At 34.2% G+C, this 71,942-nt stretch overlaps 6 protein-coding genes across 6 annotated transcripts in view; 1 reads left to right on the top strand and 5 right to left on the bottom strand.

The window, feature by feature from the left end:
* The window catches only part of dnajc3b (DnaJ (Hsp40) homolog, subfamily C, member 3b), a 17,938-nt gene extending 14,217 nt beyond the window's left edge, over positions 1-3,721 (bottom strand). The window contains exon 1 of the mRNA XM_059354726.1: positions 3,244-3,721. Within this exon, the coding sequence (XP_059210709.1) occupies positions 3,244-3,328 (85 nt within the window). The 5' untranslated portion in view covers positions 3,329-3,721. The remainder of the gene's footprint in view (positions 1-3,243) is intronic.
* Positions 3,722-4,808: 1,087 nt separating this feature from the next.
* On the bottom strand, positions 4,809-11,759 carry cldn15a (claudin 15a). The gene is made up of 5 exons (XM_059354755.1): positions 11,405-11,759; positions 10,296-10,460; positions 8,153-8,234; positions 7,366-7,473; positions 4,809-5,367 (listed from the first exon to the last, which is right to left on the bottom strand). The coding sequence occupies exons 1-5, from the start codon at positions 11,619-11,621 to the stop codon at positions 5,271-5,273; spliced, it is 669 nt and encodes a 222-aa protein (XP_059210738.1). The 5' UTR covers positions 11,622-11,759; the 3' UTR covers positions 4,809-5,270.
* Positions 11,760-22,978: 11,219 nt separating this feature from the next.
* Positions 22,979-26,723, bottom strand: fis1 (fission, mitochondrial 1). Its single transcript, XM_059354761.1, has 5 exons — positions 26,662-26,723; positions 26,084-26,216; positions 25,115-25,191; positions 24,914-25,019; positions 22,979-23,810 (listed from the first exon to the last, which is right to left on the bottom strand). The coding sequence occupies exons 1-5, from the start codon at positions 26,704-26,706 to the stop codon at positions 23,707-23,709; spliced, it is 465 nt and encodes a 154-aa protein (XP_059210744.1). The 5' UTR covers positions 26,707-26,723; the 3' UTR covers positions 22,979-23,706.
* A 659-nt stretch (positions 26,724-27,382) lies between these two features.
* zgc:103586 lies at positions 27,383-33,067 on the bottom strand. Its single transcript, XM_059354762.1, has 5 exons — positions 32,656-33,067; positions 32,437-32,553; positions 30,130-30,241; positions 29,976-30,033; positions 27,383-27,653 (listed from the first exon to the last, which is right to left on the bottom strand). Exons 1-5 carry the CDS (start codon positions 32,660-32,662, stop codon positions 27,540-27,542), a joined length of 408 nt encoding a protein of 135 aa, XP_059210745.1. The 5' UTR covers positions 32,663-33,067; the 3' UTR covers positions 27,383-27,539.
* A 930-nt stretch (positions 33,068-33,997) lies between these two features.
* LOC131989511 (transmembrane protein 272-like) lies at positions 33,998-42,806 on the bottom strand. Its single transcript, XM_059354753.1, has 6 exons — positions 42,686-42,806; positions 38,852-39,001; positions 37,686-37,778; positions 36,311-36,361; positions 35,994-36,200; positions 33,998-34,487 (listed from the first exon to the last, which is right to left on the bottom strand). Exons 2-6 carry the CDS (start codon positions 38,997-38,999, stop codon positions 34,270-34,272), a joined length of 717 nt encoding a protein of 238 aa, XP_059210736.1. The 5' UTR covers positions 39,000-39,001; positions 42,686-42,806; the 3' UTR covers positions 33,998-34,269.
* Positions 40,283-54,516, top strand: tm4sf5 (transmembrane 4 L six family member 5). The gene is made up of 5 exons (XM_059354756.1): positions 40,283-40,809; positions 42,966-43,046; positions 43,962-44,098; positions 50,010-50,202; positions 53,298-54,516. The coding sequence occupies exons 1-5, from the start codon at positions 40,636-40,638 to the stop codon at positions 53,313-53,315; spliced, it is 603 nt and encodes a 200-aa protein (XP_059210739.1). The 5' UTR covers positions 40,283-40,635; the 3' UTR covers positions 53,316-54,516.
* Positions 54,517-71,942: the final 17,426 nt, after the last annotated feature.

The raw sequence follows: 71,942 nt of genomic DNA, 5'->3' as shown, positions 1-71,942 counted from the left end.
CGTGTATCAAGCACTTTAAATCTTCTAGTGTCTCCCATATTCAGCTTTATGCTTCACCTTAACTCATTAAATCCCTAAGAGACGTAAACTGTGTGACTGGAAACTGAAATGTGTAAAAGTAGCTCATTTTAAAAAGCTTATTTTTTGTTACTAGGCTTAGTTTAAACCCATTTAACGATTCTAATCCATTAATAGTTTGTCCTGTGTTGCATTTAACTTGTTCTGACCAGATTTCCTGAACAAATTAAAGTCACAATTTTGATAAATGTTTATGGAGATGCAAAATAAAAAGGCAAATTTGTGTCTCTGTAAGCAGAAAATGTGTCTAGTTTTTTTCTATTTTAAAATAAGAAATATCATAAACATAAATACCATAAACGCCCATTGTAACGTTTATGTCACATCACAGATCTTTGACATTTAGGGGTTGTATTTTTTTTTTTTTAAACATCAGAAATGTGTTCTCTGTGGTCCACTTATAGAACATATCCTTTAAGGAGAACTGGGTCTGGGTTCTTATGGGTTAATAATCTCTCCTGCCACATGCCATCACTCTGTACAATAACAGATAACAGTCTGGTTCATTACATACCGTCGCTGTATGCACTTTATGGGTTTTTTATGCACACTGTTCATTGCACCTTATTTGTTATTTTTATACTATATATTCATATTTATTCTGCACTGGAATACTACCCTTTAATACATACTCCTTCTTTAGACACTTTATTTTTTATTGTATTTTATTGCCTCCTGAAGTATGCCTAGGTTATTCTTTTTATTTAAATGTGTTGTTTAGGGTTGTCAAAAGTATCGATACTAAAACGTTGTATCCGGATACTATACTCATTTTCAAAAGTATCGAGTATCTGAAGCTTGTTATCACAGTTGCAGTTTCTTTTTGCACAACTGTTTTTTATTATAAATATTTAACCTGTGCTTCTGTTCATTTTTACATGTTGAATTTTTCTTGTTAATAGAATTATTTCTGTTAAATTTTGGGGTCTTTGTTTTTATCCTTGTGGTATCGAAAATGGTATCGAGTATTGAATATTTTCCTGAGTATCGGTATCGAGTTGAACATTTTAGTATCATGACAACCCTAGTATATAAATATATCTACAGTAGTGTTCAATATAATATCAGTCCAATGTGATTAACCAGATTAATCCAGGTTTTTAGTATATTTTTTATTGCTACTTGGTAAACAAGGTACCAGTAGGTGCAGTAGATTCTCAGAAAACCAACCAGACCAGCATTGGTGATATGCAGCTCTTAAAGCTGTGACATTGGTCAAATAGTTGAAAGGGGCGTGTTCAAAAATATAGCAGTGTGGCATTCAATCAGTGAGGTCATCAATTTTGTGAAAAAACAGGTGTGTACAGGTAAATAACCAAAGAGCTAGAACTAAAAGAATAAACTGAGTGTAAAGCAGCCGTTGACACCAGGAAATGAAAACACATCGTCATGTTAAATTATCTAAACTCTGAGATGAATTTAAGTCTTATAATCATAAAGTAAACATCATGTTTGTTGTTGAAGTGGAGTCCTGTTGACAAGCTGAGCCTTTAACGCCACATACTGATCTTAGTTATGACTACAACTCTTTAAAACCCTGTAAAAATGTAATATTTAGATTTTACAGCCAAAATAAATTTCATATTGACGTTATAATTAAGTCTTATCAATCATTTATATATTTATATATAATTTGTTAATCCACATATATTTTTTGTTGAATTGCGTATTGATTATTTCCTACATTTATTTTGAAATGCATTTTTTTGTCAAATAACTCACAATAACCATAACATGTAATATTCAAAATATTATTGTATTTTATGTGCAATATTTACTATTTATATTTTTTATATTTTATATTTTTTGTAAATCATAACTTGAAAGTTGTAAACCATTTTGTCTTTTGGTAATATAATATATTTTTAGTATAATATTTGTGTTAATTGTGACAACAGGTAGACAATTATGCTTTAGTTTACACAGGTAATAATCATCATTCCACATACTGTTCTTAGTAATAACTACTCTGTACAGAAATAAATATGTTTAGGGAAATAAATATGTTTAGGGAAATAAATATGGAGAAAAATGCTCAATAAATAAAAATTAAAAAAAAATAGTAAATTTCAAATTAAAATTATAAATAAAAACAGGGGGAATTCAACTGACTACTAAATAAATATGGAAATTAACACAAAGGCAAATATATAACTGTAAAACTGTTGTATTAACCTTTTACAGCCAAAATAATTTTCATATTTAAGTAATAATTAAGCAGTGACTTACCACAAAAAAACAGAAATAAATATGTTAAGGGGAATAAATATGGAAATAAAATTGGGGGGAATTAAATTGACGAGTAAATAAATATGGAAATTAATACACAGGTAAATATATAACTGTAAAACTGTTGTATTAAGCTTTTACAGCCAAAATAATTGTCACTGTAGTAATAATTAAGCAGTGACTTACCACAAAAAACAGAAATAAATATGTTTTGGGAAATAAATATGGAGAAAAATGCTCAAGAAATTAAAAATATAATAAAATTCCATAGTAAATTTAAAATAAAAAATATGAATAAAATGGGGAGAAATTAAATAGAAGGGGAAATTAATATGGAAAATATTACAAAGGCAAATCTATAACTGTAAAACTGTTTTATTAACCCTTTACATACAAAATAATTGTCACTGTACTAATAATTATGCAGTGACTTACCACAAAAAACAGAAATAAACATGTTTAGGGAAATAAATATGGAAATAAAAATGAGGGGAATAAAATTGACTAGTAAACAGGTAAATATATAACTGTAAAACTGTTTTATTAACCGTTTACAGACAAAATAATTGTCACTGTAATAATAATTATGCAGTGATTTACCACAAAAAAATAAGAAATAAATATGTTCAGGGAAATAAATATGGAAATAAAAATGGGGGGAATTAAATTGACTAGTAAATTAATATGTAAATTAATACACAGGTAAATATATAACTGCAAAACTGTTTTATTAACCGTTTACAGACAAAATAATTGTGACTGTACTAATAATAAAGAAGTGACTTTTATTTTGGAGGGGCGGGACACTGTAAGCTAAGATTCCGGGACATTTAACGGCCATTAACGGCCATTTAACGGCCACAGAGACGCCAGAAACGTCCATAAAGGTGAGTATTAGTTAATTAAAATAAAGCTGTTTAATAAAGTGAGTCTTACCGTCCAGCTGGAGGTCCAGGAGGACACAGAGCAGGGACAGGGAGCACAGGACCCCGCTGAGTCCGCCCCGGCGACAAGACTCCATCTCCGGTTTATTCACTCTTTATTCACACCGGAACCCGCGACAATAACGGCTCTAACGGCTCTACTTTCTCCTGTTAGTCTCATTGAAGCGGCGACATTAACCGTTAAACCTGCATCGTTTCCTCTCCGCTGCACCGCAGGAACAGCTACGTCGGTGTATTTATGGTCCCGGTGTGACAGTATTCCGTGTAGAAATGAGGCACGCAGATCAAAGGTTCCACCCTTTAAAAATATATAAATATGAATATATTACAGCAGTTCCGGAGCTTCACAGCGACTCTGACGGCTTTAAATGCTCTTTAAACACCTCCAGGTAACATGATGATGGAGGAGGCGAACAGCTGACAGTCTGTGGACACTTTGTGCGGCGGTTCCTCCCTTTCTGTCCCACATTTGCCTGGTTGGTCCACACGCAGCACATCCGTGTTGGTGTGGAAACGTGGGCTGCTCTGATTGGAGGGACGCTTTTAACTGTGACGGCTCTCCTTACAGCCTTATTTAATGTAAATAACTGAGGATCAAGGAGAGCAAGTTAACCCTCATAGGGAAATAATATACTTTAATATTTAATTTAAATATATAATATACAAATATTATGTTTCTATTGTGAATAGTTACAATACGTGTTTTAATTTTCTAACAAAGCCAATTCATTTTAATTTTAAATCGATTTATCTTTTTATAATCCTTGGTGTTTATTCAGTTTTGTTTTATTGATATTTATGAATTCATTTTTAACATTTTAATGATTTACTGTTGTAATTTTGTTTCTTGTCTATTTTTTATTTTTTTTTATCATAAAAATAATAATTTATTTTTTGTGAATAGGTACAATGCTTTTTTTTTAGTTTTCTGACAAAGCCAATACCTTTTTTTAAAGTCCCTGGAGTTTATTTAATTATGCTCTACTGACTTTGATCTTTGGTTTTTTAACACTTCAATGTTTTATTGTTTATTTATTTATTTAATTTATTACTCCATGTGGATGTGCATGGTCAATATATATTCTTACAATATATTTTTTTAAATAATACTATAATATAATACTAAAGATTCCAATTATCCGTAATGATATCACAACATAATAATAATAATAATAATAATAATAATAATAACAATAATAATAATAATTATTATTATTATTAAAAAAGGAAAGAAAAAATAACAGATAGAAATAAAACAAACTTAAGTGACAAAATTATTTTGTAATTATAACAACAGCAATAATAATAATAATAATAATAATAATTGTTGTTATTATTATTACTATATAATTTTCATATATATTATCTAAACATATGTAGATATGATTGTGTAAATGTTACATTTATTTGTATAATTGTACTAATTATAGAATCTATTTTTATAATTATTATATTTACTATTTATAAAAAAAAGAAAATACATTTCAAAAAAATAAAAAATGAGTATGATCATAACTTTTACTATTGCCTCCAGGAATACAAAGTCAAACAGAAATGTTTATCATAAAACATTTTATTGTGTGCAATTTGTAAAAATAAAAAAACCTTCAAAATAAAGTCCTCCACTTTTCCCCCGTCTTCGTTCACATGTTTTATCTATAAAACTGTACAAAACAACACACACGAATATCTGGATCATCACAGTTTTGACAATCAAATGATTGGCTTCCTTTCAAAATAAGAGTCTGTATGTACATGAATGTATTAGTGCTGACATAAATAGAATCACTGCAAGCAAACGTTGAACGTTGTTATCATTTCATCATGAAAAACAGAAAACACACTTGTGATTATATACAGAGTGGCGATATTTAGACCTTCAACTCCTCCACATTGACAAAAAATCGTAATCTGAAGTGTAAAAAATGGACATTGGAGGCATCAGAGGAAAAACTTTACCCCAGACATTTGTAGGAAATTTGATTTTTTTTTGTGTGTGTGAGAAAGTTTAATTCCCGCTCAAACGTAGGCGTTTCGGCCGTAGGTGCTGGCAGCAACGCTTCTGGTCGGTGCAGGTCCAGAATAAACAGTTCCTCTGGGTTGGTATGGCAACGGGCTGCAAAACAACAAGGTGAAAACATAAACAACAGTCAGTGAGCTGCATGCACCCTGACAATGAAGCAGCTAAATGGAACCCAGCCTTCTTTAACCCTTTATCAGGCAAAGAACTATATCTGGTAACTTCAGGTAATTTTTTGAGAAAAAAGTTGCAAATTTACCAGATTAAAGTGGCAAATCTATAAGAAAAAAAGTTGCAGATTTTAGAGATTTAAAGTGGCAAATCTGTGCAAAAAAAGTCGCAGATTTACGAGAAAAAAGTGGGAAAAAGCAACTTTTTTCTCCCAGATTCACCACTTTAACCCTTAATAGGGCACTCATTGAAATACTTGCAAATTTCAACCCTCGAGAATATTGGAGGATATTACATACTGCCAGAATGTATAAAAAAAACATACGAAATAATATTTTGAGAAAAAAGTTTACGAGATTAAAGTGGTGAATCTACGAGAAAAAAATGCGCAGATTTAAGAGATTTAAAGTGGTGAATCTGGGAGAAAAAAGGTGCTTTTTCCCCAATTTTTTATCGTAAATCTGCAACTTTCTTCACACAGATTTGCCACGTTAAATCTCTTAAATCTGCAACTTTTTTTGTAGGTTTGCCACTTTAATCTAGTAAATTTGCTACTTTTTTCTGGAAATATTACCTGACTCTAACTACCAAATATAGTTCTTTGCCTGATGAAGGGTTAACAGTTTTTCTTCCCCTGCTGGGACTCACCACTGTGTTTTAGCAGCAGTGTCTTTTCCTATTTGACCACTGGGGGGCGCCACATCCACATCTGTACTGCTACACATGGTGCCTTTAACCATCAGCTGCCCCTTATTTAACCCACAAGAACCCAGAGACAGTAATCCTTAAAGGAAGATTATGGGGGAAATACCACATAAAACACATTTATGATGTTTAAAAAAAAAAAAAAAAAATCTACCCCTAAATGTCAAAGATCTGTGATGTGACATTTTTACGATACATTGGGCCTTTATTGTATTTATGTTTATGATATTTCTTAATTTAAAATTTTAAAAAAACGAGCCACATTTTCTGCACACAGAAACATAAATTTGCCTTTTTCTCTGCATCTCCACAACATATATCAAATATAGTGCTGTTTAACAATAAATTATTTTTCAGATTGGTTTTTAAGTAACAAAATAATAATAAATCAATAATAAATAAATAAAAACAAACAACCATTTGCCGTTTTGTTTGCATCTCTATAACATATATCAAAATTGTGGCTTTAATTTGTTCAGGAAATCTGATCAGAACAAGTTAAATGTAATACAGGACATCATATTAACGGATTAGAATTATTAAATGAGTTTAAACTTTTAATGAGTTAATGTGAAGCATAAAGCTGAATATGGGAGATTCTAGAAGATTTAAAGTGTTTGTTACACGGGTGTCACCATAGGTTCTTATGGGTTCATTTTCACCCTTTTTTAGTTTTCTGACAAAGCCAATACCTTTTTTTAAAGTCCCTGGAGTTTATTTAATTATGCTCTACTGACTTTGATCTTTGGTTTTTTAACACTTCAATGTTTTATTGTTTATTTATTTATTTAATTTATTACTCCATGTGGATGTGCATGGTCTATATATATTCTTACAATATATTTTTAAAAATAATACTATAATATAATATAATACATTACAAAAATTATTATTTGTCTCATGTGTCTCTAAATATGGAGGACAGAAGCTGTCAAAATCTAAAATAAATGTGACATAAAAGCCATAATAGCTATTTTTATATTTACCTTTATATTCATTTCCTGATTTCTTAGTTTTATTCTCTGTATTTATTTCACTGAACATATTTATGTATGTATTATTTTCTTAATACATTTGTTAATGCATTTCTTGGTCCTGAGGCATCATGCACCATTAGAGAAAACCTTCCATATGTCAGAAACACGGGCCCTTAGATGGACGTGCATCAACAGTAATTTAATGAATGAATAATATATGATATTTATCAGACAGACTCACTATTTTTCCTCTGTGCCCATCTTGCAGGAGCAGGTGAGACAGGCTCCTCCAGCGATGGCCAGAACCGCCGAGCACCAGCCGATGTAGAGCCCCTCCCCTATCTCATACCTGACACACACACACACACACACACACACACACACACACACACACACACACACAGTTAGGTCATGTGAGCTTCATGTTTTAATGGTAAAAATCAATTATTTATTTAAAAAAATATATACCATGTGAGACGTGACATGATTTAAATATTATATTATTATATCATATTATAGAATTAATATTCTGAATGATATGCCAGAGGCTATATAATTTGTAAATCCCCATAATTTGTGTTGAATTGCATATTGTTTATTTTATTTTTATTTTTTTCCCCTATATTTATATGTTTTTGATATAATATGTTTTAGTCATAATACTTCATAATGACATCACATAATAAAATTAATATAATAATAAAAATAATAATAAAATAGTAATGATAATTAAATAATAATAATAATAATAAAACAAAAAATAATAATAATTAAATAATAATAATAATAATAATAATAAACAAACACTACTTTAGTTGCCAATTCTAATAAAATTAAAAGTAAAAAAATAAAAAATAAATACTATCAATACAAACATATATATATATTTATATATTTTTAAAATTTTACATTGATTTGTATAATAGTACTAATTATATCATAATTATATCACATATAACTATAATGTTTACTATTTATAAAAAAAATAAAAAAATGAAATATAATGACCATAACTTGTATTTTCTCACCTGGTCCCGAGGTTTAAAGGGTTGAAGAAGTCCTGAGTGATGTTGAAGGCGTACCAGGACACTGAGACCATGGTGCACATTCCTTATGAGGGGAAATAAATAAATATTCATTAATCATTGAGGAGGAGGATTGATTTTAAACATGCAATAAAACATGATAATCATTTATTATCTATTGATATGGTGTATGAGTATTAGGACACTGGTTCCCAACCTGAGGTTCCCAACCCCAACTAGAGGACGCCAAGGCTTTATGGGGGGTCACAAGGCCTTTTTAGAGGTGTAAAAGAAACCCTAAAAAAATATTGGACTACATCTCAACATCTTAATTTATTATAATTTATTATCACTTACCTACTTGTGCAAAATTATTTTTTTGAGTCTGTACATTTTTTTTAAATTAGTATATTTTCTAAAGTCTGCATATTTTATTTTATTTTTTACTATTTTTCTATTACTTACATACATCTATACTTCTATTTATTTCTATTTTTGTAACTGGAGCAAAACCCAATTTCAATTAAGATCAATAAAGTATTTCTGATTTTGATTCATTAATTTCTACAAAAAAACAACAAAATAAATAGTTAATTTTAACTTTAGATTTTTATTTACAATATAAAAAAAGAAGCTATATTCACGTTGATCCCAAGCTGCCAATCAAACCAAGCAAGAGGCGGGCTTTATTACTTTACTTCCTGCTGGTAGATAAATGCTGAAGTAAAGTTTATTTATTTACGATGATCTATAAAATCAAGGTCACTCAGTATTTACTAACCCGACCAACACGTGAATAGCGTGACGTTCTCTCTGCTGATAAACAGCCGAGCCACTAACTGACTGTTGGACTTTGAGAGACGTTCACAGACGCACGTTTTTTTGTCTGACGCTCTTTGGCAAATCGTTTTCAAAGCGGCCACGCCCGCAGCGACTCTGTGTCATCACCCCGTTAGAAATAAAAACACAGATAAAGCACCGGTCATTCATTAGCCGTTCACAGTAGGCGGTCGCATTAGCTGATCGCATTAGCCAGTAGCAAATTAGCCGGTAGCACATTAGCCGGTCACATTAGACGGTCACATTAGCTGGTCATTCATTAGCCGGTCATTCATTAGCCGGTGACATTAGCCGGTCATTCATTAGCCGTTCACATTAGCCAGTCGTTCATTAGCCGGTCACAGTAGGCGGTCGCACATTAGCTGGTCGCATTAGACAGTCACATTTGACGGTCACATTAACCGTTAGCACATTAGCCGGTCGCATTAACCGGTCATACTAACCAGTCATATTAACCGGTCACATTAGCCGGTCCCACATTAGCCAGTCACATTAACCAGTCATATTAACCAGTTGCACATTAGCCGGTCGCATTAGCCGGTCACATTAGCAGGTCACATTAGCCAGTCACATTAGCCGGTAGCACATTAACCGGTAGCACATTAGCTGGTCACACATTAACCGGTCACATCAGCCGGTAGCACATTAACCAGTTGCACATTATCCAGTCACATTAGCCGGTAGCACATTAACCGGTTGCACATTATCCAGTCACATTAGCCGGTAGCACATTAACCGGTTGCACATTAGCCGGTCACATTAACCAGTAGCACATTAACCGGTTGCACATTAGCCGGTCACATTAGCCGGTAGCACATTGACCGGTCTCATTAGCCAGTCGCATTAGCCGGTCGTTCATTAGCCGGTCGTTCATTAGCCGGTCACACATTAGCCGGTCGCATTAACCGGTCGCACATTAGCTGGTCGCATTAGCCGGTTGCATTAGCCAGTCACATTAGCCGGTCGCATTAGCCGCAGGTCACATTAGCCGTCAGTAGCGATGGTACAAAGTGTCTAACTGAGGTCAACAGAAAGGCGCCATATTAACTCGCTGAAACGACGCATATCTCCACCCAGTGTTGAGGAGGAGGACAAGTTCCGTCAGTTATAAGATTTTCTCAGTTGCATGTAAACTGGAACAAGGACAGAGGTCTGATTAGACGCCAAAATCGATTTTTAAGCATAGCTCGATATGTCAGGGGACATCAGTGTCCATAAACACAAATTTTGCCTCAAACTTATCAATTAAAAGTGCTCTAAAACATATTTTTTTCACCTTTTTAATGCATTTTCTTGTCTTTATTACCTTGAATTAAGAACAGGACTCCTGCAGCTCCGGCGAACCTCCCTTTGAGAACATAGTTCTCCCCTCCAGCCTTGGAACACTGGATCCCGATCAGAGCCAGAACCAGGCCCAAGGTTCCCATCGCTATCGCTGTGATCATCAAGGCTCGAGACGCCTGGATGTAACCTGCAAACACACAGAAAACACTCATTTGGATTTATTTTGCATGAATCATTCAGATGTTGGCCTGTAAACATGTCTTTATGAACATTTACAGTTCAACAGGTGACTCTTAAAACTTAAAACTAAAAAAATTGTCACTTTTTCAACGTCTCTTGTTACATGGCTAATTCAAACTGTAAAAAAAATGATTTATTGCAATTATTTATTTTTATTATTATTTATTCTTTTAATATGGCTAATTCAAACTTTTAAAAAAATAATTTTTTGCAATTAAAAAAATTATTTATAGCAACAATAAAAAAAGATTTATTGCAATTAGATTACTTATTTTTGGGTCAGCGCACCACTCAAAGCGAGCAGTGAAGGAAACTCCCTTCATTCAGATGTCAAAGTTAAACACATAAAACCTCAAAATGATCACTTTTTTCAATGTTACTTGTAATATGGCTGATTTAAACTTCTTTCAAAGAAATAAAAAGTCTATAATCAGTGTTTTATGGACAAAAAATGATTTGTTACAATAAAAAAATGATTTAGTGCAATTTTAAAAAATGATTTATTGCAATTAGATTAATTGTTTTTTGGTCACTTTTTAAACGTTTCTTGTAATAATCTAAACAAAAAAAAAGATTTATTGCAATTTAAAAAAAATATTTAGTGCAATTTAAAAAAATATTTATTGCAATTTAAAAAAAAATATTTAGTGCAATTAGATTATTTATTTTTGGGTCAGCGCACCACTCAAAGCGAGCAGTAAAAGGAAACTCCCTTCATTCAGATGTCAAAGTTAAACACATAAAACCTCAAAATGATCACTTTTTTCAATGTTACTTGTGATATGGCTGATTTAAACTTCTTTCAAAGAAACAAAAAAGTCTATAATCAATGTTTTATGGATAAAAAAAATGATTTATTGCATAGATTTATGATTTTTCTAGTCAGCGTACCACTCAAAGCGAGCAGCGAAGGGAACTCCCTGCAGTTGTGAACGCCGGTTGAATCGGTGGCACACGACATCCAGAGGTTCTCGTAGATGGTGGAGGTGGTGATGACGTTCCCGTCCACCGTGGACGTCCTCCAGTAGCGGTTGGGCAGAGCGATGCCCACCATCACCCAGCCCACGAAGCCCAGCACCAGAGCCACCACTTCCACGATCGGATCCATGACCCCTCCTCGGCCCCGCAGCGAGCTTGATCCAGATCTCAGGTTCAGGAAGAAGTTGTTAGAAAAACCTGATGTTGGTGCGACAGAGAGCCAGTGAGAGAGTTTCTCTGTTTCTGTCTGAGTCTGTGTTCACTGTGAGAGCTCAGCACATATCTATAATCATTTATATGAGTCGCTTTCTCTCCTCCCCCCTACCCTTCACACACACACACACACACACACACACACACACACACACACACCTGTACTTCTATCTTTGTGAGGGCCCTCATTGGAAGAATTCCCCAGCAAAGTTATAATAGCTTTGGATTTTTCAGTAGTTTTAGTTTTAGTTTTTACTAGTTTTAGTGTTTATTTGTTGGGCGGAAGATTAAAAGAGGTCACAGTAAATTTTGCCTTTATTTATTTTGCCTTATCCATCTTCATTATGTATGAAAAAAGTTGACAAAGACACAAACGAAGGACATTTTCATTATAATTTTAGTGAGTTTTAGTTAGTTTTGTAACAACACAATACAGTTTCAGTTAGTTAATTAATTATATTTATTTAAACATAAACGTAATTGTAACCTTTAACCCTTAAAACTAAGTCTTAAATCTCAAAAAAAGCCTTTAAAGAAGTGAGGACCGGCCGAAATGTCCTCACTTTGTTGGTTAAAAACGTGTTCTGGTCCTCACTATGTAGGAAGTACAAGAACACACACACACACACACACACACACACTCTATCTTATTTTACACCCCTGAAACTGAACAGGTGTTTATCGGCTCTCTCTCTCAGGGTCCAATGGTCATCAGTTGTTGTTAATGACGCTGCACTGTCAATGTTTATTAGACATATTCCACCAAGTTTTTTCTCTTTGATGAACAATTTATAAACGTGCCTGCCAAGCATGAACATGCAATACTGTTTTTTATAAATGCACATTCATTATATAAAGTTTCCGAGAGGTTCAAGGCCAAAAGTCACACAACAAACTAAAACCTGCAGCTGCTACGAGGTTAGAAATTAGAAGTCTGGAGTTGTTGTTTTTTTTTTAACAGGTTTTATGTGGTGATTTGTAGAATTGTGGACCAAAAAACGTTCATGAGCCATGCTTTAACCCTCTGGAGTCCATGAAAGCGCCGGAGCACGACTTCACACTGCAAGAAAGCCAACTTGTATTTTTTTTACCTAAAACAGTGATTTAAGTTGGTAAAACTTGGAAAGATAAATTATTGACATTTAGGACAATAATGTAAGTTAGCACAACAAAGGAAGTCAGTTGTCTGCTCAAAAACAAGTTGGTGAGTTGTTGTTACTTATATCTTTAAGTTGGGGTTCAAAACAAGGGGCAATAGTTCTGATAACTCTTATTTCTTTGTTGGGAAATGCGGGAAAGTGGTGAAATTCGGTCATTTGCGAAAGCTAGCGGCTAACTGATGCTAGCGGCTAACTGATGCTAGCGGCGCTGCTTGTTACAGCTACAAGAGTAGCCATTAGCGTATCAATGCTAACTCAAAATTGTGGTCACAACATTAGCTGACATTTCATAGCGGCGTTACAATCGTGCCAATTCAGCACATTGCAGAAGTTAGCAGAAGTAAGGATTAAAAGTTATTACAATGTAAAATTATAAGTTAGTACAACTTACAGTTGAGTTGACAAAAATCTGAATTCAGAGTTGAGCAAACTCAAAAACAAAACTTAAAATATTTAGTTAAATTGTCCAACTTAAAATTTTATCGAAGTTTGTTGCCTTGAAATTGGTGTCAGCTTCTCTCTAAAGTTTTGGCTTTTCCACAAGTTTCCATGTCCATTTTAGTGTGTCAACTGTTTTTCAGCAAAGGTAAAAATCATCACGACCAAGTGTAACATGATATTACGTTTTTTGCAGAGATTTTTTAGATTTTGCAGCTGGTGTTTCAACATTTTTAATGCAATCTTTTTTTTGTTTACTGTTTTTTTGTGTGATTTTGGGCTATTTTTTGTGTGTTTTTTGTAATATTTTTTTGTGTTTTTATCTGAAATGTATGTATATAATGTGTATATAATGTGTCTATATGTCTTATTCTTTAAATTCTTTATTCTGTCTTCTATATCTATGTGTCTGTATCTTGAGCTGATGTGACAACTACATTTCCCCTCAGCGGGATAAATAAAGTCATATCTTATATCTTATCTTATCTTATCTTATCTTTAACTGACATTTTCATAAACTAGAAGATGCAACCTTTCGAATGAAGCTCCATTTATGCATTTTGTGTTATCTGTTAGTCTATTTGGGATGAAAATGTCAAAAGAAGGATAATTAAATCTCCTTTTTTTTACCTGGATCTTTCATGAAAATGTTATATTTTATACCCCACATTTTTCAAACTGAAGTGGGATTTTACAAAGCACTTTCTAAACAGAGCCAACTGCACCTTAGTTTTATTGTTTTGATTTCTCAAGGCTGTAAGACACAAGGTCACAGTCACCTGAGAGCCACACCTGAGGTTTTGGAAAGGTTTCAAAATGGAATTTTTTGTAACTTAAAGTGACAAGAAAAGAGAAGCTGCTGGTGAAAGAAGCTGATAAAGCCCACAGCTAATGTTAGCTATGTGTTAGCTAAAGCACTTAATGCTGTATAGCTTTCTGAATTATCCAAATTCTGCTACAACACAAGTTAATTAATGTGAAACGCTTTAGCTTAATTTTCAGAAATGTAGTGAGTCTAAAACTGACTTTGGATGAAGGGTGCGAGTTCTTAAACTAGGGAGTAAGTTAGCATGTTAGCTCCCTGGGCTAACCTCTCCAACTCAATGAGGATTTTGAATGTGTTAGTTATGTTAGAGTTTCTTTTTTGCAGAACAGATGACAGGAGAGTAAAATCCTATTGACTACTTATTTAAGACAATAATGAAAGCGTGAGCATGTTCATGGACCTTCTCTGTTCAGAAATCACAGGCTGCTAAGCAGTTAGCTGTAACCACCTCCCAGAAAAGGATACCTAACTTATTTTGCACAAAAATAAATACGTCAAATTACAAAAAAGACTTCAAATTAAGAAAAAAAAGACGTAAAATGACCAAATAAGATGTAAAACAACCAAAATTGACCTTCTGAGTGGCTTGGAAGAGTGTTTTATAATGTAAATGTGCGACTATCTGATTGGTCAAAAACTTTTGGGCCAGCACCATGGTTTAGACTCGGCCCGCCCATTACGTTAGCACACAGGCTAATCCTAGCCTCTTGGTGCTTTAGCCCTGTGGAAGGAAAAAGCTAACAGCACACTTCTGTATCTTGTCTAGTGTTGGTCAGTGCCTGTCTCCACCTGGGCACGTGGCCTTGAATTAGAGCACAAAGAGGGCTTCAGTGTTTCATCTGCCCTCAAATATGTGATTATGTGCAAAGTGTTATCAGTATATCTTTTCTTTTGATACTCCTTATTTCTGTGTGCTGCCTGGCACATAAAATGTGTCTTCCACCTCTAAGCAGCATTTACTAAAGGTCATAATGCAGGCCATTTTTCTGATTAATTTCATTAATCTGTAACATTATCATAGGCTAATTATTTATAGGCCAAGTATTTTTTAATATATGTATAGTGTCTGTCCATCCATCCATCCATCCATCCATTCATCCATCCATCCATCCATCCATCCATCCTCCCATCCATCCTCCCATCCATCCATCCATCCATCCATCCATCCATCCACCCACCCACCCACCCACCCACCAATCCATCAATCAATCAATCCTTCCATCCACCCACCTATCCATCCATCCATCCATCCATCCATCCATCCATCCATCCATCCATCCATCCATCCATCCATCCTCCCATCCATCCATCCATCCACCCACCCATCCATCCATCCACCCATCCATCCATCCATCCACCCACCCACCTATCCATCCATCCATCCATCCATCCATCCATCCATCCATCCACCCACCCACCCATCCATCCATCCATCCATCCATCCATCCATCCAACCATCCAACCAGACACTGTGAAGACATGATTGATTCTGCTGAGACCAACGGTCACGTGACAAATATTCACTGAAAATCTGTTTACACAGAGCTGAGAGGAGAGGACAGGAAAGGTTGTGAAAATGTGAAAAGTTCAATATGGATAGAATATATTGAACTTTATTAGCTATTGTTTATTACATTTACAACCACAACGATCTGTGCCGTTCCAGTGAGCCTTCCTGCATGAGCACCTTCACCACAGACACTTTACAGCTTCCCTTAATAAAGTAAAGTTAAAATTAAGTAATTACAGATTGCTCCTTTCTCTATGGGTTTGTCTAGTGTTGGTGGCTTCCTGCCCATCTTGAAAATAAAAAACCTTTCTAGTGATCAGATTTTGGTAAACTTTTCCTATGTTATTAAGGACATCTAATACTACAAAATACAGCAGAGAAACCTTTTGTTTGACTGTCCACGACGTGATACACGGACTCTGAATTAGCATCTCACTCCACTTTAACATTTCTGTACTGTCCCTTTAAGACTTGAGTCCCGGCTGAAAACAAATGCCAAAGGTCTGAAGTTAGCAGGTTCACCCTGTTGGTTTCTGTGTTTATGTGTCTTCATTAATAATCCTTCTGATAGCTGCTGGGTCACTGTTGCCAAATCCAGGGCACGCTGATAATATCAAGATAAATCTTAACCTGCATTTCAAACAGAGCCGAGTGCACCGAGGTGGAGGAGACTTGTTACAGCGGCACACTCGTGTGGATAAAGGTCAGGAGGAGGCTCCAGAAATAACTCACAGGTCACCAACACTGTTATAACAGGGTTCCTGGCAGGAAGTGGGAGGCAAAAGGAAGTTTTTAGATTGATCATAGTGACACAGAAATGGTTGTAAACTTTAATAAAATCTATATTCAAACTTTAATTCATTAACTTATTTTTGGCTTTTTTTAATATATTGATTTACTATTTGCTGTTAACTCTGAGTCTTGGGCTGTTTTGTCCATTTTTTAATCCTTTTCGTGTCTTTTTTGTGTTGTTTTTTGGTCATTTTGTGCCTTTTGTGTCTTTTTTTTGGCATTTTGTGTCTTTATGTGTATTTTTTTGGTCATTTTGTGTATTTTTTTGGTCATTTTGTGTCTTTTTTGGTCATTTTGTGTCTTTTATGTTGGTCATTTTGTGTCTTTTTGGGTTATTTTGTGTCTTTTTGGTCATTTTGTGTCATTTTTGGTCATTTTGTGTCTTTTTTAAGTCATTTTGTGTCTTTTTTAGGTCTTTTGTGTCTTTTTTAGTCATTTTGTGTCTATTTTGGTCTTTTTGTGTCATTTTTGATCATTTTGTGTCTTTTTTTTAGGTCTTTTTGTGTCTTTTTTAGGTCTTTTTGTGTCTTTTTTAGACATTTTGTGTCTTTTTTAGTCCTTTAATCCAACATAAATTGTGATTTTGAATCTTTTTTTTACTTTCAAAACACTATCATGCTCAATAAAGAATTTTAAGTGTTGCAAATGTGAACAAAGGTGTCAAATCTAACATATAAGAGGGTTCCATCCAGTTCTATCATTTGATACTAAATCTATTAGAGCTTGTCTCCAGTTTTACTTGGTATATCATCGTCAAACTGAAACTGGCCTCATGGAGTTTACAGCCAGAACTTTAGAGGTAAATTTACAGTAGGGCTCCACGCTGCTTTGTTTTCTAGTCTGATGGAGGCAACAAGTCTGGATTATTTGGAGCTTTTGGAGACTCCACAGGGTTAAAACCTGACTTGTGAATTAATCTACTGCAGAAATGACACATTTACTAACATCATGGACACTGGGAGAGTATCTGAGATCATCATTTCACTCTTTTCTCACTTCAAACTCTCAGTTTTTATTCAAACTGCAGCTAAAATCTAAACCTGACTGAGCTGCTCTGTAAAACCAGACCCCGCCTCGCCATAAATGTCTCATTTTATGGCCGAGTTGTTTGCAAAGCCCGTTTTTTACAGCCCAGAGCCGCTGATGAGTTTGTGTTATTCGATGAGAATATCACAGCGGCTTCGTCTGTGACAACAAAGTTTATTTGATTTCTTTTTAAGTGATACCTGGAGAGAAGCCCATAACTTTTTTTTACGTGCTTTTTAGGAATAACTTGCTTCACAGTGCAGTGAATAGACACATGTAATAATAAAAAAGATGTCTGTATATAAAAGGAACAAGAACAACTATTGTAAAAAGTATTTTAATTGAAGTTGCCGTTTTAAGAGATAGGAACAGTTCTCACTTTTTATTGCCCGGGCCTCTTAAAAACTTACAGTTCTTGGTGTGGATAGGTTTGATTTTTATTATTTTACAACTATAGTTATATATCTTTTTATGTGGAAAGTATGTGACCTGACATATAAATCATTGTATATTTATGACCAAATGGTGGATATTTTTTTCCACTTATAATGGTTCTTAACCCTCCGAACCCCAACAAACAGAAACCCCAGTTTCTGTTTTTAAAAAAAAAAATGTATAAACAGATATTTACTGTGTATTATCTGTATTTTAAAGAAACTATCCGTAAAATAACTTGTGCTTGTTTCCTTTAATTTGACATTGTGTGTTTGGAGACTTTAATTACTGATGAGCCCTTCAAGGACTGCTGGAAATTTGAAATTTCGACGATAATACTGGTTTATGCAGTTTCTTTCTACAGTCAACGGTGTATTTTTGCCGACCTTTTTAAAGGAAACAAATGTTTCATGGTGGGGTTCTGAGAAGTAGAATTATTATGAGCTATGAGGTCCATCATGAACACACATTGTTCTTTTAATACAACAACAGATTTAGATGTCTCATTACAGATATTTCAGTGTTTGTGTTTCCTCTGTTTTCTTCTAACTGTTTTGAAGTAGGCGGGGCTTGTCATTCTTTTTTGCACCAATCAGAACGCAGCAATATTTGAATGAAAATATGAAGGTAGTTTGGTTGTCGCTCATGTTACCAAGGCAACTGTCAATCAAACCCACCCACACAGTGCTGATGGAGCAGATCAGCTGGGTGGATGAGTGTTCAACTTTTAATAAATAACAACTGATAGGAACGTTTCCTTCTTCCTCTGCAAACAGTACAATGAGTACACTGCAAAAATAAAAAAGTAAAGTATTATATTACAAGGTTTTTTATTGTTTTTTTCTACATTAAATGCAAATGCCATGAAAAAGGTAAATTACTTTTTCTTTTTTTTTTTAAATCAACCGTAAAATGGACATTGAAATCTGTTATTTAATATGATGGGACATAATAGATTTTTTATTCAATTGCTTAAATGTCTTGAATGTTAAAGTACAGTGAATTGCATGTAAAAAAAAAAAAAACCAAAAAAACACATTGCTGAATATAGAATAATTTATGTTTTTTTAAAGCAAAGATTAAATGTGATGTAAAAAAAAAGTTGTAAGAAATCTTTTTAAAAAAAGGTTAAAAAAAATCACTTACTGTCAAATTAAATTAAAAAATTTTTTTGTTGTTATTCTACTGATATACAGTCATGGAAAACTTATTAGACCCTTATTTTCTTCAATTTCTTGTTGATTTTAATGCCTGGTACAACTAAAGGTACATTTGTTTGGACAAATATAATGATAACAACAAAAATATCTGATAAGAGTTTAATTTAAGAGCTGATATCTCAAAAATGTCCATGGTTTTCCTTGGTAATATCCAAAATCATTATCAAGAAAACCATGGAAAAATATTTATTTCCATGACTGTATATATTTAAAAAACATATTTACAGTATATTATCCGTATTTTAAAAGAAATTATCTGCAAAACAACTTATGCTTGTTCCCTTTAATTTGACGGTGTGTGTTTGGAAGCTTTTGCTGCCAGACTTTTTACCAGCTTTACCAGATTTTTTTTTTTTTACAGTGCACAATAAAAAGATGGAAGGAAATAATGAAATCCAGGAGCAAACATTTCACAATAAGAGCACATAAATCCAAACGTCCTGTCCCTTTCTCCGTCACTGCCTGCAGTAATACGAGGTAACGGACAATAAAACGGCTGTTCTTCTGGATTACACAGTAACTTTAAATGACAGCGTGATGAGAGAAATGACAGGGTGTAGCTGGGCCAATACACCATGTCCCCGTTCTTCATTACACATTAATATCTCTCTTCAGACTCTCTATGAACATTGGCCCTCGTAACTGAAACTCACTGGAGCTGATCTGAATTACAGCCGCTGATGAATCATTGATGTTAAAGAGTGTTAAAGCTGCACAGGAGAAGACGACAGTTTAACCCTCTGGAGTCCATCTATTTATTGAAAATACACGTTTTATTTACAGTAATAACTTTATTTATATCTGATATGTAGACAAGCTGAGAAAGCCAGTTAAAGTTCAATCATAGGAGCTTTCACAGTGTGACATTTATGTTTCTAGACCATTTTTAAAATGTGAATATTCTTTCTGCAATGAAAACTATTACTATTTTTTAATTTACATGCAAATAGACTGTTGTAGTTGTATTATTTATTATTTTTTCTGCTGTTTTTGTGTGTATAAATGGTTAAAAAAAGGTACATTTCTATAGAAACCTGTGTCTTTTGTTTGTATTTTGGGTTCCTGGCAGCTTTATACTTTGTTAATTAAAATAAAATGAAAAATCTGACTGATAGCCAAGTTTGTGTGGAGAAAAAGGAGTCATGCATGTGATGTATGAACGACCAAAAAAGACACAAAATTACAAAAGAAAGACACAAAATGACAGAAAAAAACTAAATTACTTAAAAAAAGACACAAAATTACTAAAAAAAAAAGACACAAAATTACAACAGAAATACACAAAATGACTGAAAAAATACTAAATTACTTTAAAAACAAACAAAAATGACAAAAAAGACAAAATTACTAAAAAAAAAAAAGACACTAAATTACAGAAAAAACTAAATTACTTTAAAAAAAGACACAAAATGATAAAAAAAAGACACAAAATTACTAAAAAAAGACACAAAATTACAAAAAAAAGACACAAAATTACCAAAAAAGACACAAAATTACAAAAAAGACACAAAATGACTGAAAAAAAACCCCTAAATTACTTTAAAAAGAAACAAAAAAAAGGTACATTTCCATAGAAACCTGTGTCTTTTGTTTGTATTTTGGGTTCCTGGCAGCTTTATACTTTGCTAATTAAAATAAAACTAAAAATCTGACTGATAGCCAAGTTTGTGTGGAGAAAAAGGAGCCATGCATGTGATGTAAGGACAGACTGAAAGATGCTGAACAGAGACAGAAATTAATGCAGGAAGTTGACACATTTGAACTAAAATCTCCTGGACTTCAGAGGGTTAATGTTCTGGTTGGTTCAGTTTTTGGACGTCAGATTCTTTTTTTGGACTGGTTTCTCTTTGAGTTGAGCCACTCGACCTGGTTCACACCAGAGGAGACGGTTGTTCTCAGTGATGTGTCTCTGGGGAGTTTCGGTGCCGTCAGGTGGGTTAATGAGTAACGAGCCACGAGGCTGATAACAGCCGACACTGATAGCTCCATCAGCCTTCCTGTCGTAAAGACACACTGAATCTCTGCTCAGGTCACCATGAGGAGGATCAACAGCCAGAGAACAAGCACGGTTTATTTCTTCAGTTCAAACTCGTCCGTCTAAAGCAGGGGTCTCAAACTCAAACTACCTGGGGGCTGCTGGAGGCAGTATCAAAATGACTAAAGAAAGACACGAAATGACTGAAAAAAGACACGAAATGACTGAAAAAAAAAAAAATTACTTTAAAAAGATACAAAATTACAAAAAAGACACAAAATGACCAAAAAAAGACACATAATTACCAAAAAAAGACACAAAATTATTTTAAAAAGACACAAAATGACTAAAAAAGACACAAAATGACCAAAAAAAGACACAAAATTACAGAAAAAAGACACAGAATTACCAAAAAAGATACACAATTATTTAAAAAAGACAAAATTATTTAAAAAAATACACAAAAGTACCCAAAAAAGACACAAAATTACCAAAAAAAGACACAAAATGACTGAAAAATACACAAAATTACAGAAAAAAGACACAGAATTACCAAAAAAGATACATGATTATTTAAAAAAGACACAAAATTACAGAAAAAAGACACAGAATTACCAAGAAAGATACACAATTATTTAAAAAAGACACAAAATTATTTAAAAAATACACAAAATTACCCAAAAAAGACACAAAATTACCAAAAAAGTAATTAAAGGGACCTTCCACACACAACACGGTAAAGTGCCATTCATATAAAACTCACATTAAACTTTCATATCAAGGTGGGGGCCACAAAATATCATCACGAGGGCCACAATTGGCCCACGGGCCGCCAGTTTGAGACCCCTGGTTTAGAGACTCTCATATACTCAGATTATGATCATGATGCACTTCTTTTTTTTACTGTGTTCACCAAAACCTGACTATAGATTTAATAGAGTCAATAAATGAGGCTGATAGCAGCTGAGTTGGACTTTGCTCCATAAATAAAAGATTCTTGATAAATTGATCAGAAGCAGCTTGACATCAGTGGAAGATTACAGTTTCCTGGTCTTTCATAACGGTTCACCTGTACGGATTCTTTTTTTTATTTTTATTTTTTTAATAAATATGGTATCAACCCAAAAATTACTGCAACTTATAGGACATAGTTGACCATTGACATTGACTTCAAATGGGCATGTTAACATTATGAACCCTTATACACTTTAATAGTTTTAATTAATACATTGATTAAGTCATGTTTATTACATATTTTTGACCAGAAGAACTTGAAACACTCAAATTAATCTTCAGGTTCTCAGCTTCCAGATGATGTTCCACTTCTATGTGACATTTATTGACCCGCTATCTCCCCCTAAACATCCACTGCCCACCACCACCAACTCTCAACAAAAGGACCTTGAACACTAAGTGGTTAAATGGTTCATTCATACCAGCTGGTGCATAGGAGAACATTTATTCATGTTTTTGCTTTTCTGATAGAAAATTGGTTCTAGACCGGAACTAAAACTGGTTTTAGAGGTTTTAAAACATCAAAAAATTTGCTTGAAAATGTCCATATGTACAGTTACTAAGGAAGGATCCTGGTTTTCAGTCTTTTTGTATTACATCATTTTTTTGACCAGAACAACTTAACAGTGCTGAGCTGCATCTCTAATTAATATTCAGCTTCACAGATTTCAGATGATGTCACTGTTATAATCTTTGTATAAAATAAGTTTGTAGGCAAAAAAACCATCAGAATCCACGCCGGGGTCGAGGGGGTCAGGTGACGATTCTCATTTACATATTGGACATTGATTTGGTCGACTATGTGGCTTTTATTGTTGACCTTCTATCTCCCCCTAAACATCACACACACCAACAATAATCCCCACAGAATATAAATGTCTCATTTCAAAAGCATTTTATTTATCAAGATGGAAAAAACAACCCATTAAATGCAGCACAGGTCAATAAATGCATTTTAACTGACAAAACAGTGTTAATTATCCAATAAGCGTGTTGCTCCCTTAATTAATAGTAACATTCAGAACAAAAGGAAAGAAACCTCATGTCAATAATCAATGCACACTTCTCCTCTTTCTCCTTCAGCAGCAGCAGCTGGACTTACAGTCACCTTTTCCTCATCGCAGCGTTTCTTTTGGCATCACAATCACTTCCTGCTGCACCAGCAACACTTTCTTTTACTATTTATTTATGTCAAAACAAACAAACAAACAGTTACAGAACCACAACGGCACTTCTGGAAACTCAGGATGTTTAGACTGGAGGTGCAAACTCGATCAGAAATTAAATAAAAATTGAGCTGCACCGACTATCCTACTTTATTTACAAATAATATTAAGTGCCATGCTATGTTTTGGTGAATAAACAGCTGATGTAATGTAATAATGTAAAGTCATGAATAATAAATCTCACCCTGTTATATAATCTTTATTGACTGGCATCGTTCAAACCCGTTAATGTGCTGCGTCACACCAACATGTTACACGCCTCAAACTCTTCTTCTGTTGTTTTAAAGCCGGTAGAGGGTCAGTGTGTGAGTCCAGCAGATGAAGACACGTGGTCCCGGTCCAGGTCCAGGTCCCGGTCCCGGTCCAGTTGCAGGTCCCGGTTAGGACTTGGCGGCTCCCTTTGACACGGCGAGGCCGATGAGGCCCGCCAGGCCCGCCACCCCCAGACCGATTCCCCCGACGATCGCCATGCCGACCAAGCCGTCTACAAGACAACAGGTGACAACAGTCTGGTTTCACTTTCACACAGCAAAAGACTCAAATTCTGGTATTTTGTATTATTTTTTTTCTACATTAAATGCAAATAACATAACATTTTTTAATTTACTTTAATAACAACTTTTTTTTAATGTATTTTTTTATATTAACCATAAGTTGAAATCTCTAAATTAATATAAAGGGACAGTATGGATTAATATATAAATATAAATACTATATTATATTGACATTGAAAAAAATAATTATTACAAAAATAACATGTTAAGGGAAAAAAATGTTTTGTTGTTTACCCAGTTTGCAGTTTTGATACTACTACTACTAATAATGATAATAATAACAATATAGATATCATACTAATAATAACAGTGATATTGACGACAATAATAATAATAATAACAATAATTATATTATATATTATAATGACAACAATTACAATTGTTAAGGGGAAAACATTTTTTATTGTTTACCTTATTACCTTATAATGATTCTGATAATAATATTAATAATAATAAATATAAATAATAATCATATAAATAATACTTTTTTTTTTTACAGTATTATTCAATTGCTTAATGGTCTTGAATGTAAATTACAGTGAAAATATGTTAAAAATAAAAAAAATCTCACATTGTCGAATGTAGAGTTCATTTCTGTTCTTACAGTAAAAGTTTAAATATATTTTTTTTAAAGAAATCATAAAAAAAACACTTTTTCAAAAAATTTGAAAGCAATTTTCAGTGTTTACAGTAAAACTAGTAATGTCACACTTTACAAATAATGTGTTTAAATTTAATTAAAATCTTAGTTCAGTATAAAATAATAAACAACAAAATATGCTGAAAGCACAGAAAGTAAAAATCCTCATTATGAAGAATATTACACGTTATTTTATTGGATTATGATAATTGATGCATTTATGTGTTCATCACTTTAATGTTGCAACTCTGAATCTAACTAAAGCTTTAAAATAACTGTAGTGGATTAGAAACATGAAGTAGCGGAAAATAAAATGACTCAAGTAAAGTACAAGTACCTCAGAATGGTACTGTAGTATCTGAGTAAATGTACTTGTTGCTCTGCACCGCTCACCTTTCTTTAAGGCCTTGTCGATGAGTTTCTCCAGCTCGTGAGCCTGTTTGTTCCCCGGCTCGTTCTTCAGGAGAGTTCGGATGTACTTCAGAGCTTTCTCATATTCCTGGTGGAGGAGCAGAGGCAGCTTTTAGTGTGAAAAATATTTACATTTCATAATAACAAACTCAATATTGTCATGAATCTGGGAATGAGACAAACTTTGAGTCTGTAGTTGGCCACGGCGAGGTAAAACAGGAAGTCCCGGGAGTCGTCCTTCGATGCTTTCTGAACCAGTTCTGACAACACAAACAACAACAAACATAAAAACAAGTTATTAAAACTGTTCAATTATGAAAACACAAAAACTAAAATGTCCCTTGTCTTATATTTTCCCAGTTACACAGTTTTCAAATTTATTTTTTGACAGTTTTTTCTCTCCCTCTACACTCTGGCGATGATGTCACACACTGTGACATGAACATTCCGTGCAATACACACCCATTATAATCTCAGAATTTCTCCAAAAATGATCATGGTCATTGAACAGGGATTGATAAAAAACTATATGACCTATCGAAACGTGGATTAATACACCGATACACAAGACTTGTGTCTACTGTTTAAAGTTTAAATGGAGTCTCTAGGTGAAATTATGCCGGAGAAGTAGATGTTTAAAAATCTTTAATTATTGTTCTTTTTCGCTCATTCGTATTCCGTAGAGAAAAGTAATAGCACACCGATCCCGATCAAACCCTAATAATAATAATAATAATAATAATAATCATAACTCTCAAATATTAATATCAGCCTTAAAAACCAACTATCAGTATGTACTGTAACTGGTACAGATGGAGGACAACTTGATGGGGAAAAAACCCTGAATAAGTGGAAAAATATATATGATACAGATAGTTTGGTTAATATACAATGTGCATATGTGCATAAAATGCTGCAAACCTGTGCAAGATTTAGGACCAATATGTAAGACAATGCTGTCCAGCACCATCTCTACAAGACTAAATTATTTTATTTAAAGTTTTGTTGAGGAGGAGGAGTTTATCCCTGGCTGATGTGAGGGTCTAAGGACAGAGGGTGTCCTACCGTGTACAGTCTGTACAGCCCTTTGAGACAAATCTGTGGTTTATGATTTTGGGCTATGTAAATAAAACTGACTTGACTTGAACTCACCCTCCAGCAGCACGATCCCCTTCTTGATGTCTCCTGTGTATTTACTCCTGATCAGACACCAGGCATACTCAAACTTGGTTTCTTTGGAGACGGCTCCCTTCACCAGCTCGTTGTTGTATTTCTTCTCAAATTTCTGTGGAAACAAAGCAGAAGTTCAGTGACCACAGACATAATGTGGAGAAACAGACTCAGAAACAGACTCTGATCATTCCTGTTATTGTCTTTGTTTTGGCTGATAAACGTTGATTTCCTGACTAGATAATAGTAGTTAATGTCCAGCTGTTATGACATTAAGTTAATAAAAAGTTTAGGACACTGCTAGTATCACTCATATAAATATATTGGCGGAAATCGCCCAATCATCGTGACTAACATTTATCATAACATCACCGTTAGCTTCAGGCGGCTAACGGTTAGCTTCGAGTGACGCGTCAAACTGTGTCCGTCACGTCGCTTTTTAACCAAAGTTTCATCATTTACCGAGCGGACAAACGTCCTAAAGACATCAAAGTGTGTTCCTCGAGTGTTTATAAGATTATTTTGTGAATTTAACAGGTTAAATAGTTTGTAAAACTTACTAAAAGGTCTTCTGGAGCTACCACATCACTCACAACAGCCTCCATGTTTCCGGAAGCAGAAAATGGGCCCCGCCCACTTAAGTCACCTGACATGACTGTGTGACGTCATCTCTAGATCTCTCTAGTTAGTTTGTTTTATAATAATAATAATAATAATGATAATAATATAAATATAATAATCATATATATATAATGATAATAACAATAATGATAATAATGATGATGATGATAATAATAATTTAATAATTACACATGTTGAGGTAGAAACAAAGTTTTATTGTTTACCTTATTTGCAATGTTTTGATAATATTATAATTATTAATAATACTAATAATAATATTTGTAATGATGATAATAATAATAATGACAATGATAACATTTTATTAATGATTATAATAATATATATACTAATATAATAATGATAATAATAACAATATAGATATCATACTAATAATAGTGATATTGACGACAATAATAATTATAATATATATATATATATATATATATATATATATATATATTATGACAACAATTACACATGTTAAGGGGAAAATCTTTTTATTGTTTACCTTATTACATTATAATTATTATGATATGATGATAACAATAATAATAATAATAATTACACATGCTGAGGTAGAAAAAAATGTTTTGTTTACCTAATTTAAAGTGTTTGATTATATTATTATTAATAATATAGATATAGTAATAATAATAATAATAATAATAATGACAATAATTAAACATTTTAAGGGAAAAAATATGTTTTATTGTTGACCTAATGTGCAGTGTTACTGTAACATAATTCAAGAGACAGCGCAGCTAAAGAAAAGTAATAAATGAATAAAAGAACGGAGTATAATGGTGCTGAGGCGTGTTCAGTTCTTGAGGAGGTGGGCTGGAGAAAAGGCCAGCGGCAGCAGTTCCCTGAGGCTGGTTTCTTTATAAGATCCGTCTGGTTTGGTCAAGTAGACGGTCCAGTCTGATCCAAACTGAGACAGAGACGACAGGAGAGAAGGAGAAAGTAGTTCAGACTGCATCAGAGACAAGATTTACATCAACTCTGAGCTCATGAGGCAAGCTTATTTATGTATCTATCTAAATTTATAAAAAAGGACGTTTAGCAGTTTGGTCTCATAACTTTGAGCCTTTCACTGTATTTTCACTTAATGACACTTTATTTGAACGTTTTGTTCATTAAATGTCTTGTTCAGCGTTTGGTTGGACTAACAGACACTCCAAGGAGTCGCTGCTCAGTTTTCTGAGGTCAGTAACAAACATTTTGTTTTTTACCAAAACTAACTAACCCGAACTGGAAGAAGAGGAAATGTTTTGTAATGTAATTTTGGGTCTTTTTTGGTAATTTTTTCTTTAAATTTTTTTTTATTTTGTGTCTTTTTTAAATAACATTGTGTCTTTTTTTTGAAATTTTGTCTTTTAAAAAATATATAATTTTGTGTCTTTTTGGTAATTCTGTCTTTTTTGGTAATTTTGTGTATTTTTTGTTATTTTGTGTCTTTTTAAAAAAAAGTAATTTTGTGTTTTTTCAGTCATTTTGTCTCTTTTTTAATAATTTTGTGTCTTTTTTAAATAATTGTGTGTATGTTTTTAGTAATGTTGTGTATTTGTTGGTTTCATTCTGTGTCTTTTTCAAGTAATTTAGTGTTTTTTCAGTCATTTTGTGTCTTTTTTTTAGTCATTTTGATACTGCCTCCAGCGGCCCCCAGGTAATTTGAGTTTGAGACCCCTGGTCTATGGTCTTACCCAACAAGGACTTAATGTCTTAGTGTTGCTGTATTACACAAGATTTAAAAAGGAACTTCAGTCACTTCCTGTTTTTTTATGACAACAAGAAAAACACAATAAAGTCCTCCTCGCCTCTGTTGAACTGACTGAGCAGCGCTGCTCTACTTAATGAGGAAGATAATAACATTTTATAACGCTCAGTTATTAGTATTAATGTTTAACGTGCTTGTTAAATACAGTGGCTCCTGCTGTGACGAGGAAGAGTTTAATAATGTTTCTGCTTCATATACACCCGGGGCGTGTTTAAAAAGTTTCAGAAACGGGAAAAAAAATCCCAATAAACATTGTTTATATTTCATTAATAACTTCATTATTAACCATTTAATCAATATTTAGTGTAATGGTGTTCTTTACCTCTCACAGATCAGGTTCTATGACAATAATTCACTTCTTCTCATAAAAAATCATGTTAAAACTTTTTTTAATGAATATTGGAAAGACCTACATATAAAAAAAACCAATGATTTTACATGACATTGATATTTTAATTTTTTTTATTTTAGGTTTTTGAATTTTTCGTTATATGAAAAAATACTTTTAACTATTTATTTAATTTTTTAACTTTGAAATGGGTCAGTTTGAGCCACAACATAACAGGAAGGTTAAAGTTTATTTGGGAATATTTTTTCCAAAAGTGTTTTTTAGAACTAAGTTGAGTTAATCCTGGTGAAGAGACTTACCTTAGTCTTTTTGTTTTAAGTAAATATTCCTATTCCAATAACTTTTTTCTTTTCTTAGTTTTTTTGGAGACACTACACTCTAGAAATAATAATAATACTAGAAATAAGCATGTTGAACGCTTAAAATAATAAATTAACTCTTAAAACCAGATAAATTAAAGCTGCCAGCAGCGATGAACTGGCCGAGCAGAGTGACCTGATGATTATTTAGTTCTTACCAAGATAGAAAAAAACTTTTTGTGTCTGAATGTGTCTTTTTTTTTTGGTGATTTTTTGTCTTTTTGTGTTTTTTGTCTTTTTGTGTCTTTTTTGCTGTTTTTACGTCTTTTGTGTCTTTTTTTCTGTGATTTTACGTCTTTTGTGTATTTTTTTTGTGTTTTTTTGTCTTTTGTGTCTTTTTTGGTGTTTTCTTGTCTTTTCATGTCTTTTTTTGTGATGTTAAGTCTTTTGTTTCTTTTTTGAGTCTTTTTTGTGTCTTTTTGAGTTTTTTGGTGACTTTTTGTGTCCTTTTTTTGCCTTTCTGTCTTTTTTTGGTCTTTTTATGTCTTTTTTGTGTCTTTTTTGGTCATTTTGTGTCTCTTTACATCTTCTTTTGGTCACAAAATGACCAAAAAGATTTAGAAGTGTTAGATAATTTATCTTGTTTTAAGAGTTAATTTTTTTATTTTAAGTGTTCACCATGCTTATTTCTAGATTTAATAATCTTAATTTTAGAAATCTAAATTATCTGTCCATGCAGCAAGATCAGTGTTTTTATCTGGTTTTTAGACCAAACACCTTTTTATCAGTGTGATAACGTTGTTCTAGGTGATAAAGCAGCCGTCTCACCTCCATGAGAACCTGCCGACAGGCTCCACACGGCCCAACGAAGCTGTCTCTGATGTCACTGAACAGGAGAGAGGAAATGATGATGAAGAGTGACGAAGAGTGAATGACATCATGTTGAGCTGTGTTTAGACGCCGTGAGTCCTCAGAGTCTCACCATGTGACGGCGATGGCGGTGAAGCGTGTGTGTCCCTCCACCACGGCCCTCTGGACCGCCGTCCGCTCAGCACACACCGTCAGACCGAAGGACGCGTTCTCCACGTTACAGCCTCCACACACACACACACACACACACACACACACATTATTGTGAAATTATGACACCATTTATAGATTAAAAAAGGGCTCTTAAACTCAAATTACCTGGGGCCGCTGGAAGCAGTATCAAAATGACCCCAAAAAAGACACAAAATTACCAAAAAAATACACAAAATTACTAAAAAAAATACACAAAATTACCAAAAACAGACACAAAATGACACAAAAATACACAAAATGACAGAAAATAACTAAATTACTTTAAAAAGACACAAAATTACCAATAAAAGACACAAAATTACCAAAAACAGACACAAAATTACCAAAAACAGACACAAAATGACACAAAAACAGACACAAAATTACCAAAAACAGACACAAAATGACACAAAAAAGACACAAAATTACTAAAAAAAGATACAAAATTGCTAGAAAAAGACAAAAAATTACCAAAAAAAAAGACACGAAATGACTAAAAAAGACACAAAATTACAGAAAAAAACTAAATTACTTAAAAAAGACACACAATGACCAAAAAAAGACACAAAATTACCAAAAAAAGTAATTAAAGGGACCTTCCACAAATAACACAGTAAAGTACCATTCATATAAGACTCACATTAAACTTTGAGACCAATGAATTAAAACATCTCCTCTACTTCCTCAACAATAAGAACACACACACACAGACACACACAGACATGAAAAATGTAGAAATGGACTAAACCTGCAGACATACGTATGTATTCTTATTGTTGATTTTTTAAGAAGGGTGTTTTGGGGAAATATAAACTTTCCATTTCTGCCATATTTCTCAAATGCATTTACTTGAAGCTTAGTTTTATTAAATAAATAAATAAATAGTTAATATTTAAATATATTTACTTAAAAAAAAAAATCACACACCGTCAGATCGAAGGACGCGTTCTCCACGTTACAGCCTCCACACACACACACACACACACACACACACACACCTTATAAGCGTATATGAAAAACACTTTTTTGGAAGGATTTTAGTCCTTTATCAACTTCTCTCTCCTTCTATTTGTGACCACTTTAAAATGTCTGTTTATTCCCAATTATTATTAAAATTATTGTTTTTTTTTAAATAAAATGAAAAAAACGTTATAATTCTTTTTTTTAAAGGGTGGCAAGTAAAAATACTCAAAATACTCAAATAGATAAATGGAGTATTAATACAAAAATAGAACATTTTTTAAAGAGGAAAACATTGGAAAAAAGAAAAGAAAATACAATAAAAAATGTAGACATGAACTAAACTTGTATACATATGGAAATATATTGAAACAAAAGAATGGTGTTTTTTGGGGGGAATATACACTTTTCATTTCTGCCATATTTCCTCAAATGTTTTTACTTGAAGCTTCAGGCAGGATGTGATTTGTTCTATTACATTCAGTTAGTTTGAGTTTTTATTTATTTAAATAAATAAATGTTATAAATTAAATAAATATTAGTCCTGTATATGGAGTATTTTTATTTAAAGAGGATTTTTTTAAAAAAACATAAAAATTAAAAATGTAGACATGAACTAAACCTGCAGACATATATTATTATTATTGTTTTTTTAAGAAGGGTGTTTTGGGGAAATATAAACTTTCCATTTCTGCCATATTTTTCAAATGTATTTACTTGAAGCTTCAGGGAGAAACTCTATTACTAGTTAGTTTTATTAAATAAATAAATAGTTTAAAAATATATATATTTACTTTTTTAACAGAAAATGCATTCTTTTTTTCCCTCAATATAATCTGAACAAAAAATAGTACATGGGGTGTTTTGTTTTTGTTGAGGAAACATTTTAAAAAAATACAATTAAAGACATGAACTAAATTGGAAAAATATTTAAACAAAAAAGTCTGTTTTGGAAAAAATATACTTTCCATTTCTGCCATATTTCCTCAAAGGTATATATATATATATATATATATATATATATATATATATATATATATATATATATATAATAAAAAATAAAAAATGTAGTCAGACACCTGCAGACATATGTATTTTTTTCTTTTTAAAGAAGGGTGTTTTGGGGAAATATAAACTTTCCATTTCTGCCATGTTTCCTCAAATGTATTTCCTTGAAGCTTCATCTAGAAAGTGATTCTCCATTAGTTTGAGTTAGTTTCCGTGTCTGTGTAAAGAGAGGAGAGGAGTCACCTGTGGTCCTTGTTACCTGTGATTATAGCGCCATCTGCCGTTAACACGGCGGCTCCCACCGGGAAGCGGCTGTAGGGACAGTACGCCTGCTGCCGGGCCTGCAGGCACCGGGACACCAGCTCCCTCACCACATCTGCACCACACACACCAGGACCAATAACAACACATCCACATCTGATTCATCATCAATCATTATGATCAGCTGAAAGTGAAACAGTTTATTAAAATAACTCGCCTGTCATTGCAGCAGAGCGTCCTCACAGTCTGCTGTCTGTCTGGACTCTGTCCCTGCTGGAGCTGAGAAGAGGGTTGCCAGGTCTGACAATGTTTTACTCTCACATGTGGTGCCAGGTTTGCCGACAGGAGAGAGAGCAGCAGGCTGTGTTTACCTCCACGTCATTGGCTGGCCGGGGGGCGCGTCACCCACCAGTCTGGGACCGGCCCATAGATGTCTATGGTGAGGACCAGTCTATGGTCTGGGACCGGCCCATAGATATCTATGGGGAGGACCAGTCTATGGTCTGGGACCGGCCCATAGATAGCTATGGTGAGGACCAGACTATGGTCTGGGACCGGCCCATAGATATCTATGGTGAGGACCAGTCTATGGTCTGGGACCACAGACTGGAGGACGATCCGACGGGAGTTTGTCACACAAACACAAGTTCTCGCGAGAAAAAGGGGGATTCTGAGATAACGGAGTCATTGACAAAACCAACTCAAAGTTCTAATAAATGCACTTTCCTCTTGCAAGATGTACTTTTTGGTTTTGAAATGAGTAATATTTCAGTTGAAAAAGAATAATATTTAATTAATCTAATTATAATCCTTGCATATATATATATATATATATATTATTGTTTTATTACTATTGTTATTATTTTCATTTTCTATTTATGTATTAATTTTTTTATTATTTAGATGTTTCTCAAATATTATTAATGTAATGTTTACTCTGCTACTTCTGTTACTGCTCTACTGCTGTATACGTTCTATAAATTAATGTGAAATAAAGGTTATATTATATTATATTATATTGTATTATAATTTGTTTGTTTGTTTTGTGTGTGTTTTTCTTTCTATAATCCCCTGGCAAGAATAATGTGTATATTGTAATTTTTTTTTATTGTGAATAGAATTAAAATACATTTTAATAAAGCAAAACTATAAAAACCTTTATTCAAAATAGACACTACAGAAAAAGAAAGTTAAATTATAATCAAAAATCCAAATACCACATAAATAAACATAATAAAGGCTAGTAAATGTTACATGTTTATTCACCTTTATGAAGGCAAAAGTATGGGAGGGGAATACTTTCAGGAAATATATAAATGCCCTGTTTTTATATTAATTATATTATTTATCTCATTAAATAACAACAGCAGAATTATTTTCCCATTAAAATTTTTCTCATATTTCTGAGATAATTATTTAATTACTTCAGAAACACAGAGTAAAATATTTATTTTCTCAAGTGAATGAATTATGCCTCTGTAAAAAAAATGTTAATATCAAATGAAATAACAAATATATATAGATATAGAAGTTTAAGAAACAAAAAAGGAAAAACAATGAATGCATATGACGAAAAACATAACAATAACAAAGTTATTACAGTTGATTAATACATTAATTACCTGACTGATAAAATAATAACTAGTAGCTAATTTAATTTATTATTATTTATTATAATAATGTGAAAATCAGTGTTTAAGCATAAAATAACTATTACCCAGGGCATAATTTATGATAATACCATTATAAAGTCCCATTCAGAGCACTTTGACATATATTTGGTGTATTTACAGACATAATAAGATAATCACATGATCCATCAGTCCGCGCCTCATACATGCCCATAGGTGTTAGTGTGTGTGTGTGCAGGACTCATCAGCACACAACACACCAGTCCTCTACAGAGTCCGGCCAGCAGCACCAGGACCACCGCCGTCTCCCACACGGCGTTCCACAAAGCAAACGTGTACAAAGTTTTATCGCAGAAAACTCCGTCAGCAGCTGATCGGTCGTAGCTCGGCTGGTAGACGGAGAAGACCCACACGTCACCTGGAGGAGCAACAACATTCAAATTAAACTTTATTGTTGTACTTTATGTTCAAACACCAGCTGGTTTAAATATCTTTTTTAAATAAAAACACTGTTTTTTACAATGTACAGGGATGCAGGAGGGCTTTTTAAAATTCACTGGTGGTTATGATGGTCATTGGTTGTTCATTTATTTATTGTTGATATATATATATTATATATATATACATTATATAATATATGCATATGTATGGTAATGGGTAAGTGGGATGGAATTATTATGACACATATGGGAGTATCATCGGAGTAGTAAATATTTATAAAAGACAAAATAAATCAATTTATATGTTGTAATATATAAATTATATATATATATATAAACAATTCGAATAAATTAGAATTAGGACAATTTGAAAAAAAAGATATAATTGATGATGATAATAATATTTATAATAATAATAATAATAATAATAACAATCGTATAGCACAATTGTTCTATACAATTAAATATTAAAGGAAAGAATCAATCAATCAATACACATGTATACATTTTATAGCACAATGTGTCCAAAAAAATGACAGAAAACAACATATTATAGGATGTCCAAATTTTTTTTTAAAGATCATAAATGCTAAAATGCCCTGAAATGCTTATTATGGTTTTATTATACTGTGTTGAACATATCATCATATAATATCTCAGAAAAACACCATATTATAGGATGTGAAATAGAGATTTCAAACAGAATTTGAAGGGTTTTGTTGCCCTCTGTGTTACCTGCCAGGATCCAGCAGTTCAGAAACAGGCTCAGTAAACAGGACAGACAGGCTTATTATAGTTTTGTTATACTGTGTTGAACATATCATAATATAATCTGTCAGAAAACACCGTGTGATAGGATGTGAAATAGAGATTTAAAAGTAAGTAAGTAAACTATTTATATAGCACCTTTCGCAGACAGAGAGACAAAGTGCTTCACATTAACAGAGGATAAACAAGTCAAAAAGAATAAATCAAAATAACATAAAATAACATAAACATAAAATAAAAATGTAAATACAAGTTTTAAAAGACCAAAACAACAGCAATTAAACAACCATAGCAGACCCAGAGCAACTAATCAGAAGCCTGAACAAATAGAGGAGGGTTGTGTTGCCCTGGGTCTTACCTGCCAGGATCCAGCCGTAGAGGAACAGGCTCAGTAAACAGAGCAGGCAGGCTAATTATGGTCTTATTATACTGTGTTGAACATATCATAGTATAATCTGTCAGAAAAACACCATGTTATAGGATGTGAAATAGAGATTTTAAACAGTAATTGAAGGGTTTTGTTGCCCTCTGTGTTACCTGCCAGGATCCAGCAGTACAGAAACAGGCTCAGTAAACAGAGCAGGCAGGCTTATTATGGTTTTATTATACTGTGTTGAACATATCATAGTATAATCTGTCAGAAAAACACCACTTTATATGATGTTAAATAGAGATTTCAATCAGTAATTCGAGGGTTGTGTTGCCCTGGGTCTTACCTGCCAGGATCCAGCAGTAGAGGAACAGGCTCAGTAAACAGAGCAGGCAGGCTCTGAGGCCTCCTGGCTGCTGCTGCTGAGGCCAGGCCGCCTCTCTCTCACAGGGGAAGGTAACAAACGGGACCATGAGCAGCGCTCCCAGAGCCAGCCCCAGCAGGTAGCTGGGAATGTTGGGCTGCTGAGGGCACTCATTGAAATACACAACACCTGGACAGAGAATGGACGGCACAAAGGACGAGTTAGAGACGGCTGGCTCACACAACACACTCTAAAATGTATAAATAGTGACACAGAGTGAGGAGGAAGAGGAAACAGACCGAAGAAGACTCGAGCCACAGCCATGACAGCCTGCCCCACCGTCACTGCAGCTATAGGGGGAAATATATAAAAAAGAAAATGTAATATTTTGAGTTATGTGTATGTTTTGTCAATAATGATATAATATTTTTTTTCATTAAAGCATTGAGCTTTGTTTTTAAAAGTTCTGTACAATTAAATATTAAAGGAAAGAATCAATCAATCACTCAATTAATCAAACTTATAATAATAATACGACAGAAAACATAAATAAAATAAAGGCTAAAAACAGTAATTAGAGAACAAAGCACACACACACACACACACATATATATATAGGCTATATATATATATATATATATATGTATGTATAGTGGGTGCTGAAGAATACATACTTAAATGATTATAACACATGTGATTATATTATTGTAATTATGGGAGTAGTAAATGTTTATACAAAGACAAAAGAAATCAATATGTAATAATATATAACATAAATGGTTGATAAATTAAATTACATTTTGGAGGTCATATTTGGTGTGTTTTATATATATATATATATATATATATATATATATATAATTTCAAATATTTCTAATAACATATTATTTATTTATTATTTATCTAATAATAATAATAATAATAATAATAATAATAAATTAATATATGTGCAGAAAATAAAAGCTTTCTGAAAACTAGAAAATAGATACAAATTAAGAAAAATATGTAAATAATTTAAAACAAGTTCAATAACAGATAAAAAATAATTAAATAAATATTTAAAAGATATAAGTAATTAAAATAAAATCAATAAAAATTAATAAAATAATTTAATGTTAATAATAATTAAATATGTGTGTGTGTAGAAAATAAAAGCCTTTTAAAGACTAGATAATAATAATAATAATTAATCATAATAATTACATATTAGAATAAACCAAATAACAAATCAAATCAAAGTACAAATACACTTGATTATTATTATCATTAACTTACTATAAATGAAACCAAAAGCTTCTTTTACCTTAACCAAAAGTATGTTAAAGCAACCGAATTAAAAAAATAAAATAAAAAGAATATATATTTAAATATCTATCTCCCTAAATAGATAATACACAGTAATAAAGTTATTTTAGGGGGGGAATATATTTGTAGTTTATCAGAAAAATCGATATGTCATATTCTTTTTATTATCACACCATGCTAAAGTTAAACTGTTTAAAACTGATGATGGTGATTTAACTTCATATTGATCAAAACGACCTTTAAGCAGAAGTTGACGGTCTGTTATGTTATTATTATTATTATTATTATTATTATTATTGTTATTATCTGTTATATTAGACTATCAGAATAGTTTTTCTGGGTGTACCTAATAAACTGGCCACCACTCACCTGACAGTCTGGGTGGTCTGGGTGGTGTTGGTCTCACCTGGAGCCTCCACACGGCAGCCAGAGTTATTGTCACTGGGCGGTCTGTAGGGGGCGCTAGAGAGCAGATTAAAAGTAACAATAAAATATAAATAAATATATAAATGCACAGACAGAGAGATGTTTTAGTTGTTGTCTGCTTCATTATTTGTCCAAAATTGAGTTTGTCTAATCTGAACTGTGAGATTGTGTTCAGTGAGACAACATGCATGTTAAATTGGGTTTCACCACTCAAAAAGGATGAAAACTACTGCTCTAAAGTGTCTTTTTTTGGTCATTTTGTGTCTTTTTGGGTCATTTTGTTTCCTTTTTTTGGTCATTTTGTAGAATTGAAAAAACATTTTCGTTAACTGAAATAAAAATAAAAACAAGAGTTTTTAAAATAACGATAACTAACTGAAACTGTATTTTGTTGTTACATAACTAACTAAAACTAACAAAAATTATAGTGAAAATGTCCTTCGTTTTCGTCTTTTTCAACTTTTTTCATCCGTTGATCCGGTTGATATGAAATCTATTTCATCTATCTGGTTTTATGATTAATAAACTTATTGGGGCTGAGATGGATCAGACAAAGGAAATAAAGGAAACATTTATTGGGACTTTATTGAATCTGGCACCCAACAAATACCCCATTACAAAAAAAACTAAAACTAATAAAAACTAAACTAAAACTAAGCATTTTCCAAAAAATAAAAACTAATTAAAACTAGTAAACTCACTCTAAAAACTAATTAAAACAAACTGAATTTGAAAACAAAAAATCACAACGAAACTAAAACTAAAACTAATGAAAAATCCAAGTTGATGGATCCAAGCTGAAGATTGATAAACTGATATCAGATTGATAAACTGATCTAAATTGGGACGGGGTGGGATGACAAGGATCTCCGTCTTTGAGATGTGGAGATGTCCACAAGACAAGCAGAGAAAGTTAAGTCCATGAAATAACCCTGAGGTAAGCAGATCCAAACATAACCAATTTTTGTAAGAGCTAAACCTTATTAAACGTAATAAAAACACCTTATTTGAGACACACTTTGCCCACTAATCACCTGAAACACCTGAACCAGGCTGGATTAACAGCTACAGCTGATTAAATCTATGTGATCATAGAAGAACACACTGACCTGCCATTACAGCTGGACGTGTCCCTGAACGCCTCGTTGAAGACAGATCAGACTGAAGACTCTGAGAGGAACAGCTTTCGATTACTATCTGATGTTTTGGTGGCGAGGTGAAACAGGACGAGCTGGCTCTGCAGGGCTGGTATGTCATGACTGTCATGTGAAGAAAGTGAAACTAAATGATCCCATATATGGGCATTATTTATTTATTCACTTATTCTACTGAGAACATTTAGAGTGACGTCAATTAAATATTTTCAGAATCAAATATTCATGCAGCAAACAGCAAAAACAGGAGTCTCAAACTCGCAGCGAGGCCCTCGTGACAATATTTTGTGGCCTCCACCTTGATATGAAAGGGTCATTTTGTGTCTTTTTATGTAACTTTGTGGCTTTTTAAAATCATTTTGTGTATTTTTTTGTCATTTTGTGTATTTTTTTTGTCATTTTGTGTCTTTTTTTAAATAATTTTGTGTCTTTTTTTAATAATTTTGTGTCTTTTTTTAAATAATTTTGTGTATTTTTTTGTAATTTGGTGTCTTCTTTTAACAATTTTGTGTCTTTTTTGTAATTCTGTGTATTTTTTTTGTCATTTTGTATCTTTCTTTTTAAAGTAATTTAGTGTTTTTTCTGTAATTTTGTGTCTTTTTTTGTAATTTTGTGTCTTTGTTGGTCATTTTGTGTCTTTTTTTTTAGTAATTTTGTGTCTTTTTTGGTGATTCTGTGTATTTCTTGGTCATTTTGTGTATTTTTTGTCATTTTGTATCTTTGTTTTGTAATTTTGTGTCTTTTTTTGGTAATTTTATGTATTTTTCAAGTAATTTAGGGTTTTTTTCTATCATTTTGTGTCTTTTTTAAAATAATTTTGTCTTTTTTAAATAATTTTGTGTCTTTTTTAAATAATTTTGTGTATTTTTTTGTATTTTGGTGTCTTCTTTTAACAATTTTGTGTCTTTTTTGTAATTTTGTGTCTTTTTTTGTCTTTTTGTATCTTTCTTTTTAAAGTAATTTAGTGTTTTTTCAGTCATTTTGTGTCTTTTTTTGTAATTTTGTGTCTTTTTTGGTGATTCTGCAAATTTTTTGATCATTTTGTGTCTTTTTTTGGTCATTTTGTGTCTTTTTTTGGTCATTTTGTGTCACTTATGATCATTTTGTGTCTTTTTTTAGTAACTTTGTGTCTTTTTTGGTCATTTTGTGTCTTTTTTTGCTCATTTTGATCCTGCCTCCAGCGGCCCCCAGGTAATTAGAGTTTGGGGCCCCTGCCTCATCCTGTATTGACTCATTAGACTCTGTGTATCTGTGGATGACGAAGCTTTTATTCTTCATCCTGCTGGAGGCCGAGCCCTCTCTGCTGTTTGCTATCGGCCATAAATAGAGCAAACACACTGATATCAACCTGAGCAGGTATCAAAGGGCGCCCAACCGCATCATCACACACACACACACACACACACACACACACACACACACACCTCATTTCTGTGCTCTTTGCTCACGTTTGTATTTTGTCTTTGACATTGGAGGGGAAGTAGGTGTTTTTTTATATTTTCTCTGAGTCCTTGTAGAGACTCACAGGTTGACATCAGATTGCAGGCGGCCTCACCGACCAACACTCGGCCTTTGTTCCCTCTCTGCTTCCTGTCTGACTGTCACTGTGTGTTTGACTTTCAGAGGAACAGCAGAACTTCTCCTCGCTGACTGTCGCCTGCTTTCTTTCACTGATTCGCCTGCTCTTCCCTGAGAGGAAAAGGTTCTCAAAGCAGCAAATAAGGAAAAGAAAAGCCACTATGTGCTGTACGGGGAAGTGTGCCCGCCTGGTGGGCCTGATCCTGCTGCCGTCCGCCTTCATCTGCATGATCTCCAACCTGCTGCTGTTCTTCCCCGACGGCAACAGCCTCGACAACGACCAGATCTCGCTGCAGGTCTGGCTGATGGGGGGGCTGATCGGAGGAGGCCTCTTTGTGAGTATCTGAGTCTGTTTACAGAGTCTGGTTGGATGTTTTACTGGCTGGTTTATTGGACTTTTCTGCCATTAACTTTGCTCTGTGTAAACCTATAAAGATCTCGTTAAGTTCTGAGTATTATCACTGTGGGTTGATTGACTGTAGGACTGGAATTTTAGAAGGATTTTATTTTGTTCTAGCAGATACAAGCTTTATACATATCATACCAATACCAATTGAAAAAAAAAAAAAATCTATAATTTTAATTTATTTTTAATTATTTATTTATTCCCTGTTAAGCATCTTTGAGTGTTAAGAAAAGCACTATATAAATGCAATGTATTATTATTATTATTATTATTATTATTATTGTTATAAAATAACTTTTGAAGGTTCTGTTAAAAATACTGTATTTTTTATTTTATTTATTTATTTATTTATTTATTTCCTGTTAAGCGTCTTTGAGTGTTTAGAAAAGCGCGATATAACTGCAATGTATTATTATTATTATTATTATTATTATTATTAATAATAATAATAATAATAATAATAATAATAATAATAAATAACTTTTTAAGGTTCTCTTAAAATAATTATATTTTTAATTTTATTTATTTATTTTTCACTATTGTCATAGCTTCGATTAGAAGTGATTTTTCAATTGTTTGATAACTACAATATTCCCCCAAAATAACCTCATATTTAGTCACTACTGCTACAATAATTTTATTGTCAGTATTACTGTGGGTTGATTAACTGTAGGACTGTCTTTTTAGAAGGATCTTTTTTTTTTTAGCAGATACAAACTTAATAAATATCATACCAATACCAATTTAAAAAAAAAATCTATATATTTTAGAATGGAGAATATACACATTTTTCTCTATTGACGACTATAACTTTGATATTGTTGGTACATTTAGCTGGGAATACTACATATTTTTACTAGAGCAACATTAACAAGACTTTCATTGTGAAGTTATGACACAATTTGCCATTTATAGATTAAAGCAGGGGTCTCAAACTCAAATTACCTGGGGGCCACTGGAGGCAGTATTAAAATGACCAAAAAAAGACACAAAATTACTAAAAAAAGACACAAAATGACAGAAAAAGACACAAAATGACAGAAATAACTAAATTACTTAAAAAACACACACAATTACCAAATAAGACACAAAATAACCAAAAAAGACACAAAAGTATTTTAAAAAGACACAAAATAACAGAAAAAGACACAAGGTTACCAAAAAAGATACAAAAAGAGCAAAAAAAGATACAAAATTACTAGAAAAAGACACAAAATGACAAGAAAAGATACAAAATTACTAGAAAAAGACACAAAATGACAAAAAAAGATACAAAATTACTAGAAAAAGACACTAAATGACAAGAAAGACACAAAATGACTGAAAAAAACACTAAGTTACTTTAAAAAGACATAAAATGACCAAAAAAAGACACAAAATGACAAAAAAGATACAAAATTACTAGAAAAAGACACAAAATGACAAAAAAGACACAAAATGACAAAAAAGACACAAAATGACTGGAAAAAAACACTAAATTACTTTAAAAAGACACAAAATAACCAAAAAAAGTAATTAAAGGGACCTTCCACACACAACACAGTAAAGTAAATTCATATAAAACTCACATTAAACTTTGAGACCCATGGATTAAAACATCTCCTCTACTTCCTCATCAATAAGAACACACACACACACACACACACACACACACACTCACACACACACACACACACACACACAGATCAGATAATAGAAGTTTCCACCAACTTTATCTTGGCGTTTTAAAGGTCGACAAGGCCAATAAATATTTCATAAATTAATAAATGAGAGAACTTTGATCGTCTTTATCTCAGTTATATTACCGTTTGGATCAGGGACCAGGAAGTAGGGTTTCTGTTGGGTGTCAATGTCTGCTGGGACGAGAGAGGAAAGCTGCTGTCAGGATTCACAAATATTTACTTTAAGAGATAAGAAAAGATACACACGCACACACACACACACACACACACACACACACACATGAAATGAAAACGTGTTGACAGGCACACACAAAAAAAAACACACTTCTACATATTAAAACTCTTTAAAAAAGCTTATAAAGTTTGTGATAAAAACTAAATGTCTTATTTTTTTTCTTTTCAGATGCTGTGTCCGAGCTGCTCCGCTATCAGGGCCGGGGGCAAGGGTTGCTGCGGGAACGGTTGCTGTGGCAACCGTTGCCGGGTGAGTTAAGCCATTTAAAAAGATTGACATTAATAAACCGGACTGATAGTGACGGGTGGTGTCATATAAAATACCAACACTGGACTCATGTTGGTTTTATCAGGAATGAATCATCCTGTTATCTTATTTTATCACATGGAATGTTCACTGTAAAAAAAAAATGTCTGGAGCTTTTATTTTGAAAAACTGCCAAACCACGACAGTAAAAGACCGTAAAATGATAAATGAGTTAATTCAGTTTTTATTCTCGTGGGACATTTTATTTGTGTCTTGTGTGTTTAGCGTAACAATTTGGGTAATTTTGTGTATTTTTTGCTCATTTTCGGTCTTTTTGTGTCTTTTTTTTAGTCTTTTTGTGTCTTTTTTAGTGTCTTTTAGTGTCTTTTTTTAGTCATTTTGTGTCTTTTTGTGTCTTTTTTTAGTCTCTTTGTGTCTTTTTTGGTGTCTTTTTGTTTCTTTTTGTTTAGTCTTTTGTGTCTTTTTTTAGTCATTTTGTGTCTTTTTGTGTCTTTTTTTAGTCATTTTTGTATCTTTCTTAGTCATTGTGTGTCTTTTTTTAGTCATTCTGTGTCTTTGTGTGTCTTTTTGTAGTCTTTTTGTGTCTTTTTTGGTAATTTTCTGTCTTTTTGTGTCTTTTTATAGTCATTTTGTGTCTTTTTTTGGTCATTTTGTGTATTTTTTAGACATTTGTGTCTTTTTTTTAGTCATTTTGTGTCTTTTTGTGTCTTTTTGTGTCCTTTTTTAGTCATTTTGTGTCTTTTCTGCTTTGTTTTTACGTCTGGATGTGATAAAGAAGTCATGCTTTGGTGCTTTTGGAGGCTCCAGAGGGTTAAAGAGCAACATTAGTCTGCTTTGGACAAGTAATTCCAAAAAATATGGAGAGCAAACTAATGGTGGTGTGTGTTTCTCCTCCAGATGCTGAACTCTGTGTTCTCGTCTGCGTTCGGCGTGGTCGGAGCCATCTACTGCACCAGCGTGGCCTCGGCCGGGCTCGCCATCGGGCCCAAGTGTCAGCTGGGAGACGGGAAATGGGATTATCCCTTTGAGGACACGTGAGTGATTCTCTCATCATCATCACACTCTGAGAAATGATCCAAGGAGCCTGTAAATCTGACAGTCATATAAATATAAAGGTATTAATACTAAATATAAATGCTGAATATCATCATGATGAGTATTTGACATCAAAATCCATTAGTAGAACTCCAACAGGAATCTGTTTTTGTGTCTTTTTTGTGTCTTTTTTTAGTCATTTGGTGTCTTTTTTGGTATTTTTTGTGTCTTTTATTGGTGTTTTTGTTGTCTTTTTTGTGTCTTTTTTTAGTCATTTTGTGTCTTTTTCTGTATTTTTTTGGTATTTTTTTGTCTTTTTGAGTCTTTTTTTATCATTTTGTGTCTTTTTTGGTATTTTTTTGTGTTTTTTTGTTTCTTTTTTGTCTTTTTTTGTCTTTTTTGTGTCTTTTTTTAGTCACTTTGTGTCTTTTTGTGTCTTTTTTGGTGTTTTTTGTGTCTTTTGTTGGTCTTTCATCAAAAGAACTCCAACAGGAATCTGTTTTTCTGTCTTTTTTGTGTGTTTTGTTTTTATTTTGTGTCTTTTTGTGTCTTTTTTGGTATTTTTTGTGTCTTTTATTGGTCTTTTTGTGTCTTTTTTGGTGTTTTTGTGTGTCTTTTTTTGGTCTTTTTGTGTCTTTTATTGGTCTTTCATCAAAATTCATTGGAAGAACTCCAACAGGAATCTTTGTGTAAAAATATCTACATATAAATTAAGTTTACCTCTTCAAAATAAATTAATATTTGACCCACAGATTATATGGTTTAAATATTTGTAATAATAAGTGTAAAATCAGTCAGTACAAAAAATGTTTTTTTAAGTAAATCATTAGCAAATTTGCAGTTTTATCCTACAAATGTTTTCAATTATATTTACTCAGTTTGTGTAGTGATTTCCACTCAGTTTTCCATATAATATGGTAAACATAATATTTCAGTTACAATTTAAGTATAATATATGTGGTAATTGAGCCAATAAGTCAATTAATTCAGACGTACGTGAAAATATTACTTAAATTTACTGATTACTCATGTTTTGTTCAACAGATATGAGAGCTTTTAAATCAACTCAATGTTTTAAGTTTAAAAATGTCGCACTGGTTAAATAAAGTAACATGCAGTATTATTTTCTAGAGTGCACTGAAAGCTCTTTTTGCAGCCTTATATTTCATTTGCAGCCCTGACTTGTTTTGTCAGCTATGCTGCTTTATTAATTTAAGCATCTTTATTTTTATAGCAGCAGAAGAGTTTCAGTTCTTGATTTTACTAAATTAAAAAAGCAATAATTTTTAAATCCAGTAGGGGGCAGACTGGACCAGCACTTATTTTGCAGATTCAGGCCAATTGTGGCCCTCGTGGTGATATTTTGTGGCCCCCACCTTGATATGAAAGTTTAATGTGAGTTTTATATGAATGGCACTTTACCGTGTTGTGTATGGAAGGTCTCTTTAATTACTTTTTTTGGTAATTTTGGGTCTTTTTTTGCTAATTTGTGTCTTTTTTTCAAGTAATTTATTTTTTTTCCTGTCATTTTGTGTCTTTTTTAAATAATTTTGTGTCTTTTTTGGTAATTCTGTGTATTTTTTTGGTCATTTTGTGTATCTTTTGTCATTTTGTATCTTTTTTTTGTAATTTTGTGTCTTTTTTTGTAATTTTATGTATTTTTCAAGTAATTTAGGGTTTTTTTCTATCATTTTGTGTCTTTTTTTTAAATAATTTTGTGTCTTTTTTGGTAATTCTGTCTCTTTTTTGGTCATTTTGTGTCTTTTTTTAAAAAAGTAATTTAGTGTTCTTTCAGTTATTTTGTGTCTTTTTTAGTAATTCTGTGTCTTTTTTGTAATTTTGTGTCTTTTTTTGGTCATTTTGTGTCTTTTTTTTTAGTAGTTTTGTGTCTTTTTTGGTCATTTTGATACTGCCTCCAGCGACCCCCAGGTAATTAGAGTTTGTTGTAGGCGATAAATAAATATGACCTAAAATAAAGCAGCAGCCAAAGAGATCACTGTGCTGTGAGACCTGATCAGCTCCACTGAAGCATTTTACAAGCTTCGGTTTATAAAAGTGGATGATGTGATGAAGGCCCATCAGCTGATTGTCCATTAAGAAACATGAGCGTGTTGTTTGTATGGAGGTTATTGTTGTCCATCAGTCTAAAGGGCGCCACTGGTTACAGGGAGGGGAACCAGGTTTAATCACCCAATGCATGCTGGGATATTAATACTTAACCTCAGGTTGTCCTTCCTCAAAAACCTCAGTTTCCTCTTTTTCTGTTTCTCTGTGTTCAAATCCTGATAACTGTCTTTATACACAATACACAATAAACCAGCATTAGTTGAAGTATTCTAATATATACAATCGGACTTTATGAATAGATTTTAGACCAATGCTGATACTCATCAATAACTGATATGGCGGCCAATATAATATAAAAAATATCTTTTTTATGTGAATTGTGCATCACTCTGCAAATCTAACACAGAAAGCTACTTTCTCTAACAAAAACATTATTAAATAGTATTTAAAGATGCTATCCATTATTATAATATTAGACAGACAATGTATTACATCATCAGCCAATTCTATAAATGATAACAGAGAAAATAAAGAATAAATAGGAATAAAATAAATAGCTGAATAAACATCATTACTGTTCAGTTTCAGTTATTTTCTGAATATTAAAAAGCAATAAATAAATAAATAAAAAATATATATAGGATATGTTTTTCCTTCTATAAAAGATCACTAGAATAAATTAGAATTTAAAATAATTATTTTAATTTGTTTCTTCTTTAAGTAATTTACTTTTTTTTCTGTCATTTCGTGTTTTTTTTTTGGTAATTTTGTGTCTTTTGTAAATAATTTTGTGTCTTTTTTAGGTAATTTTGTGTCTTTTTGGTAATTCTGTGTATTTTTGGTTAATTTTGTGTCTTTTTTGTCATTATGTGTCTTTTTTTTTAGTAATTTTGTGTCTTTTTTTGGTAATTTTGATACTGCCTCAAGCGGCCCCCAGGTAATGAAGGTAAATAAAGTTTGAGACCCCTGATTCAAATAGAACATCTTATTTATAAATCTTTTTTGAGAAGGATATTATAATAATCTTTCAGTTTTGGAGTGTTGGCTGGGACAAACAAGCAATTTAACGATTTTAAATAAGAGATCATAAAAAACATGAATTAGTTAGCAACCCTAATCTAATAACTTTGGTAATTTTCCGTTTAAATCTCCATTATTCTGTATTTTAAACGTGTTACTGTGAGTGTTTGTTGAGTGTTTCAGAGTGGAAACGGAGGAACAGATCAACGTGTTCTGTCCAAAGTCACAAATCCCAATTATGTGTCCTCGTTAAACTTCACGGATTAATGAATGAGTGAATTCATTGATCAGCTTTAGAGGAGCTGCTTGGGACAGACAGGCTAGCTGCTACGCTAACACTTTACAATAACCATCATTTATAAATGTAAACAGATAGTTTATTAATGTTTAATCATCATTTATAAACCAAATATAGGCCATTTAAAATGGTAAATACATCATTTATTAATATTTAACTAACTAAATAATTTATAAATTACTAATAGATGGTATATTAATGTAAGTTTATAGTTACTTTACCATTAAATTATAATTAATAGTTTATTAATAGTTTTAGTTGCACTCATTTTAACATGTTTAACACCATATTAAGTATGTTAATGATTCTGAAATGATTCATATTCACCTTTAAGAAATTGTTTTATAACATTTAAAGAGTAATATGTATAGCACTTTGTAAATGGTTAATTAATAATGAGGGCACCACAGTCCATAGACACTTTTAAAAAGGACTAAAAACTTTCCTTTTTAGCAAAACCTTTGGTTCCTCCCGTCTAGATGGTTTTTAGATTATGTATGTATGTTTTCTGTTTTTTTTTATCCTTTTTATAATTAGACTGTTATGCTTTTAACCTGTAGCACTTTGAGATTTCCTGTAATGTAAAGTGCATTACAAATAAAATGTATTATTATTATTATTATTATTATTATTAATTGGTCTATAAACCATCTATAAACATCATTTAGTTGTTATTGTAAAGTGTTACAGCTGCTTCCTCTTTAGTTGATCTTCTCATGTGACTCTGAGTCAGAAAGTGAGAATATTTCCCCAAATGTCAAAACCATTCCTTTACTTTCACATTAGTAATCTTGTTTTTAAAACAGCTGAATGTTCCTTTTCTCCAACATGTGTTTTATTTCTCCACTCCTCACTTGTTCCACTCACCTTCTGACTGATTTTTTTTCTTTAACCTTTATTTAACCAGGAAATATCCCATTGAGATTAAGAACTCCCTTTTCTTTAAGGGAGCCCTGGCCAAGAGGCAGCAAACACTAAATACAGTTACATATTTATATAAGACACAGACCTTAAACGCATCATGAGAAACAAGTGCATGTTGTGGAATTGGCCTCAATAACTCTCAGTTTGGATTTAACCCTTTATCAGGCAAAGAACTATATTTGGTAATATTTCGAGAAAAAAGTTGCGAATTTACTAGATTAAAGTGGCAAATCTGCACGAAAAAAGTCACAGATTTACGAGAAAAAAGTGGGGAAAAAGCAACTTTTTTCTCCCAGATTCACCACTTTAAATCTCATAAATCTACGCATTTTTTTCTCTCGTAGATTTGCCATTTTAATCTCATAAACTTTTTTTCTCAAAATATTATTTTCGTATGTGTTTTTTTTTACACATTCTGGCAGTATGTAATATCCTCCAATATTCTCTATGGTTGAAATTTGGAATTTGAAAGTATTTCAATGAGTGTCCTATTAAGGGTTAAAGTGGTGAATCTGGGAGAAAAAAAGCTGTTTTTTCCCCACCTTTTTCTCGTAAATCTGCAACTTTTTTTCTTGTAGGTTTTCCACTTTAAATCTAGTAAATTTGCAACTTTTTTACTCAAAATATTACCTGAAGTTACCAAATATGGTTCTTTGCCTGATAAAGGATTAAAGAAAACAAAGAAACAAAGTCAGTTAGTTTCCAGTCTTTCTGTAGCAGATTCCAGCATAAGGTGCAGAGTAAACAAATGCCCTTCGACCCAACTCTGCAAAAAGGGACAGAAAGCAACAATTGATCTTGTGAACGAAGAGAATAAAAATAAAAAATAAAAGTTAGAGCAGGACATCCTACCAGAGAGTATCATTCACTATGCTGAGTGGACATCTACAGTTAGTAATGAAGCTCAGAGAAGCTGATAAACACTAACAATCAATCAAACAAACATCTGATACATTGTTCCTCGACTCTCGACTTGTTCTGCTGGATGCATATTTCCATTAAAGGAACACTCCACCGTTTTTTCATATTAAAACATGTTATTCGGTCAAGTAAGACGAGTTGATACAGACCTCTTGCGTCTCAATGCGTGCACTCAATCGCCCTGGCGCGCGGCGCCACTTGGCTAGCACTTAGCTTAGCCCAGTTCATTCATTAGGATCCAAACAGATGGACACTCCTGAGGGGAGAAGATTTTTCAGGAGTGATGATATTACTGCGCCGAGTCGAAGTGCTCCCAAGTGCTATTCCGCCATACATTATAGTTCTCCTTTTTATCCGCTTAGAAAAGCGCCACGTTTTATTTTGTATCGCCATACTTGGTCGTTTAACTACTCGTGTAGCTGTATTTAAATAGGGAAAACGTGGAGGAGTTTGGTCGCTTCTAACTGTCCATCTGTTTGGATCCTAATGAATGAACTGGGCTAAGCTAAGTGCTAGCCAAGTGGCGATTGAGTGCACGCATTGAGACGCAAGAGGTCTGTATCAACTCGTCTTACTTGACCGAATAACATGTTTTAATATGAAAAAACGGTGGAGTGTTCCTTTAAAGCCATGTGAGTGTTGGACATTGCTTTAAGCTCTACTGCTCTTCTCCCTCACAGTGTTAACGGCAGCTACCTGACCAACCAGACCATGTGGTCAACATGTGCCTACCCCGACAACGCCGTGATGTGGCACGTGGTGCTCTTCTCCATCCTGCTGGCCATGGGGATGGTGCAGCTGGTGCTCTGCGGCATCCAGGTCATCAACGGCTGCCTGGGATGCATCTGTGGGGACTGTAGAGATAGGAAAGAGGTAGGGGAACTAATAAAAGCTCCAAATAATCCAGACTTGTTGACTCCATCAGACTAGAAAACAAAGCAGCGTGGAGCCCTACTGTAAATTTACCTCTAAAGTTCTGGCTGTAAACTCCATGAGGCCAGTTTCAGTTTGATGATGATATACCAAGTAAAACTGGAGACAAGCTCAAATAGATTTAGTAATCACATTTTATGTTGGACTAACGACACAAAATGACACAAAATGACTAAAAAAAGACACAAAAAGACACAAAATGACCAAAAAGACACAAAATGACCAAAAAAGACACAAAATGACTAAAAACGACACAACAAAAGACACAAAATCAAACAAAATGACTAAAAAAAGACACAAAAAGACACAAAATGACCAAAAAGACACAAAATGACCAAAAAAGACACCAAATTACTAAAAACGACACAACAACAGACACAAAATCAAACAAAATGACTAAAAAAAGACACAAAATGACCAAAAAAGAAACAAAATGACCAAAAAAGACACAAAATGACCAAGAAAAAGACACAATATGACCAAAAAACAAACGGATAAAATATTTAGGAAAAATATTTAACCCTGTGGAGTCTCCAAAAGCTCCAAATAATCCAGACTTGTTGCCTCCATCAGACTAGAAAACAAAGCAGCGTGGAGCCCTACTGTAAATTTACCTCTAAAGTTCTGGCTGTAAACTCCATGAGGCCAGTTTCAGTTTGATGATGATATACCAAGTAAAACTGGAGACAAGCTCAAATAGATTTAGTATCAAATGATAGAACTGGATGGAACCCTCTTATATGGTAGATTTGACACCTTTGTTCACATTTGAACCATTTAAAATTCTTTATTGAGCATGATCTTGTTTTGGAAGTTAAAAAAAAAAGATTCAAAATCACATTTTATGTTGAACTAAAGGACTAAAAAAGACACAAAATGACCAAAAAGACACAAAATGACCAAAAAGAGACACAAAATGACAAAAAAAAAGACATGAAATTAGAAGACAAAATTACCAAAAAACACACAAAAGAAGACACAAAATGACAAAAAAAGACACAATATGACACAAAATGACAAAAAAAAAAGACAAAAAAAGACAAAAAAAGACACAAAAAGACACAAAATGACACAAAAAAAAGACACAAAATGACCAAAAAGACACTAAATGACCAAAATTGTTACGCTAAACACACAAGAAACAAATAAATGGAGTCCCACTAGAATAAAAACCAGAGTTGAGGACCACACTATAACAAGATCACATTTATGTTGGTTTTTCTTTGTTTCTTTTTGGTTCAAAATGTTTTAATCCAGTAAGTCAGAATAAAAATCAATTATTATCAGGTCAGATAGGTGAAAAATACATACCAACATGGCATTTAAACATTGTTTAAGTGGTGAATACAGGATGGAAAGAATTCAGAAATGGACTAAATAGACCAAAAAGCCTCCAGAGAGAGTAGAGGAGATCATGAATGAATATCTTTGAAATGACACCATGAATAGTATTTCTGAGCCTGCGGTCACGAGGACCCAGAGAGGCCAGAAAAATAGAGAAGCAATTCAAGTTTAAACTAATTTTATTATCAAGCCAATATAAAGCAACATATTCTTGTTCTGCATTCACAGCAGTGGAAGTGAGATTTGACCTTTCAGCAGCTTCCTGCGTTTCTTCCATGTTTGTTTGTGGTTGTGATTTTATCAGCTGATGTGGTTTGACTGGATAAGGGCAGAAGTTGATGAACTCATTTGACATTTGGGCTCTCTATTGTGTCATTTTTACATTATTTTATGGATTAGACTAAACAACAAGATATAATAAGAGTTAATATGTGAGCTTTAGAGGTGCTTCAGTGTGTTTTGTTAGGTCAGCTGTTTCCTCACAGTGTTTCCACTAAATGAAGCTAAACTAAAATGTACAGAATCTAACTCTTAGCAGGAAAGCTAATACATATATTTTCCAAAAAATATTTACTTTGAAAGAGTTTGACTTTTAAAATACAGTTATGAATCCAGACTTATTGTTCTAGACTTGCTACTTGTGTTGCTTAAATTAAGTGTTGGTTAAATAAACGACTGTAATATACTAGAAAAATAAACTACAAAAGACTTGAAACAGAGAAAAACCCGGGACAAGCAGTTCCCCAAGCGGGGAACATAGGGATGACCCTGTTTTTGTGCTAGCAGGTTAGCTTAGCCTGCTTAGCCCAAAAGACTGAAAACAGGGAAACAGCTAGCCTAGCATGTTCAAATCCTCCTACAAAAATCTCTAAAGCTCTAAAGATAATTCACAGGTTACATCTCATTTGTTTAATCTGTATTATATCATTTTGCTATCGTAAGAAAGAGTCAGACTTGCTGTTTTCTCACATTTACAGTCTTTGTGTTAAGCTAAGCTAAGCTAAGCTAAGCTAAGCGGCTACTGTCTGTAGTTTCATACCTTCTCATTTAACTCTGGACAAGAAAGCCTTGCCTACTAAAATATCAAACTATTTTTAAATATTTAAATATTTTAAATATTTAACAATTTATTCCGGTGTGAGACTGTTTGAGTCAAATAGAGATTTAAGGCTAATTGAACATACGTAGCTGAAAGGTTTACTAGACTCGACTTTGTAAATGTTATATCCTCCTACAATAAGTAAACTGGCAGCTTGGAAGAAATACACAACAAAGGTCAGAGGTTATTCATAATTTTGCACATGCACAGTGCTTTTGAACAGAAATATCTACACCGGTTGAAGATTAAACTCAGATTTAGCACATGGTTGAACGTATAGTGAGGACTGCTAAAAATGTTTTTGCTGACTTGCATATGGACTCATTTCATTTCCTATGACCGCTAACAAGGGACATAAGTGGATTTAAAGGAAACAGCAGCAACCATACAGGATTCACAAACACCACAGTATTTAAAAACATAGTTTATCATTGTGCTATATATTTGAGTTTCATCAGGAAGTGCACATATCAACCAGTGTTTTGCATGAACATTAACATGATGCACATTTATTAACAGCTCTGTCAGTCATCTGAGTGCTTGCTTCCTGTCCAAAACATGAAATAAACATGTGACTTCTGTCCCGTTGCAGGATGAAGGCGGATTGTGAACGTGAACAACATCTCCTGGATGTAACCCTCCGTCACAACAACCAGGAGGCATTTCATTTTGTTAATATTCAGGAATATCTCTATGTGAAATAAGCTCAGTTTTTCTTTTTTGTGTCACACCAAGTCACAAGAGTCTTAGATTACTCCATTACTGTATGACTTTTATTCTCAGTCATGTGTATTGTCTGACCTGTTTCTAGATGAATTACTTAATTAATTTCTGTTAAGACTCAACAGTGAACATATGTGGATGAAAGTGTAATTGTACATAATTATTTGTTTTATGTGTCTGGGTTAACCCTTTGATGCACAACATGGGTCAAAAATGACCCGCATTCATATCCCATGTTATTTAATGCTGCTGTGTGTTTCTGTGCTCTATCTTTTGATATCAACTTATTCCATGATTGAATATTCCAAGTATTCTTTAAATATCTTGTTTTTGATAACAACTGATCATTATTTCCATTTTGCCTCTCATACTTTATGAAGAAAATCAGTTTTTGTGTTATTACATAGCTAACTACTTGGATAAGTAGCTTGCTAAGCTAACTATTTAGCCAAGAACTTAGCTAAGTAGTTAGCTTAGCAAGCAACTAGCTAACTACTTAGCCAAGAAGTTAGCTAAGTAGTTAGCTTCGCAAGCTACTTAGCTTAATACTTAGCCAAGAAGTTAGCTAAGTAGTTAGCTTAGCAAGCTACTTTAGCTAAAAATGTGTATGGGTCATTTTTCACCCATGTAATGCATTAGAAGAGTAGTGACACAAAAATGGACTTTATTGGAAAATGAATAAAAGGAAACATAAAATTAGGACGTATGATGATCAAAAACAAACTAATTGAGGAAAACCTGGAATACTGAATGATGAAAATAATTTATTGCAAAGATATAGAAGATAGAAACTCATACATATCGGGTCACTTTAGACCATGTTGTGCATCAAAGGATTAAATATACTGTATATCAGGTGAATGTGACAACACAAAAAGCTGGTGAATTAAAATATTTACAGTATATTAAACAATTTGCTTTGTTTTTTTAATGATTGGATTCATGCATAATTGTTGAAATGCCTCACTAGGGTTCTATCTCTGTGACGACCAACATTAAAATCAGTTTTTATGTGAACTTTGACGTTTTTTCTTGCGTCACTGATATTTACGGAAACTTGTGCACCGACTGCGTTACTCACTAACTCTGATTATCCAGTTGAAGAACTTCTGCGCAATCACAGTCAGGATCTCTGTCAATTACTCATCTCAGGCTGCGCCCAGTCAGCCAGACAGCCAGATCTAACAGGATTACTGTCCTCCGAGACAGGGCCAAGGGTCAGGACGCCCCCTGTGGACGCTGCAGCCACTGCAGCTGCACAAACAGACACACAATCTGGACCAGCAACATGTGCCTGGTAGGTGCAGGTTAAGCTCTTAATCTTTGCTGCCATGGAGCCGCTTCGTGGTAATTGTTACCTAACTTTTAAGTTAAAAGCCTGTTGCAGAGCAGGTAAATATAGACGCCAAACAGCCCAAAGCTCAGAGCTAAAGCCTTCATGGCAACACAGATAAAAGAGATGATGAGAGCAGTTTGTGTGCAGCCAGGTGAATAATAATAATAATAATTATGGCCTTCAGCTTTTCCGTGTATTTTGGCTTCTAGACCAAACAACTCTGTGCAAATTTCAACTTCCTGTGTTCACATTAGGTCCAGGAAGGGAAATTATGTAGCCGTGGAAAAAAAAAAAAGGCCTGTGCTGAACAGCCTGACCATCTAAGCTAAGTGATTGCCCAGTGTTATGCAGCTCTCTTATATAATGCACAGCACAAAGCGAGGAAGGAGCATAAGTGAGGAGAATTCGGAATAAAAGAATGGAGGGACAAAGGGAGGAAAACGGGAAAGGGGCCCGTTCTCAGACACTTCTCATGCAAATCGGAGCCACTCAAACAATCCAGAGAGCAAAGAAAGTGCTTTTTAAACCTCTGAAGTCCAGCAGATTCTGGTTCAAATTTGTCAACTTCCTCTGCATTAATTTCTGTCTCTGTTCAGCATCTTTCAGTCTGTCCTTACATCACATGCATGGCTCCTTTTTCTCCACACAAACTTGGCTATCAGTCAGATTTTTCATTTTATTTTAATTAACAAAGTATAAAGCTGCCAGGGACTGAAAATACAAACAAAAGACACAGGTTTCTATGGAAATGGACTTTCTCTCTCTCTGTCTCTCTCTCACTCTCTCTCTCTCTCTCTCTCTCTCTCTCTCTCTCTCTCTCTCTCTCTCTTTTTAAAACCATTTATACACACAAAAACAGCAGAAAAAATAATAAATAATAAAACTGCAAAACAGTCTATTTGCATATACATTAAAAATAGGAATAGTTTTCATTGTAGAAAGAAAATTCACACTTTAACCCTCTGGAGTCCACAAAAGTGCCAGAGCACGACGTCATCATGACATCAAAAAAAGACACAAAAATGACCAAAAATGACTAGAAAAAAGAGACAAAATGATCAAAAAAGACACAAAATTACAAAAAACAAACACAAAATTACTTGTAAAAAGACACAAAATGACAAAAAAGACACAAAAATGACACAAAATGACAAAAAAAGACATGAAAAGGTTTTCAAAAATGGACAAAATAGTCCAAGACTCCATAGGGTTAAAAATGGTCTAGAAACATAAATGTCACACTGTGAAAGCTCCTATAATTGAACTTTTAAATGGATTTCTCAGCTTGTCTACATATCATATATAAATAAAGTTATTACTGTAAATAAAACGTGTGTATTTTCAATAAATAGATGGACTCCAGAGGGTTAATGTCATGGTGGACTGATGCACAGAGTTCCTCAACAGGCCAAAAAGAAGATTCAAACACTAAATTCTCCTGTTATATCCGCCTTGTGCACTCGTTAGGACCCTGTGGCGAGGCCATTATGGAGAAATGTACCCCTTTCCCAAATTGAGCCCCTCCTCTCTGCTTTTTCAGGCCTGACTGACATAACAAAGAGGAGCAGAAGAGAGAAAAACAGGGTGACATGAAGCAGAACCTGCCAGTTAGAGCCGGACTAGTGAGAGCAGGACAAAAGTACAAATCAATCTACAATAAGACAATAAGAGCATTTAATCCACCACAGTGCTCCTCTTTCACTCTCCTCTGCTGCATCTTGGTTGATTTCTGCTCAGCACACATACAACCGAAGCCTCGATTTAACCCAAAGAAGAGTCTCCAAAAGCTCCAATAATGACTTCTTCATCACAAAATTCTTTATTGAGCATGATAGTGTTTTGAAAGTAAAAAAAAAAGTTCAAGATCACATTTTATGTTTGACTAAAGGACTAAAAAAGACACAGAATGACTAAAAAAGACACAAAATGACTAAAAAAGACACAAAAAAGACACAAAAAGACACAAAATGACTTACAAAGACACAAAATGACAAAAAAGACAAAATGAGAAGACACAAAATGACTAAAAAAAGACACAAAATTACCAAAAAAAGACACCAAATGAAAAGACACAAAAAAAGACACAAAAAGACACAAAACTGACTAAAAAAAGACTCAAAAACACACAAAATTACAAAAAACACACACAATGACTAACAAAAGACACAACATGACTAAAAAAAAACAAAAAAAGACACAAAGTGACAAAAAAAGACACAAAATGACAAAAAAAGACACCAAATAACTACAAAAGACACAACAAAAGAGACAAAATTACCAAATAAAAACCAGAGTTGATGACAGGATCACACACAATCACAAGATCACATTTATGTTGGTTTTTCTTTGTTTCTTTTTGGTTCTAAATGTTTTAATCCAGTAAATCAGAATAAAAAATCAGTTATTATTATCAGGTCATATAGGGGAAAAATATATACCAACATGGTATTTAAACATGTTTTAAGTGGATGGAAAGGAGTCAGAAATGGACTAAATAGCCCAAAAAGCCTCCAGAGAGTTAAATCAACAGTCATGCTGGCAGCACAAATATCAACTGAGACACACGTAGGTGATAAGTCAGCAGCGTCCACCACCCAATAATTATCTCAACCACACTATGAATGACCTCAGCAGCGCCACAAAGTCGACAGTCAGACACATTCAGCACAACTTATTTACAACGACTTCATTAACTTCAATTAAAAACTGAATGTGAACCATTTACTTCACTTTCTGACTATTTAATTGTACTTTTACATCTCTCTGTAAAGGAATCGTGGTGATAAATTGACTTAATTTGCTCACGACACGGCACGTATAATCAGCTAAATGAAAATTACATTTTATAGTAGGATGGGATATAAAAAAAAGCCTGGAAAGTGCAAAAATTGAGCTTCTTTTCAGGTTTTAATATGAGAAAAACTGGTTGTAATTCCTGCAATTGCTAGAAGACGCTGACAGCACCTGTCTGTGTTACTGCCACTGTATTATCACAGAACCCTGAAACGTGATATTTTACACTCGGACCAGACATTACCAGCAAGACAGAGCCAGAGAGTGCCACTTTTTTGCTCTTTTGTTTTATGTGCAACATTGCTTCATGGCAGCAAGAAGCGAGAAGAAATAGTGATTCTAAGCTCCAGTTTGCTCTGTCTGGAGCTGAAAGGTTAACCCTCTGGAGTGAAAAAATGACCAAAAAAGACACAAAAAGACACAAAACGACTAGAAAAAAGACACAAAATGACCAAAAAAGACACAAAATTACAAAAAACAGACACAAAATGACAAGAAAAAAGACACAAAATGACAAAAAAAGACACAAAATGACCAAACAAGACACAACAGACACAAAATGACAAAAAAAAAGAAACAATATAACTAAAAAAGACACAAAATAACTAAAAAAGACACAAAATGAACAAAAAAGACACAGAATGACAAAAAAATACACAAAATAACTAAAAAAAAGACACAACAACAGAAACAAAACTAGAAAATTTCCTCTGGGGAAATTCTGAAAGGGCCACGGGGGCTACTGCCGGTGTGTGTACACTATGATGAGATTCTTCAGAGATTTCAAACTATGCCCTTTAACCTCAAAATGTGTGTATGTGTGTGTGTGTGTGTGTGTGTGTGTGTGTGTGTGTGTGTGAAACGTGTATCTGGAGGAGTGTGCGCGTTGTGTGTGTGTAATTAAAATCACATAAAGTTACCTGTGTGTGTGTGTGTGTGTTTGTGTGTGCGTGTGTGTTTGAAGCATGTGTATGCATGTGTGAGGAGTGTGCGCGCTTACACGCATGTGTGTGTATCTGTAACTGTAATCACATCAAAGATCAAAGGCAATCAGATCAAAGCAATCAACAGAGTTAACTGACACCTGTTCCGGCTCAGTGACAGCAGAGGTAGACAGACTGGAATTTCTGGTCTCGATCAGAAAGCATTTTTGGCAAAACCATAATAGCTATCACTGATCCGACTTCACTTTGAGCGTCCTGAGTTCTTCCTGAACGTCTACATATGGGGGGGGGTTCAGAAAAATTAAAAAACAGCTTTGTTAGAGCGATCTAAAAAAACTGTTACATCTCCCTTTTTCAGAAATCTTCCTGCGTTTTTAATATGGGAGCCAATGAGGCTGTTGGTGCGTGTTGGTGGTGCATCTGTGCGTTGTACGCCCAAACTATAACTCTGACAGCTTTACCAGAGGATTGTGAGTGAGAAGACAAATTTTCTTACGTTTCTATGTATAAATTATTTCTGTAGAGTGGAATTTGCGGCCTGGAGCGCAGTTTTCAAATGTATTTTTTGACAATTTTTTCTCTCCCTCTACACTCTGGCGATGATGTCACACACTGTGACACGAACATTCCGTGCAATACGCACCCATTATAATCTCAGAATTTCTCCAAAAATGATCATGGTCATTGAACAGGGATTGATAAAAAACTATATGACCTATCGAAACGTGGATTAATACACCGATACACAAGACTTGTGTCTACTGTTTAAAGTTTAAATGGAGTCTCTAGGTGAAATTATGCCGGAGAAGTAGACGTTTAAAAATCTCCAATTATTGTTCTTTTTCGCTCATTTTTTTTCAGCCGTCCCATTCACTTTTGGGCAGTTTTTCGCGACTTACGCAACTTTTAAGTAGTTACGTTTTTTTCTGTCATTTTGTGTCTTTTTTTTTTAGTAATTTTGTGTCTTTTTTTGGTCATTTTGATTCTGCCTCCAGCGGCCCCCAGGTAATTTAAGTGTGAGACCCCTGATTTACTGCAACCAGCAGTATCAGATGATTTACACAGTATACTACCAAGATTAGAGCCCTTCCCCCGGTCAGGATGAATGTAATCACTGAGAACAATCAGTGTGTCATGGCAGAGAGGTGACATAATGTACAGAAGGAGGTGGAAGCAGCAGTGAGCGCCCTCAGCCAGTCAGTCCCAGTCAGTCCCAGTCAGTCCCAGTCCGGCTCCACAGCAGCATGCCAACATCAACAGAAAATCAACACACTGGGTGTGTGAATGTCTGGAGGTCTGAGGGAGGAGGACCAGTAAACACTCACAGGACTGGACTGGTTTCATCCTGCAGTGACCTGGTTTAGTTTGCTTATAGCAGTAGTTCTCAACTTTTTTGAGTGGCGACCCCCAATATAAAGTGCATGTTGTCTGTGACCCCCGCTCACTGAACACAATCTCACAGTTCAGAACAGACAAGCTCAGTTGGCACTGGGTTTTTTTGGACAAATAATGAAGCAGACAACAACTAAAACATCTCTCTGTCTGTACATTTATATAGATTTTTATATTTTATTGTTCCTTTTAATCTAAGTCCTTTGCTATCAGTTTAAAGGTCCATTCTGACCTCCTGAGTGTGTAACAGTCAGCTTCCAGCCAGAGACTCCTTGGAAAGTGATAACTTGATACTTTGGGATTTGTCAGAAAAGACACAAAATTACCCCAAAAAGAATCAAATTGATCACAAAACGACAAAAAATGATCAAAGAAAGAAACAAAATGACCAAAACAAGGGAACAAAATGAAGACCCCCCCCCCCCCCCACACACACACACAAAATGAGCAAAAACAGACATTAAATGGCCAAAAAGACTAAAACACATTAACACACGAACAATTTAACACAGTGGAGACAGAGCTGACTTCCAAAATGATTTGGCGACCCCCAGAAATCATCTCGTGACCCCAATTGGGGCTCTGGACCCCCAGGTTGAGAATAGCTGGCTTATACAGCATTTCAATTAAGTCCTTTTATTTTGAAATATTTCTTGATATATCAGGGCTAAAGAGAAACTTAGTGGCTGGAGAGGATTTATGGTTCCGAACCCACTGAACCCAATTAGCATTATGATTGAAATTTAAACTTTCTGACAGACTTTGAATGGATCATAAAAGTTTCCGTTAGAAAAAAGTAACCAAAATGAAGCTTAAAATTTTGATATTTCTGTCAAAATCACTTTATTCTACATGTCTCATTTAAAAATAAAGCATTTGTAATAACTAGATCCTGTTAAAAACATTAAATTCTGCTCCTCAGAGACACTGTGAAGACATGATTCAAATATTCAAAGATTCACTGAAAATCTGTTTACACAGAGCAGAGAGGAGAGGACAGGAGAGGCTGTTTACACAGAGCAGAGAGGAGAGGACAGGAGAGGCTGCAAAAATATAAATAGTTCAATATGTGTATAGCATTAGGAGTTCCAATTTTTTTTCTCCAATATCAACCCTTTATCGGGCGAAGAACCCTATTTGGTAACTTCAGCGGATATCTACAATTAAAAAAATAAAAATATTTCGAGAAAAATTTTGCAGATTTAAGAGATTTAAAGTGACAAATCTGCGTGAAAAAAGTCAGATTTACGAGAAAAAAGTGGGGGAAAAAGCAACTTTTTCTCGCAGATTCACCACGTTAAATCTCATAAATCTGCGCATTTTTTTTCTTGTAGATTCACCACTTTAATCTCGTAAATTTATTTCTCAAAATATTACCCCCTTCCCCGGGTCCGTATATGTTTTTACACATTCCAAAGTCCACATTCTGGCTGTATGTAATATCCTCCAAATTTGGAATTTGCAAGGATTTCAATGAGTTAATGAGTCGATTTTGAAAAAATAATTTATCAGAGAAATTCAACTTGTGTTTTTGATTTTCTTTATAATCTTTGTCATTATAACTGTGTTATTCTGCACAAACAATATTTTTGAGTTACTCTCATTTTCAACCACGAGCAAGTTCAGCTCAGACAGACAAACTAAATCGTCCCCTGACTTTTTCTTGCAACCTTTACATTCCTGTTTGCATTGTGACACTTTGACTCCATGTTTCAATGGATCTCTTCAGTATTTTTAGATTTGTGATTTGATTCTTCTGACCCTGTCGTGTCTCTTTCTGTTTCCGTCTTTGTCCGTCCTGCACGTCCACAGCGCTGCTATTCCTGTCCCCCAGCCAGCCGAGCATACAGGGATTCAATTACCACTGGGGCAGAAATTCACAGCGGATGATGTCACTATTGTGACAATGTAGCTTTCCATTCACCAGCCAGTCTGTCCCACTCACAGTGTCTGATATCACACTGGTACTTGAGGCCACTGGGACAGTGGGAGTGGTTAGTCCTGATAGCTGAGGCTCTCCGGCTCACAGGAAGCTGCTGTGTGGCCTCGTGATCACACTCGGGCCCCCAGGACGCCGCCGGGGCCACTCGTCACCCTACAAGGAGAGGAACGAGTGTCTGGCTGCACGGAGGCGACACCGCAGAGCGAACACTTGACTCTCTGTCACCTAGCGACGTGATAGCAACCTCGGAGCAAGTTTGGAATCTGGTGCACGAGAAAAAGATTATTTAATACGCTTTCATAATTCCCAAACTTCAGTTTATAAAATGAGCATGAGGAATTAGGTTAATAAGTATTTTTACTTAAGAAAAGATTAACCTTTAATAGGGCACTCATTGAAATACTAGGGGGATATTACATACAACCAGAATGTGTGGAAAAAAAACATATGGACCCGGGGGAGGGGGGTAATATTTTGAGAATAAATTTATGAGATTAAAGTGGCAAATCTACAAGAAAAAATGGGCAGATTTATGAGATTTAAAGTGGTGAATCTGCGAGAAAAAAAGCTTTTTTCCCCCTTTTTTCTTGTAAATCTCTTACTTTTTTCCACGCAGATTTACCACTTTAAATCTCTTAAATCGGCAACTTTTTTTCTTGTAGATTTGCCACTTTGATCAAGTAAATTTGCTACTTTTTTCTCTAAATATTTTGGATATCCGCTGAAGTTACCAAATATGGTTCTTTGCCCGATAAAGGGTTGAGTTAGTCACTTAACTAGTTACCATTTGGGGGCCTTTTTTTTCTTTTTTTTAGAAACTTTCTTAACCCACTGAACCCAATTAGCATTATGGTTGAAATTTAAACTTTCTGACAGATGTTTGTCTGGATGTTTCCTTTCCACTATTCAGAAAGAAGACACGTTATGGGAGATGAAAAAATAGCCCAAAACCTCAAAATTGACCAGTCCCTGAAAAACAGTGTTTTTGCCTGTAGTGTCTCGTCTTAAATCAAACTATAACTCAAATGCATAACTGCTGAGGTCCAAGTCTGCTCTGCTGTCAATCATCCACACAGTCGATTTAAAATTAGAGACAATGTCCTTCCAACTATGTCGTCCTTCACCCTCATCATGTGGCTGAGACGGGACATTAACACAGAACTACTCATCAACTCTAGTCGTGTTTCCATCGGGGGAAGAGTGGCTGCTGGGAAAGTCTCAGGCCACGCCCCCTAAAAATGGCCGCTCAGTCGGCGTGTCTCCATTACAAAAAAAAGACCCCAGAAGGATTAATGAGACTCTGTATGTGATGTATGATATATTTTTGATCGTTGCGTAATCGCTTAGCGACAGTTTTGACCGTGACAATCCTAAACAAACCAGCATGGCTAATTGTGCAAACTGTAGCCACTGATCATAAACAAACCAGCATGGCTAATTGTGCAAACTGTAGCCACTGATCATAAACAAACCAGCATGGCTAATTGTGCACAGTGTAGCCACTGATCATAAACAAACCTGCATCGCTTACTGTGTACAGAGTGTCCTGTACTTGTTGTAAACAAAAACAGTAAAACAGATCTCTAAGTGAACACCTCCTGCAGCAGCAGCACATACACACTGTACTGCTACAGAGCTAACTGTTAGCCTGTTAGCACTGTGCTATTGTGCACCTCGGCGAAGAGCTGGCACAGGACTTTCCAGCAGTATAGCAGGATTTGTGGGACCACACGATGAAAGGGGCTTAGGTTTATTGTCTCTTCTGACTACTCGCTACTTTACCGGCTTTTACAAATGGCGCGTGTTGTTGTGGCGTCGAGTACTACATCACATCCTGCTTAGCATTCTATCCAATCAGCAACCAGGCTTTTTTCAGGGGAGAAAAATGACCCTGCTCAGGACGGCTCATATTCAAATTAGGGGCGTTTCGGCGAGGGAGACCCGCCTCATTCGGGGTGTCCGACTGTAATGGAAGCATCTCTACTGACAGACTGTTAAAGTTAAATCATCTTCAGTTCATCTCTCACGTTCACTCCAAATACCGGGTCAAGCTAGAGTTGCCCCCGTGACCTAGTTTAGGGGTTTTTTGCCACGTGCAGGTTGGGACCCCCGCTCTGGTTCCCAACTGGTCACACAGGAATGCTGGTCCTGACCTCTCGGTGTCAGTTTTTAACACTCTGGCTTGTTTTCACAGTTGTAGTTTTAAACACCTGGAACTTGTCGTCAACATTGTGAAGTCCAAGAAAACTATGTTAGGTTTAGCAAAAGATCATAGTTTAGGTTTATATTAGTTGGTTTGTCACTTAGTTGCATATGTAAGTTAGAAAGTCAACATTAATCAAGTCAGCATTGACTGGACTTTTGGTTTCGTGTTTGTGTGATCCAATCGACTAAACTACTAGTGACATGTCATATTTGACTTTGACTGAACATTTGCTCTCACTTTGTGATGAAAATATCAGGATATATATATCGTATATCGATATTTAGCCTAAATATATTGGGATATGACTTTTGGTCCATATCGCCCAGCCCTAATATAATGTATATAATGTTTATATCATGTAAGCTGTGTACTGTATATGTATATGTACTAAATGTCTCTAGTCATCTAAAGATGTTATCTCATCTCATCTTATCTCATCTCAACTTATCTCATCTTATCTTATCTTATCTCATCTTACTTCTGGAGCACCTCTCTGAGCATCAAATATTAAAACACATGCAAATACACAAAACACGAGCAAACTGAGAAAACATCTTCATCAATCTGACAACACACGAGCAGCATTTAGAAAACGTTGCAAAGACCACAACACAACAGAAGTGTTTCCAGAGGACACTTAAAAGTGATGCACACGTCTGGACATGCATGATTTTATTACGTTATTTCAAGAGAATTGTGCTAACGTTAGCCGCCGATTGATAGCGTTCTAGCGTTAGCGAGCTAGCAAGACCAACTCGGTGCCGTTGAGAGAGACCAACTAAAACATGTATCATTCATTTATTTGATTTGTTTAACTGCAATGTGATTGATACGGGCTAGCGGGCTAACACTATATATCACATTATAACATGAAAACATCATTATCATAAAATAACGAGATAATTTCACGAAATAACGATATAACGTCAAATTATCATTATCTTGAAATAACGTGATAATATCACAAGCGTGTCCAGACGTGTGCATCACTTTTAAGTGTCCTCTGTCCTTCTTTGCAGCGTTTTGTAAATGTTGACTTGTATTGTCAAATACTGAATTTGCTTGTGTTTTGTGCATTTGGGGGCAGCTGTGGCTCAGTTGGTAGAGCGGTCAACCACTGACTGGAAGGTTGGTGGTTCGATCCCAGACCATGGCAGCCTACATGCCAGGGTACCCTTGGGCAAGATACTGAACCCCAAACTGCTCTGTAGTGTAAAGCTCTTTGGATAAAAGCTCTATATAAGTGCACTCCATTTACCATTTGCATGTGTTTTCTTAAGTTGCAGTGCTGTGAGCTCTCAGGGAGACTGGAACAATGTGATGAAAAACTCTCTTATGCTGCACAGGTTCACCAACACTAATCATGTTTTTGAACAACAAGAAAGCAGAATAATATAATGATATTCACTAATGGACTAAAACTAAATCAAAAGCATATCCTCTTTGTTGGAGGTAATTGATATTATTTGTGAACAACTGACTATAAAGCTGTTGTTAGACTCAATGCAACCTGACCTGATTACAACCTGTAAAAGTCTTTTTCTGACGTTCTCGTCAGAATCCCTGTGAAAAATGACTAATCTACTTGTGTCTAAGACTCTGCTGCTCCAGACGGTTTCCTGGGTGATTTCTAAAGCGCCAGGCGTGCTCTCGCTCTGGGTAAATTTCCACTGGGACACATACCCTGCAGCCAGTGAGCTGTCCTGAATCAGCCTTAAACCCTGGACCAGCAGGCCAATAAACAGCCATAAAGCATTTAACAGGGCCAAGAACAGGCCGGCCTCCTCTCTCTGTCTCTCTGTCTCTGTGTGTCATTACAGGAGGGAACGTGGGAATATTGTTGTTGTTGTTGTTCAGCTGCTGACAACATGACCAATGTTCTGGTTTCCTGCCCACAAACATAAAGTCTGAGTCCTGCTGGCTTTAGTGACACTTCAGCAGCTTCATGTAGTTTTGAGGTAAACCTTGTTTCTGCAGGTACGACTGGCTGCAGCTCAGTGACTCAGCCAGAGGAAGGTGTTGGTGACATGATGCATTCCTTGAAAGCAGGGGTGTCAAACTGGCGGCCCGCGGGCCAATTGCGGCCCTCGTGACGTTTTTTTTGTGGCCCCCACCTTGATGGCACTTTACCGTGTTGTGTGTGGAAGGTCCCTTTGATTCATTTTTTGTTAATTTTGTGTATTTTTTTTTTTATTTTGTGTATTTTTTTGGTAATTTTGTTTCTTTTTTAAGTAATTTAGGTTTTTTTAATGTCATTTTGTGTCTTTTTTGTGTCACTTTGTGTCTTTTTGTAGTAATTTAGTGTTTTTTTCTGTCATTTTGTGTCTTTTTTGTAATTTTATGTCTTTGTTAAGTAATTTAATGTTTATTTCTGTAATTTTGTGTCTTTTTTTAGTGATTTTGTGTATTTTTTTTGGTAATTTTGTTTCTTTTTTAAGTAATTTAGGATTTTTTTTATGTCATTTTGTGTCTTTTTTGTGTCACTTTGTGTCTTTTTGTGTCATTTTTTGTCTTTTGGTAATTCTGTGTAATTTTTTTGTCATTTTGTGTCCTTTTTTTGTAATTTTGTGTCTTTTTTAAGTAATTTTGTGTTTTTTTCTGTCATTTTGTGTCTTTCTTTTAGTCATTTTGTGTATTTTTTTTTTGTCATTTTGATACTGTCTCCAGTTTCTTCTTCTTGATAATGATTTTGGTTATTATCATGAAAACCATGTTAAATGTCTAGATATCAGCCCTTAAATTAAACTCTTATAAGCTATTTTTGTTGTTATCATTATATTTGTCCAAACAAATGAACCTTTAGTTGTTGCAGGCATTAAAATGAACGAGAACCTGAAGAAAACAAGGGTCTAATATTTTTTTCCATGACTGTATAAAGTATTTGAATGATACATGAATGCATTATTACTATTATTATCATCATCATCATCATCATCAATAATATGATAATAATAACACATTTGGAATGTACATGGTCGCCTATAAAGTTGTATTAGAATATTTTTTACCTCTTTCCATGAAATGATTGTGACAATGTGATTTAGTGACAAAGTCAAGAATAAATCTTCAATCTTTTCAAAACTTTATTAATCAATCTCTTCTGAACATTTCACAATGAAAATTAAACCACAATTAACAGAAGATTGTGTCTGAAAACAGAATTATTCAGACTTTATGGGCGACCGTGTATATAATAATCTGAGTGGGTCCATTCTGCATAACAACTTATTTTATTTTTGATACTTTAAGTTCATTTTTGATGCTGATACTCTTATACTTTTACTTCAGTAATTTTTGAATGAAGTATTTTTACTGTAGTGGAGTAATTTCACAGTGTGTATTAGTACTTTTACTTAAGCAACGGATCTGAATACTTCTTCCACCACTGTTATAAAGTTATGTTTATGTTGGTTGTTACTTTACCTGGCTCTCATAAAACATTTATCATGTAATTTGGTCTAAGTCTAAAGGGACGACGTGTCAGATTAAATCTGTCCTGGACTGTAGGTGGATCTATTTAAGGTGGAGGGTCCTGAGGGGGTCAGTCTCCGCTGCCTGTTAATTCTTCTCGGTAGTTTTAATCCACTTCAGACGACAACGCTCTCACTCTAACAGGATGGATGAAGAGGATTTCCTCCTCAGCTTTAGGTCTCCCTTTCTCTAAACGTCACACACTGTCATCTCTCGCTTTTCACTCTGCTACAGTTGGAAATACAGGTACATCTAAAAAATATAGAATATCATGGAAAAGTTCAATATTTTTTGTCAATTATTTCAGAAAGTGAAACTCATACATTATAAAGATTCATAACACATAGAGTGAAATATTTCAAGCCTGTTTTTCTTGTAATTTTGATGATTCTGGCTTATAGATAATGAAAACACAAAACTCAGTGACTCAGAAAATTAGAATATTGTGAAGAAATTTGAGATTTTTTTTTTCTCGTAAATTTGTATTTTTCTCATGAATTTTTTAAATTATTTTTTTATCATAAATTTGTATTGTCTTAAATTTTTGATTTTTTTCTTGGAAATTTATTATTTTTTCTCTTAAATTTGTGATTTTTTTCTCACATAGTTTGTGATTTTTTTTCTCATATAAATGAGATTTATTTCTCTTAAATTTGTGATTTTTTTCCCCTTAAATTTGTAATTTCTTACTTGTAAATTTGTCTTTTTCTCATAAATTTTAGATTTTCTTTTCATAATTTTGTTTTTTTTTCTCTTAAATTTGAGATTTTTTTCTCTTGTTAATGTGTTAGTTTTTTCTTGTAATTTTGATGATTCTGGCTTAGAGATAATGAAAACCAAAACATGAAAAATATTGAACTTTTTCACGATATTCTAATTTTTTGAGATGTACCTGTAGTGGCCAAAGGCTGGAAATATAACCTCTGATTCCAGGGGCCAAAAAGTCTTGTTCCATTAGACTTTAATTGCTAAAGAGACGTCTGTAAATCAGCGGATAATTGTTTTTTTAGGTGCATCAAATTCCCAGTATGAACTGAAATAGCCCGTATTCAAATTATTATGTCTAAAAAGTTGTGTTCTTTTTTTTAAATGTATGTTTCATGCAAAAAAAATACAACTCAAAGTGCTTTACTGGACAAAAAAGAAAAAGAAAAAATGACAATAAAAACAACAGTATAAAAGTATGAAAATACATTTTAAAGAAGGGGAAAGTGAAATAATAAATAGTTAAGAAATTTAAAAAACAATCTTACCAGCAACAGGGATGAAATTTCTGTTATATTTATTCATGACGACAGTAGAATTTATTTATTCAATTATTTAAAGTTTTTATAAAAAAAAATGTTTATTATGTTTAGGTAAGCATTAAGTTATATATATATATATATATATATATAATTTTAATCAGTTTTTAATCAGTTATAACGAATTGTTTATATGTTTAGTTAAGTTTCTGATTTATTTATTCAAGAATTATATCATAAAAAATATAATATATATGTGATATCATAATAATATAATGGTAGTTATTTATATCTTGAGTTTAATTTCTGCTTTATATTATTGCCGTGGAATCACACTGCTCAGCCTCCCCGGGAAAGTCTACTCCAGGGAGCTGGAGAGGAGGCTCCGGCCGATTGTCGAACCTCAGATTCAGGAGGAACAGTGCGGCTTCCGTCCTGGCCGTGGAACAACGGACCAGCTCTTTACCCTCCGAGACTTCTGGAGGGGTCATGTGAGTTAGCTCATCCAGTCTACATGTGTTTTGTGGACTTGGAGAAGGCCTATGAGGTGTCCCTCGGGAGTCTTGTGGGGGGTACTGCGGGAATATGGGGTACCGGGCTCGTTGCTCACGTGTCCTCATACTCGGCACAACGGCAAACACGTTCCCAGTGGGTGTTGGCCTCCGCCAGGGTTGCCCCTTGTCTCATAGACAGGATCTCAAGGCGCAGCCGGGAGGAGGAAGGGATCCAGTTTGGTGTCCTTAGAATTGCATCTCCGCTTTTATGCAGATGATGTGGTTCTTTTGGCTTCATCAAGCCGGGACCTCCAGCACTCACTGGGGCGGTTTGCAGCCGAGTGCGAAGCGGTTGGGATGAGAGTCAGCACCTCCAAGTCTGAGGCCATGGTTCTCTGGGTGAAAACGGTGGACTGCCCCCTCTGGGTGAGGAGAGAGGTACTGCCTCAAGCGAAGGAGTTCAAGTATCTCGGGGTCTTGTTCACGAGTGAGGGTAGAACGGAGCGTGAGATGGACAGGCGGTTTGGTGCGGCGGGCGTTGTACCGGACCGTCGTGGTGAAGAAGGAGCTGAGCCTGAAGGCAAAGCTCTCGATTTACCGATCCATCTACGTTCCAACCCTCACCTATGGTCTTGAGCTTTGGGTAGTGACCGAAAGAGCAAGATCGCGGATACAAGCGGCTGAAATGAGCTTCCTCCGTAGGGTGGCTGGGCTCAGCCTTAGAGATAGGGTGAGGAGCTCAGACATCCGGAGGGAGCTCGGAGTAGAGTCGCTGCTCCTTCTCCTCTAAAGGAGCCAGTTGAGGTGGTTTGGGCATCTGGTAAGGGTCCTCCCGGGCGCCTCCCGTTAGAGGAGTTCCAGGTCCAACTGGTAGGAGGCCCCGGGGAAGACCCAGAACACGGTGGAGGGATTATATCTCTCTCCTGGCCTGGGAACGCCTCGGGGTCCAGGAGGAGCTGGACGTTGTGGCTGGGGAGAGGGACGTCTGGAACGACCTGCTTATCCTGCTGCCCCCGCGACCCGGCCCTGGATAAGCGGAGGAAAATGGATGGATTATTAATAGCGAGAGTTAAGAATCTAATTATATTAAATTATTTATGTATTGCGTGTTATTAACAAAAACATATGTTTATTAAGCATTTTATATATTTTATTTAAATTCTAGAATTTAATTAGATAAGCACTTCTAATTAATAATTCATATATTTAGTTTCTGCCCCTAAAAGCTGCATATTTATCAGGCAACAAGGATTAAAGTCTATAGTTAAAATGTGACAAGATCTTGTTAATCACAGTTTAAATCATGATCTGAAGGAATAATTCTGACTGTTTTCAGTAAACACACATGACTTCATGCTTCATAACCTGAGAAGATATTTATACTCTGGCAGCTATTTCTGATGGAACTTTATGTTTTCTGTATCAACAAATATGTGAATGAGGGAGTCAAAACACAGCAGAGCAAGCAGGAGGAAGTGTGTGTGTGTGTGTGTGTGTGTGTGTGTGCGTGTGTGTGTGTACTTATTTATTAATTTATTTAAGAATTAAATTATATAATTATTAATTTTATATATATATATATTTATATCAGTACTTATTTATATATTTAGTTTAATTTCTGCCTTATATTATTAATTGCCAGAGTTAAGAATTTAATTATATTAATGTATTTGTCTATTTAAGTGTTTTATTAACAAAAACATATGTTTATAAAGCATTTATATATACTTTTAAATCTAGAATTTAATTAGAAAATCACTTATAGTTAATACTTTATATATTTAGTTTCATGCTTCATAACTTGAGAAGCTATTTATACACTGGCAGCTATTTCTGATGGAATTTTATGTTATCTGTGTCAACAAATATGTGAATGAGGGAGTCAAAACACAGCAGAGCAGGAGGGAGTGTGTGTGTGTGTGCAGAACGTGTGTGTGTGTGTGTGTGTGTGTATTCTTGTATGTCCTACATAGTGAGGACCGGAACACGTTTTTAGACATTTTTGCAAAGTGAGGACATTTCGGCCGGTCCTCACTTCTTTAAAGGCTTTTTTGAGATTTCAGACTTTATTTTAAGGGTTAAAGGTTACAATTAGGTTTATGTTAGGGTTAGGGGCTCGGGAACAAGGTTATTATAGTTAACTCAACAAATACCCCATTACAAAACACTAAAACTAATAAAAACTGAACTAAAACTAAAGCATTTCAAAAAATAAATACTAAACTAAAACAAGTAAAGTCACTCTAAAAACTCATTAAAACTAACTGGATTTGAAAACAAAGAATCGATTAATAAGATTAATTAATTACAGAAAAATTAAAGCGTAAAAAAAATTGACGCATTTTAATCTGACTTATTTTTGCAGCGTGGAACGTTTCTCTCTGGATGAGTTTCAGGCGGACCGATTATACTGGAGCACCAACTAGCGTTGATGAGTTGAGACAACAACAAACCACAGTGAACATGAAGGAAGAAGCTGATGAGACCTTTGGTTGGCCCCGTGGATGATGGGACATTTAGTTACTAAAAACCAACGGATGGAAGCGTCCATAAGAGCATGGTTGTGTTGCTAGGCAACAATGAATTCACATATCACCGCAGCACATCCAGCCTCAAGTATCACCTCAATGCTAAACATATAGCAGCTAGCGGCTAGCGTGGTAGCTAGCGTGGATTGTGTTTTACTTCAAAA

This window comes from Centropristis striata, chromosome 17 (assembly GCF_030273125.1).
Source record: "Centropristis striata isolate RG_2023a ecotype Rhode Island chromosome 17, C.striata_1.0, whole genome shotgun sequence".
NCBI classification, from domain to species: Eukaryota; Metazoa; Chordata; class Actinopteri; order Perciformes; family Serranidae; genus Centropristis; species Centropristis striata.
The sequence above is the reverse complement of the archived record's forward strand: the minus strand, read 5'-3'. Positions and strand labels throughout refer to the sequence as shown.

Coding starts and splice junctions, on each gene's coding strand:
- cldn15a (XM_059354755.1), bottom strand. CDS start 11,621: ATGGATCCGATCGTGGAAGTGGTGGCTCTGGTGCTGGGCTTCGTGGGC. Junction 7,474..8,152: donor CCTTTAAACCTCGGGACCAG/GTGAGAAAATAC, acceptor TGTGTGTGTCAG/GTATGAGATAGGGGAGGGGC. Junction 5,368..7,365: donor ATGGGCACAGAGGAAAAATA/GTGAGTCTGTCT, acceptor GTTGTTTTGCAG/CCCGTTGCCATACCAACCCA.
- fis1 (XM_059354761.1), bottom strand. CDS start 26,706: ATGGAGGCTGTTGTGAGTGATGTGGTAGCTCCAGAAGACCTTTTA. Junction 26,217..26,661: donor TAGCTCCAGAAGACCTTTTA/GTAAGTTTTACA, acceptor TTGTTTCCACAG/AAATTTGAGAAGAAATACAA. Junction 25,020..25,114: donor TGGCCAACTACAGACTCAAA/GTTTGTCTCATT, acceptor CTCCTCCACCAG/GAATATGAGAAAGCTCTGAA.
- zgc:103586 (XM_059354762.1), bottom strand. Junction 30,034..30,129: donor ACCGCCATCGCCGTCACATG/GTGAGACTCTGA, acceptor TCTCCTGTTCAG/TGACATCAGAGACAGCTTCG. Junction 27,654..29,975: donor GTCGGCAGGTTCTCATGGAG/GTGAGACGGCTG, acceptor TCTCTGTCTCAG/TTTGGATCAGACTGGACCGT.
- LOC131989511 (XM_059354753.1), bottom strand. CDS start 38,999: ATGACATACCAGCCCTGCAGAGCCAGCTCGTCCTGTTTCACCTCGCCA. Junction 36,362..37,685: donor CAGACCACCCAGACTGTCAG/GTGAGTGGTGGC, acceptor TTCCCCCTATAG/CTGCAGTGACGGTGGGGCAG. Junction 34,488..35,993: donor CTACTGCTGGATCCTGGCAG/GTAAGACCCAGG, acceptor TTGCTCCTCCAG/GTGACGTGTGGGTCTTCTCC.
- tm4sf5 (XM_059354756.1), top strand. CDS start 40,636: ATGTGCTGTACGGGGAAGTGTGCCCGCCTGGTGGGCCTGATCCTGCTG. Junction 40,810..42,965: donor TGATCGGAGGAGGCCTCTTT/GTGAGTATCTGA, acceptor TTTTCTTTTCAG/ATGCTGTGTCCGAGCTGCTC. Junction 43,047..43,961: donor GCTGTGGCAACCGTTGCCGG/GTGAGTTAAGCC, acceptor TTTCTCCTCCAG/ATGCTGAACTCTGTGTTCTC.